This window comes from Mauremys reevesii, linkage group 4, assembly GCF_016161935.1.
Source record: "Mauremys reevesii isolate NIE-2019 linkage group 4, ASM1616193v1, whole genome shotgun sequence".
In the NCBI taxonomy this organism is placed as follows: domain Eukaryota; kingdom Metazoa; phylum Chordata; order Testudines; family Geoemydidae; genus Mauremys; species Mauremys reevesii.
The window spans coordinates 26513489-26585577 of record NC_052626.1 but is presented as its reverse complement, the minus strand read 5'-3'; the positions used below and the strand labels follow the sequence as shown (position 1 = coordinate 26585577).

Genomic DNA, 72089 nt, shown 5'->3' with positions numbered 1-72089 from the left:
TGCCCTATTTATTACTGCGAGGCACCCTCTTAACCTGCACTTAGCAGCTGTAGCAATTTAAAAATTATTTAAAAAAAACCCACACACAATGCAGTACAAGTGGCAGCCTCTGCTCAAGAGGAAGAATTGGGTTCTTCTGAGATTAATATCAAGCAGAAAACTTCACAGCTGAATAACAGGCTCTGGGTCAAATTCAGTACTTGGTTACACCATGGATGTTAATGGAGTTGCACTGGATTTATGCCTGTGCAATGGATAGCAAGATTTCACTCCCTAGGTAAGAAAGCTGTTAAAATGTTCAGCAGCTATAAGAAATGTAAATACCCATAATACAGTATTGACACTGATAAATCACATGAAAGACCACAAAGCTGATGTGCTGGGGGAGGTATTCACAGCAAAGACCGAACTGTGCACTACTCACCTGGATCTAAGTTTGTTACAAACCTCAAACTCAGGCCAGCTTCACTGAAAGGGTTTGCGACCCTTCTGTGTGAACCTGGGGCTGCTTGATGGGTTCTGGGAGGAAACTGTCCATTCAAAACTCAGTGTTATGTGGCTTAGACACAGGAACAGTAGGGATTCTGTGGCTGCAGCTGAGCTTTGTTCTGAGTTGTTAGCGACTGTGAAGGGCTGGAATGTAAAATACAAAGTAATGCCAGAAGATGCCGTTCCCCCGCAAAGTGCAAGAGGAGACAATGCACATAGGACCCCCTACACTCCCATATCGCCTAAGTTCACCCAACTGTAATGTTTACAGCCAACCAAGGCTTTCAAGTGACTGTAACGACCTGGGTACTTCTGCATGTGGGCTGTGCTTGTTTTAGGGGCTGGTTAAGTTGTTTATTATTTATACTGCAGTAGCACCTAAGACTGTACACAGCCTGTAAGGTGAGTAAATCTGATTAGCTTGAATGGAATTTATTTGTGTGTTTTTTGGAGTCACTGTGTTAAGTAGCATCACACCTTTGGAGCCCTCCAAACCAATCTTACTGCAGGTCACCCCAAATCCTAAAGGTGGCTCTGAATGTTATGGGCTATGATTGGTTGTCAATCTCCAGTCGACAGGAAGTGTTGGCTCCTGTTGTATTTCCTGCCAAGTCCCTTTATTTGGGAGAATCTGTATCAAAATGGACAGTGTGGCCTCAGTGATCAGGGGACTTGGGGGTTCAGATAATAAGGGGAGCTGGACAGCAGGCTTTGGACTTGGTGCTTGAAAATGAAGAACGGTTCCCTTGATTGAACGATTCCCTTACTGCTCCTATGGAGCTCCTGTGTATCCTAGGATATGTCTGCACTGCAAGAAAAGGTGTGGGCGTAAATTAACTGTTACCACTCAAGGAAGAGATCTTGGAGTCATTGTGGATAGTTCTCTGAAAAGATCCACTCAATGTGCAGCGGCAGTCAAAAAAGCGAACAGAATGCTGGGAATAATTAAGAAAGGGATAGATTGTTGGACAGAAAATATCCTGTTGCCTCTATATAAATCCATGGTACGCCCACATCTTGAATACTGCGTGCAGATGTGGTCGCCTCATCTCAAAAAAGATATATTGGAATTGGAAAAAGTTCAGAAAAGGGCAACAAAAATGATTAGGGGTATGGAACAGCTTCCGTATGAGGAGAGATTAATAAGACTGGGACTTTTCAGCTTGGAAATGAGACAGCTAAGGGGAGATATGATTGAGGTCTATAAAATCATGATTGGTGTGGAGAAAGTAGATAAGGAAATGTTTATTACTTCTCATAACACAAGAACTAGGGGCCACCAAATGAAATTAATAGGCATCAGGTTTAAAATAAATAAAAGGAAGTATTTCTTCACACAACGCACAGTCAACCTGTGGAACTCCTTGCCAGAGGATATTGTTGTCATAGGTCTCACCCCCACTTGGAGCTGTTGGGTTCACAAGATGGAGACCTGCATGGATCCTTCTAAACTTAAATCCTAGTTTAGATCTGGTAAAAGCTGCCACCACCCAATAATGTACGTGTATTGGGACACAGTCCTTCCCCAAAATCCTTGGGGATCCCAAGAGCCCCAAATCCATGGAGTTCTTACACCTAGGAGAAATAAACCATTCCCCCCTGCTTCCTCCTCCCTCCCTTTTTCTTGGAGAGATACCGGGATCCAACTACAGAGGGATGCCTTCCTTTTCCCTCCTCCCCTTTCCCTGAGAATTCCCCCAAGGAAAGATCAACCAAGTCCTTAACAGGAAAGATTTATTAAAGAATAAAAAGAAAGTAACTGTCTCTGTAGTACCAAGATAGAACAATACCCAGGGTCTAAACTTATCAATCTCTGGTGCGAATCCCCCCTCCCTTCTTTCTCAGTAAAAGCAATAACAGTACAGAATTAAAGAAATTCTATAGCAAACACACAATTGCAAATGTAGAAATCAAATAATAAGACTAATCCGCCTTTCTAATTAATACTCACTATTGGATAGTAGGAACTACTCCAGGAGAACTTGGAGACATGTCTGGCCTCTCTTAGATCCAAAAAGAGAACTCAGAGCCAACAAGGAACACAGACAAAGGCTTCCCTCCACAGAGATTTGAAATTATCCTGTCCCTTGATTGGTCCTCTGGTCAGGTGTTTCTCAGGTTACTGAGCTTGTTAACCCTTTCCAGGTAAAAGAGACCTTAACCCTGATCTGTTTATTTATGACAATTGTGAAGGCCAAGACTGTAACAGGGTTCCCAAAAGAATTAGATAAGTTCATGGAGGATAGGTCCATCAATGGCTATTAGCCAGGATAGGTGTCCCTAGCCTCTGTTTTCCAGAAGCTGGGAATGGGTGACAGGAGATGGATCATTTGATGATTACCTGTTCTGTTCATTCCCTCTGGGGGACCTGATACTGGCCACTGTCAGAAGACAGGATACTGGGCTAGATGGACCTTTGGTCTGACCCAGTAGGGCCATTCTTATGTTATGTTATGATCTTAACTCAGGGTTAGCTAACTCAGGTTAAAATAGCAGTGAAGACATGTAAAAGCAACAAAGAATCCTGTGGCACCTTATAGACTAAAACACGTTTTTTTGCATGAGCTTTTTGGTGGTGAATACCCACTTCTCGGATGCAATTCTTCACTTGCATCGTTGCTTTTACAGATCCAGACTAACACGGCTACCCCTCTGATAAGTGAAGACATGGCAACTTGACTTGTAACTTGGGATAGCAGGTTATGTTCAAGCCCAGGCTACCCTATAGTCTTCTCAGTTATTTTAACCCAAGTAAATAGAGCCTCTCTTGCAAAGATTTGGGGGAGAAGAAGTATAAGCTTCTGCTCAGATTTCCTCCTTCTCCCCAGCCAAAGAGGTCTGCTTGGAGCTGAAGCTTTGCTGCTGTAGCATTCCTAAGAAGGGGAAGTAGGACCACACCTCTGCTAAGTCCACCAATTTTGGGGAAGCTGGCCAGCTGCATAGCTGAGCCTCGCTTACCTGAAGCCCCTGAGTGATGCCTCTGGGATGGGTGAAGGTCAAATAATGAAGGCTTTGTTGTAATTACAAAGCTGCTAATCAGAGCAGTATGTTTGGCAGAGCATTCCACACTCTAAATTCTGAAGAGAGGGTGTCTCTCAGCTCCAGCATCATGCAAGCAGCTCTTACCTCACAGTCGTCACCACAAGTAAGGGGCAAGACCTTTGGTTACACCCATGGAAGAGTGGGGAGAACTTAGTTCGAATGACATGGATTTTGTTGACTTCTGGTTCAATTTCATTGTTAATGTTTCATGCTTCATGTGAAGTTTATAAGCGCCTCCCAAGGTGTGTGTCTGCTGGAATTGGAGGGTGCCTCATTCTGACATCAGGTGAGCACCACCCTGCTCTGACGTCCTGGTGAATCATTTCAGCTCTTTAACTCCAATAGAGGGTAGCTCAGCCGTGTTCATAAACTTACAGGCTCTCAGGCTGCCTTGCAGCTTTGGCTGCTGGGAGCTTTGTGATCTAGGTAACAAAATGGAGCATCTGAATCAAATTGGACAAACACAGTGTCAGAGAGGGAGGTAAATAGCTCAGAAAGATGGTGTCAAAGCCAAGGCAACTTCCCCCTTGGTTTTTGGCCAAACCCTCTAGTGCTTACAACATAACAGCCATATGGCTCTTTCCTCTGTGGTATTACAATCCTCCTCCTCCCCCCACCCCCAATCCCTCCCAGGTATTGAGGCCCCTCCAGGCTGGTGAAACATAACTCCATCAAAATCAGTAACTTGAACAGCAGTGCGTTCTGCTCAGGACTGCGTTTTCATGAAGTCTGTATTTCTCCTCTTCCCTTCCACCCAGTCTTGCTTTCTTCTATACATGCCTTGTGTACTCATCACCATCCTCTGGCTTGGACCAATGTTCATTCCCCTTGGCCAGCCAGCAGATGTCTACGTAGAGTGTTGGTGCAGTAACCCTCCTCCTCCTCAGTCCTATCCAACAGTTTCATGCCTAGACAAGGCCCCGCCTTGAAAGCTGTCATCCTGGCTGGGAGTGGAGGTGGTGGTAGTCAGGCCAGAGCCACGTTGGTGTAGTGGCTTTCACCCCCCAGCTAGTGTGAGGATAATTGGTGCTTTAAAGAGACAGACTGCTATGCTGATAACAGTCCTGGCAGATAGGGTGCGGATGGGGGAAGACCTAAAAATTCAAAGCTGAGCTGGTCACCTATGCAGCCTACTTGTAATGCTGGCCCTGGAACCCATTGGCTTCAGCCATCTAAATCCTGTGTTGCAACTGTTTTATTCATAGATTTGAAGGCCAAAAGAGATCAAGAGATTAACCAGTCTGATTGCCTGTATATCACAGGACATTAAATTTCACCCAGCTATCCCATATGGAGTCCTATAACTTATGTTTGACTAAAGCACATCTTTTGGAAAGGCAGTCAGTCTTGAGGTGCATGTACTGAGATATGGAGAATCCACCAATTCCCTGGATCGTTTGTTCCAATGGTTAATTGCCCTTACTGTTAAAATCTGATTTGAATTTGTCAGGCTTCAGCTTCCAGCCACTGGGTTCTTACTATGCCTTTCTTCACTAGAATGAAGAGCCCTTTAGTACCTGGGATTTCTCCCCAAGATTGTACTTATACACCACAATCAAGTCACCTCTCAATCTTCTTTTTGATAAGCTAAACTGATTGAGCTCTTTAAATCTGTCCCTGTGAGGTATTTTCTCCAGCCATTGGATCAGTTTGTGGCCCTTTTCTGCAGCCTCTCCAATTTTTCTACATCCGCTATAAATGTAGACACCACAACTGTCAGCAGTATCCCAGTATTGGTCTTACCAAGGCTGTCTGCAGACTTTTTAAAAAAGCATGGTGTAGAGTGGACCCCCCAGTACATCCCAGAGATCCCCAGCCGTAGTTTGTTATAAATCTGGGACCTGATTATGCAGTCTCTGCAGATGAGGAACTATCACTGAAGTCAGTGGGCGCTATTAATAATACTTAGCTCCCCCATGAAGAGCTACTCATTCATAGATCCCAAAACTCTACAAAGGAGGTGTGATGGGGTGTCCACCCCACGCAAGGGCTGAAGGGGTTAAGGTGATGAGGTGGGCCAATTAGGCTGTACGTGGAGGAGAAGCCAGGGAGCAAGGGCTAGTTAGAGATGAACCTCAACTGGACAGGAGCGAGGCTGGGTGGGGGGCCCTATACAAAGCTCAGTAGCTAAGAGCAGACGGGGGCAGCAGAGAGAGAGGCTGCAGTCACTCTCCGTGTGAGGGAAGACAAGGTAGGAACCAGTCCAGGGATACAGCAGTAAGGTTTAGGACTGTGCAGACTTTGACTGCTTGTGCCAGGGTCCCTGGGCTGGAACCCAGTGTAGAGGGTGGGCCTCGGTTCCCCTACCAGCCACTGGGGAAGTGCCACTTTTAAGAGGCAGTGTAAGAGAAGGCTGCCTGGGACCCTGAGTCCCAAGAGACTTTGATATACCCATACCCACACAACTGTTTGGAAGGGGAAAACTATAGTGACCTGGCTGGAGGACCAAGCCACGAAGCAGGATCAGTTGAATCCTGAAAGAGTGATGGAGTGAGCAAACTCAGGAAGGGACGTCACCCTGTCAGAGCTAATCCCCAGATGTGGCCAGAAGGAGGTGCTCCAGTGGTGAGTAGAGCACCCCATTAACAGGTGGGCAAGTATCAATAATCCCATATTACAGAAGGGGAAAAATGAGGCACAGAGTGGTGGCATCACTGGAAGAGGAGCAAGAATGGCCTTGTGGCTATGGATCTAACTTGAGTTGTGGGAGACCTGAGTTCAGAGGTGAAAATAAGCTGGTCTGGTCCGGTCTGGCATACCAGCAGAGCCAGTACGCCATGCTGGACCGGACTGGCTTCCCCAGGCTGGTGGCCGGAGCCCTTGGCCCTTTAAATCACCTCTCAAGCCCCGCTGCCGGAGTCCTGGGGTAGCGGCGGCAGGACTCCGGCTGCTGTGGGGAGCCCCAGGCCCTTTAAATCGCCACTCGAGTCCCGCTGCTGAAGCCCTGGGGTAGCGGCGGCAGGGCTCCGGCAGTGATTTAAAGGGCCAGGGGCTCCACTGCAGTAGCAGTGGCCAGAGCCTGGGGCCCTTTAAATCACCCCTGATCCCCGGGGCTCCCAGCTGCCTCTGCAGCTGGAATCTCCGGGGGTGATTTAAAGGCTCCGGAGCTACCAGACGCAGCTGGAGCCCCTGGGCCTTTATATCTTGATTTAAAGGGCCTAGGTATTTAGAGGCCCTGCCTCTTCTGGTTGAGGCCACGGCCCCACTCAAGACTCTGGCGTACTGGTAAGTCCTTGAATTTACTTTCACCCCTGCCTGGGTTCAATTCCTGCTCTGCTAGTGAATCCTTTTGTGACCCTGCACGAGTCATGTAGTCTCTTTGTGCCTCAGTTCCCCATCTCTAAGGTGGGAATTGCAGAAGTTCTGCATCTCCTAAGGGAGCTGAGGGGATAAATACATTAGTAACTGTGAGATGCTCAGATACTGTGGTAATGAGGGCCATACACATCATCATAGGCAGCAGTGATGTGCCCAGGTTTACACAGTAAGTGAATGGCGGAGTTGGGATTAGAATCCCAGTTTCAGTCTGCTACCCTTACCCACTGGATTATGCCTGATGCTACACACTGGCTGCATAATAAGGCACTGATTTGTTTTTAATCTGTTTAAGATATGGGCCCTTCTGGATCTGTACACTCTGGAACTTGGCTGGGGTTCAAAATTACATCTGGAACCAGAGTTTGGGGTTTGAGCACTTTTTTGGTTTTAACACGGTTCTCCGATGCCTAGGTAGGCATCCTAGGAGCTAAGTGCAGAACTCTATGTTCCCCCACTGGATTCAGAGCTCCAGCCAGATAGGGGAATGAACAATCAGGATTCAAACTGGTTATCTCCCTTACCTAGTGTTGCCTCCAGGCCAATGAGCCAATTTGAATCAGAGCCAGCATTACAGTTTTGTAGATGACTTTTAAACATGCAAAGAAAATTAAACTATTCCTTCAAATATCCTTAGCCGGAAGAATAACTCAAAGGACGTACTGGATTGGTTTTTTTTTCTTTTTTTCAAGTAGAGTTCTTATTTATTTGAATGCTGCATCAAAGCTAGGAGAAAAGACCATTGTGCCTTTGATTGGATTGGAATTTTCAGCGTTTGCATTGGCCAAAGGCTGTCCATCCCTTTCTCTGTCTCTGACACGTGATTCGGTGGGGAAAGGCAGGGACCGGGGGAAGATAAATTGACAGACAGGCAGACAGATCAAACACGACACTTCAAAGAGACGAAAAAAGACAAGAATGAAGCAATCCGGCATTACAGTCCCTCAATGCTGTGAAACAAAGCAGACAAGCCTTTACACATGGCCATTACTGCCATCCAGAGACTGAGGCTGTATACACGAGATCTTACCAAAAGCACTAGGGAGTGGTCTCCAGTGACTACATGACCAGTTATTGCACTATCCGTGCTCAGACACTCTGAGGGGCTAATTAGTGCTTTTAATATGTAAATCAGAGCCTGAGTAGATTAAATCTAGGGGAAAAAACCAGCTGGTGAATATGTTATTTTAATTATTGCTCCAAAGAAAATATGGACATGGCTTAAGATGATGACAGAGCAGACCTTTAATATCAGCACTGAAAGAAATTGTCTCAGTCAACTGAAAACCAGTACCGGAAACTTGGCACTGATCTTGAGTGGACTGTGATTGGTGTCATGCAATCAGTACCCTGTTAGCAAAGCCTGAGATTCCTAATGCTGGTGCTCCAGTCCTACCAACTGAATTCCTAAAAGTGCTTTATAATTATTTGTAGGACAGCGCCTAGAGGCCTCAAATAGGATCCCATTAACGCCGGGCATTGTACAAACACATAAGAAAAAAAGCTCTCTGTCCTGATGAGCTTTTTACATTTCTGAATACGCTTCCATGGCTCAGCTGTCGAGATCAAAGTGTATCATATCTCTGCTCACATACAGATGAGCGTGAACCTTCTTGGGCACAAGGGCACAACATTGGGAAGAGAAGGAATTTTTCAGTCTTCTTGACCAGCTTTGCCTGAAGGCAGAGAATATCTGCAGGGAATCAGAAGAGGGAAGGGAGAGATTGTGGGAAGACAGAGATCGAAGAGAAGTTGGTGGGAGAAAGAGATTAAAAGAGTGTTGTGGGCAGAGTGAGAGGGAAGTCATGGGAATGTAGGGTGGATGATTAGCAGAGTTTGATGGTAAAGGCTCCAAGGAGGAAAGGGGCTATTAACTTCTTTGGGGCTACATCCACTAATGCTAGAATGCATGGTAAGCCTGGATTCCTGTCCTCTCTGCCAAACACAAGTTGAGAAGATGAAGTTTGCTTTCTAAGGAAAACGTTTTCAGCAAAGAGGGCATCTGCAAGCCCCCCAGGCCTCTTGTTACTCAAGTCAGCTCTGCCTTCCAACTCGCCTGAAGGAATTCAGAACAACTTTCCTCTGTGTCAGATGCTGAGGCTGTGGTGCAGCCTCCAGTGAAGTGAACACTTTTCCGTGGATCACTAGTTTCTATTGGTACGAAAACTCTGAACTGTCCATAGAGCCAGGGAATTGTGTTCCCTTTGAAAGCACATACGCCTTTTTATATCTGTCTTTCTGTTGTCTGTCTATCTGTGTGTCATAATTCATGATGGGGAGTTATAAGAAAGGCCATTTGCTTTCAGCTCCCCTCACTTTACCGGCCTCTGGTATAGCTGCACTTCTTGGGGTCTGCTCTGCAAGTCCTCAAAGCGTGCTGTTCAATGCCATATCCTCTATCAGACCTCACGCTCACATGTCTTCAGGTATGTCTATGCTTAAAATGCTACTGCAGCACAGGTGCAGTGCTGCAGCTGTGCCACTGTAGTGCTTCAATGTAGACACTACTTACACCAGCAGGGGTGGTTCTCCCATCAGCATGGTGGTAGCTAGGTCGACAGAAGAATTCTGCCATCAACCTAGCGCTGTCTGGACCTGGGGTTGGGAAGGCGTAGCTACGACTCTGAAGGGTGTGGCTTTTTCACCTCCCTGAGAGATGTAGCTTGTCAATGTAAATTCCCAGTATAGACTGTCACCAGCTCTCCCTTTGACATCTCACCATTGCTTCTTGGGTCAGCCGCGCTATCTTTTTCCTTCAGTCTTGATCTGTGGGACTCTTATCTACATAGTTGTCAGGACCGCACTTCACATGACCAAACCATCTAAGCCTGGACTCCCTCAGTTTTTCATTTATGGGTGTTACTTTGAGCATGTCTTTAACATACACATTCCTCATATTGTCTTTCTTGCTTACACCACTCATCCATCTCAACATTAGCATTTCTGCAGAACAGATCATTTACTGATTTTTCTTCTTTGTTGCCCAACGCTCAGCGCTAACGTTAAAACTGGATGGCCCTCCATTTTACAGACTTTTCCTTTCATTTTACCGGTATCATCTTGTTGCTTATGATAGCACTTATTTCTCTCCATTTGAGCTGGGCATTTAATATCCTAGTTCTAATTTTGTTCTCCATTTCCCACTTTTTACCAGATTTTGGAATGCAGATATTTGAAACTGCACTTCTTGAAATGTCTTTTGGTGGTGGTGGTTTTTTTGCAATAAGCATATATAGGTTGTGTATAACTGGGGCTGCTAAGTTACACAAGAGACTCCTTTTAAGAAAGGAAATATATCAAAGGGTTCTTATGACGGATCAGCCAAAAGACTTGCATTTGAGTTAGCTGGGTCATCATCGGGTCTGAGCCATAAACTTTCTTCCATCACAGTTTTCTAATGTTTAGCTTTAATAGTGCGTAGTTTGCCCTGTTCCCCCACCTCTCCCCTCCATGCTGTGTTCTTCTTTGCTGCTTTCTCTTCCCTATTGTGGTGCCTTTGACACTCCTAGGGGTGGATATACCTGTTCAGAAGCCGCCTCCTTTCTCCTTGCGACTGTCTTTGTGGCCACTGTCTTGTTAGCTTCCTTTTTTATTCATAATGAAAACTCACAGTATAGTTTTAGGGCCAGATCCTCAGCTGTTGTAAACCAAGGATGACTTCAGTGAGGCAAAGCCAATGGGCCTACAACCAAAGCTAAGATGACAGGTTGAGTTCTCTTTGCTACATCCTTCTGCAATATGCAATGCGCGGGGGGGGGGGGGAGGGAGTGGGGAGAGTTTCTCTTGTGGTTATGGCACTGAACTAGGGCCACAAGATTTGCATTCAATTCCTGGCTTTGCCACTGATCCCCGGTATGATGAGGGGCAAGGCTCCTAATCTGGGTTTCTTACTTCGTAAATTGGTAAAATGGAGGTGATAATACTTCCTTCCTCCCGCCTGTCTTGTCTATTTAGATTGCAACTCTTTGGGGATGGGTCTATCTCTGGGTGCAGTGCTTAGCAAATTGGATGCCCAAACTCAGTTGTGGCAAACAGGGGATCTAGTAATAATCTACTATTATTACCAGTTATACAGTGGCCAAGCAGCAAAATAATACTAAAGGCAAAAGGACCCTTTTCTCTAAGCTCGCCCCTTCCCCAGTCCACTAATGTCTTTCTCAAAATCCTTTAGCAAATAGGGAGTCAAGGGTTACTTTGTATCTATGGGAAAAATTCCTGAGAGAGCAGGGCCCTTAGAAATTAACACCATTTATGCTGTAGAGACTGAAGTACAACAGACACTTCTGCAGGGAGCATTTCCCTTTTGCTGTTGGAATCATCAGCTTGCACCAAATGGCAGTCATGCTGGAAATAAGTTTCCAGGACAAGATTCCTTAGACCCTCCACAAGGGCTTTATCTACCCACCTCCTACACACTTTTCACTCAGCAGGTAACTCAAGGCGAAACCCGCTTTGCCTGCACAAAGACCAAGTCATAGTAATTAATGCTTAGCATTTTCTTAGCACTTGACGGGCTCGATTCTCCACCCTGTCTGAGCTCTGCTCAGAGTGGAGGGGGTGGGGCCTGCAGGGAGATGGTTGTCACACTTTAGAGCTGCTGAGGAGCAGCACTATCATACTGGTGCAACAGCCAGCAGTGATCTTACACCAGTGGAGGACTGGGCGTAGCTCTGCTCTACTCTGCCACGGCTCTCCCCACCCCCAGCCTTCTCCCACTCCACCCTGGGCATGCCCCGACACCTCCCCTCTTTCCCTTTACAGTGGAGAGTCAGCACCAGCTTCACCACCTCAGCCTGCTTTCTGCCAGCAGAGCGTTCCCCTAGGCAGGGGTTACTCTTCGCTGGCTATTTAAGGGCAGTTTAATCCACGTTACACCTCTCAAACAGTGCAAAATGTATTTAGTAGACTAGAGAGTCTAACTCTATATGTTCAAAGCACTGTATGGGCATGGACTAATAATTCCCATGAGAACAGTGGTTAAGTATTATTTTCCCCTATTTTACCATCTCATGTGCAAACTGAGCCAGAAGAGGGATTAGTTGTGCCCAAGGCCCCGCAGTGATTTAGTGGTGGAGGCAGGATTAGAACACAGGACAGCCTGATGTCCAACCCTATGCACTTTCTTTTGGACTCTCTGAGGGAAATGAGCTTTCTGGAGGCTCTTATGTAAGAGTTCAGGGAGAAGGAATCCTTCCCCCTACAATCTGTGGCAGTAATGACTGTGGCCCACTCCACTCCGCATACATGGTGTGTTTGAGCAGTGAACCTATGTAGTTTACAGACTCCCTCTGTTTTTTTCCTGGCCTGGACACAACCTCTTGCTGTGCTTCCATGTACAGAGCTACCACAAAGTACTGCTCTAAGGCAGGACTCGCTGTAAGAACTGAGGCGTGGGCAGTCATCCCTAATAGTTGGAGTTGGGAGCTAGGAACTGGAGTCAGGGATCAGAGCTGGAGATAGTCAAGAGTGAAGCTAAGGGATGAAGTCAGAGTCGGGGGACGAGCAAGGGGTCAAGCTAGAATCAGTCAGGTTAGGGTATACAAGCACGGACCTAGAATGAGGGAGGAAAGCAGGAACTGGGGACAGATGGGGATCTGGGATAAGGACAGAAACAGATTGGGAGGCAGGGCTCAGGAATGAGGCAAGTAAGCAGGCTCCACAGTGGCAGCCAGCCAGGGATGCACCTAATTGCTCAGACAACTTCCTATGCCTCCTTCTGACTTAAGTAGTGTCTCTGGGCCAATCAGTGGGGCCGGACATCTCCCCCAATCACGATCTTTGTAGACAGAGACCTTGGTGAGAGAGAACTCTGCTAGCCCCCTTCTCCACTAGTTCCAGTGCGCTGCTGGATCATGATGGCCAGGCTGACCACTGCCTGGGTACCTATCGGTCTGGGTTTGAGACCAGTGATCCCTCACATCACTGCCTCCTGGGTAGTAGTAGGCTGGGTTTTCCAGGGTGGTTTTTGTGGAAGATATTTATCAGGCCAGGAGTGTGGCTCTTCTCCGCCAGTTCCCAGGAGCGCTATTTAGGACCCTAACCTTCCTAATCCATAATATACCAAAGTCTATCCTGTCTTACTCTGGTGTCAAGGATCTCATGAACAATATAACCATCATGGTCTTGAAAGTGCACCAGTGGTGGATGGGAGCAATATGGGAATTAGGTCCTGAACGTGTGGGGTGATATATGGAAAACTGGGTGTAATCAGAGGGAACAGAGTAAGTCAAGTTCAAAGGTGACTGGGTTAATTTGCTAGCTAGGACCAAGAAACTGGTAGTCTATGTGTAAATGTTTTATCAAGAGCCATAGCCTCTTGCCTACTGAAAGGGTGGGCCCCTCCTGTTGACCTACTGAAAGGGTGGGCCCCTCCTGTAGTCAATGATCCCCATATTGTTTGTAGCATTTCTTGGTGTCTTCTAGGTAAGCCTTTAGTTCCTCTTGGGTTTGACATATTTATTGTATGCAGTCAAGGGCTGCTGGGTTGTGGGAAGTTGCAGGTAGAACTGAGGGTGGAACCTACAGTTTGTTTTTTTTAAAAAAAGGGATTTCCCCATACAGGTGTGTTCTGGGTTATTGTATGTGAACTCTGCCTGGTGTTTCTGCAAGGATCTGTCGTTGTGATGGAAGTTTATGTAACATCAAAGATACTACTCAAGATCTGGTCAGTTCTCTCTTCTTGACCTTTTGCCTGGATGGAGGAGGATGGGTGGAGGAAAGACAGGAGCAAATGCGCAAATTCTGGAGAGCTTCTTCCTAGAAGTGGGAGATAAGTTGCAGACTGAGGTCAGAGATGATGTTCTCCTGGAGGCAGATGGCTTGATCCATCTAGACCCAGGCAGTTTCCTGGGAGGGAAGGTAAGCCAGTGCAAAGGATGAAGTATGCCAACCTTGTGAAGTGGTCTCTGACTGTCAGAATGGTCATGAACCCATTGGATTTGTGTAGTTCTACTACAAAATCTAGTGCAATCACTGTCCAGGGGCTGGGTGGAGTCTTGAGAGGTTCCAAGAGTTGAAGAGGTTTATTGTGTGGTACCTTGGATCAGGCGCATACGTTGCAAGAGACCACAAAGGCCCGCACTGTGGCCCACATACAAGGCCACCAGAAGAGATGAGAGACTAAGTGTTGAGTGTTAATACAGCAAAAATGTCTTGCGAGGGAGGATTTGTGGCATACTTGTAGGGTTATAGCCCTCAGAGGCACAGGGGGAATGTACACAAGCCCTTGTAGGTTACCTTGTCTCAGTCATTGTGGGGTTCTCTACTTATGGCTTCCTGCTTGTCAGGAGGGATCCCACATACCAAGGTTGATCGTATGAGGGTGAGCAGGTCTTGTTGGGGGGCTGTGCCAGAAATTTAAGAGGCTTGAGGATTCAGGAGGGTTGGGGTTCAAGTCCTTTAGATTAGAGTAGTATTCTTCCTTCTGGGACAGAGCATCAGCCTTGCTATTTTTGGTTCCTGGACAATAGGCGATTACAAAATCAAAGTGTAAAAAGAATAAGGTCCATTGAAGTTGTCACTGGTTGAGGGCCTTGACCCTATGCAAATATTCCAGGTTCTTATGATCAGTGTACTCCTGGAAGGGGTACCAGACTCCTTCCGGATAGTGCTGCCAAACCTCAAAAATGGTCTTAATTTCCAGGAGTACTTTGTCCAAAATTTTGTTCCATGGGTCTGAGTTTCCTGGAGTATAAGGTGCATGAAAGTACAAATTGTTGTGGACTGTGCATTTGGGATAGCATTGCTCCAATCGGCAAGTTGGAAGCATCTACTTTGATGGAAGCTTGTGTGGTGCCTGGGTGGAGCAATATGGGAGTAGAAGTAAATATGAGTTTTAATTACTTAAAGGCCTGCTGGGCCTTGGAGACCAGAGGAAACTGGTGTTTTTTCAGAGCAGGGCAGTAAGAGGAGCGATCCACTCTGAGAACCTTGGGATGAACTGCTGATAGAAGTTTGTGAACCCCAGGAAACATAGTTCATGAATGTTCCATGGTGCTGCCTACTTGAGGATTGCCTTTACCTTGCATGTGTCAATTTCAATACCAGCGTGGGACAGGATGAACCCTGGGAATTCTATGGAAGACTGATCAAAGGTGTGTTTTTCTAAGGTAGTGCAGAGGCCTTTCATGATGGAATGGATATGCTTGATGTGTTGTTTGGCATTGTCTAAAAAAATAAGTATGTCATCCAGGAAAGCTACCACATACTGCTCCAGAATGTCCTAGTGTATGTCATTAATAAATGGTTGGGAAGTTGTGGGTGCATTAGTCAGGCTAATGGACATTGTGAGATACTCAGAATGACTGTTATGAGTCCTGAAGGCAGTCTTCTGTTTGTTCCCAGCTCTAATGTGTACTAGGATGTACGCCCCCAGAGGTCTAGCTTTGTATATATCTGAGCAGTGCCCACAGTCCATTAGCTTGGGGATTAGTGGCCATGGGTACCAGTATCTAATAGTGACCTGATTCAATGCCCAATAGATGGTAGTCTCCAACTATGTGTGGACTGTTTGTTTAAAAAAAAAAGGGGGGGGCGAGGTGGACTTACAAATAACACCCTTGGCTAAGTTCTGCTGAAAGTAGGTACATAGAGTGGCTAGTTTGGATTCAGACATGACATACACAGGCTCCAAGAAGAGCCTGTTTGGCTTGTTGACAACAAGGCTTGTTCTCAAAGCAAGAGAAAAAACCTTGCCAAGAGCCTGGTGGCTAGGGTGCACAGTTAGGACATAGGAGATCCAGATTCAAATCCTGCTCAAATGAGGCCAGTAGAAACATAGGACTGGAAGAGGGACCTCCTGGGCCATCAAGTCTAGACCCCTAATATTGTAAGCAACCCTGTAGGATTGTAAGTAAACCCTTAGGATTGTAAGTAATCCTATTCAGAAATGTATCAACCTTCATCTTAAAACTAGTTAGGTTGTCTGTCCCCCCTACTCTTATTTGGAGGCTGTTCAAGAACCTTACTCCTCTAGTGGTTAAAAACCCTCTTCTAATTTCCAGCCTGAATTTGTTCATGACCAGTTTATACCCATTTGTTCTTGTGCCAACCTTCCCTTTAACTCAAAGAGCTTTTCTCTTTCCTTGGTGTTTATCCTACCCTGCCACTGTGTATTGATAGAGAGCAGCCATATTCCCTCTTAGCCTTTATTTTGTTAGGCTAAACAAGCCGAGTTCTTTTAGTCTCCTCTTGTAAGATCAACTCCACATGTCCCTGACTATCCTAGTAGCCTTTCTCTGCACCTGTTCCGGTTTGAATTCATCTTTCTTGAACATAAGGGACCAGAATTCTACACAGTATTCTAAATGAGCTCATACCAGTGCCTTGTGCAATGGCATTAATATCTCCTTATTTCTATGGGTAATACTTCACCTGATACATCCTGGATTGCATTTGCCTTTTTCACGGCTGCATCACATTGGTGGCTCATAGTCTCCCACATCTCAGGCCAGTGCCCTAACCAACATGTTCTTGACTATCCTTAGGCCTCTCAGTCTCATGGGGCTTTTTTGGGGGGGGAAAAAAATCCAAAAGGTGTCAAGTTTCATACCAATGCAGCACAAAACCACATTTCAAACCTGGACATTTTTTTGTGAAATGGAATTCTTGTTTTCTGGCCAGCATGAGGGTCCCCAGCCAGTGCTCAGACTGTGGCTATGACACAGCAGCTCAGTGGAACCCGTGGAGAAGGGGGCTAGCAGCTCTCTAGCTCAACAAGGGCTCTGCCTACAAAGCTCCTGACTGGGGGAGATGTCTGGTCCCACTGATTCACTTGGTCACACTACTGCAGCTCGAGGCAGGCACAGGAAGTTCTCCAAGCAACTAGGTGTATCCCAGGCTGGCTGCCGTTGCCGATCCTGCCTACTTGTTTAACTCCTGAGTCTTCTCTTGGTTCCTGCCTCCCAGACTGTTCCTGTCTTCCCTATCCCAGATCCCCATCTGCCCTGGTTCCTGCTTTCCTGCCTCACCCCAGGTCTCTGCTTTTGCACCCCATCCCTAACTCTGACTCCCTGATTTGTCCTGACTCTGGCTCCAACCCTTGGCTTGACTCCTGACTGTTTCCATCTCTGACTCCCAGCTCCAGTTCCGAACTCTAACCACTAGGCATGACCACTCATGCCCCAGTCCTTACAGCTTGCCCGGATCCTAACTACTTCTCCAAGGGAGCCCAAATGAAGATAGACCCCAGTGGAATTCCCTGTCCTACAAGGGGCATTCGCACTGCACGAGCAGGCGATCCAACTCCAGGCAGGCATTGCAGGCTCAGAACACACAGCTGGCTGCTGAGAATCAGGCATTGCAGCAGTAAGCCTATCAACTCCAAGCGCTGAACGCTGTGCTCAGGGCCCCTCTAGCCATGCTGTCATCTGAGCTGGGACTCACTATTCCTCTGCTTAACTGCTTTGATGGAAGTTGCTCCAAATTCTGAGGCTTCAGGAGACTTGTTCTTGCTTTGACATCGGATATACTCTTCTGACCAGGCCAAGATAGGCCGGGTAGTCAGCACGCTGACTGGGAAGGTATTGAACTGGGCCTCCCCACAGTTGGAAGCTATCATCCAGTGCTGTCAAGCCGGGATGCCTTTCAGCAGGGCATATCAACCATCTTTGATGATCCCAGCCGCACCATCTCCACTGAGGCTGCCCAGAGGAAACTCCAACAGGATTGGGCACTGCCACTTCCTATGCAGCTCACTTCTTCTGTCTCGTATCAGCCACCGAATGGAATGAGGTGGTCCAGTTATTTCAGTTCCTATCGGGCTTGCAGGATGAGGTAGGTCCAGGATGAACTGGCTCTAGTTGAGACACCAGCAGATCTGGATGCTTTTGTAGATCATGTTATCCAGATCAACAATTATCCAAGTGAGCAGAGGGAAGAAAGAAAAGGGGCGTCACAACCGTTCCCCTGCTTTCTGATTCCACTCCATTCGCTGAGCCCATGAAGGTAGACATGGCCCACCGGAAACTTGTCCCTGAAGGGAGAGGGGGCCCATGGTGCGCTGGACTATGCTATCTCCAGTTGCCCCATGAGGAGCCCAGCCCCAGGCTAGGAGAATGGGGCTAGGCTGGGCATCATGACAGAGCAACCCCCTAAACCCCAAACTGAGGTTCTGACTGGAATGTGCACCAGTTCCTATTGACTGGCACTGCACCTACAAGCACCAGTTGAGTTATGAATCCCGGGACATCCCCAACCACTCCCTCCACAGCAGGCCCGCACTGACTTGGGTGCCGCAGACAACTTTTTCAGTGCAGAAGCAGCCCAGGCACTATAGATGCCCCTGCAGCCCTAGCCTGTTCCAGACCTAGCAGAAACGATCGTTGAGTCCCTCTTATCTCCCCATGGAAATGGCTCTTCTTGAGGTAACTTTCCAAGGACAGCAAGAGGCACTACCTTTTAGTGCCATCCATTCCCTGTACTTCCCTCTGATCCTGTGTATCTTGTGACTGGCCCTCTACAACCGCCTTATCTGTTGATGCAAACTAAAACTTGACTTTTTCTCAGAATTCTGCCAGCAGCACAGCTTGACTCCAGGAAACAGGTAGCGGGCAGTAGTTCCCCAGCGGTCAGAAGCAGGGATAAGTGGCCCAGCAGAGCTTCTTGCTGATTCCAGTACTTGGCTTCCATCCAAATACAGTGACTAAAATGATGTCTTTAAAAAAATGCAGATGCCTTGCTCCCACACAGGGATTAAGGTTTCCCACCCAAGCTACAAGAATTCTATCCTGGACCTAAGAAATCGTCCTGAGGAAAGGTTCTTCTGAACCAATGCACCCCCACAAACACTTCCGTGTTTGATAAATCAGGATTTTCTGACGGAAAAATGTTTCATAAAAAAAGTTACTGCTCAGCTCTAGTGCAGATTCTTTCTGAGTTGTCTTTCTATGGCTTGTGTCTCCATGGGTGCCAGGGCTGCTGCCACTGGGCTTCGAGCCTTGTGCAGCCTCGTAAGAGGGGCAGGATTTTCCCTTAAATTTGGACATCAGACTTTTGGAATGTTCTTTATTTCCCTAGGGGGGAAAATATGGCAGAACGTGGGTGTAATATCACAATTCTGAATCCCAGGCATGTACACGCAGCGGTATGATTGTCATTTAGCATTGATATAGAACTCCCTTGGTGTACATGGCACTCTGCAGAGAGAACAAACATGACTGCCCTGAGGAGATTTCAGTCGAGATGAGATACGTCTGACCTGACTCATAAGGCAAGACACCAGACAGGCAGGGGTTTTATACAAAATAGGGTTGTGAGGCAGCTCAGCTTCTCAAGGTGCACGTCATGTTAGTTCCTTTACTGTTGCTTTATTGTTATTGATGATTAATAATGTAGATGGTGTTTGGCAGAGGCGGGTGGGTCATTGCTGGAGAGAATATAAGAAGGTTTTGTGGAGGGCTTGGAAGGAGGAATGGCAGGTTGGGTGGTGTAACAGGATGGGGAAGGATGCTTCAGGGGTAAGGGCAGCATGGTACGTGCTTGAGGGAAAAGTGGACAAGGGAGGCAAGAGGGAAAGCAAGATTAGTGAAGTGTGGGCCCCCAAACAGCAGGAGACAAAAGGTAGGCAGGGGCAGGGCTGTGTAAAACCCTGAAGGTGTGGATGAGGCGTTTCATTCTGATGCTGAAGATGTGAAGGCCATGAAGGGACCTGGGGGAGGGGTGAGATGGTCAAGGCAGAGGGAGAAAGCACTCAGGGCTTGGCTACACTTGCAAGTTGCAGCGCTGGTAGAGGCTTTCCAGCGCTGCAATTAGTAACCGTCCACACCTGCAAGGCACATCCAGCGCTGCAACTCCCTGGCTGCAGCGCTGGCTGTACACCTGGCCAGGTTGGGGTGTAGCGATTGCAGCGCTGGTGATCCAGCGCTGCTCATCAAGTGTGGACACACACCAGCGCTTTTATTGGCCTCCAGGGAATAAGGAGATATCCCAGAAAGCTTTTAACTAAATTACTCTCTTTGTTTTGTTATGCAGCCTCTCTTTGTTTTGTTGTGAACTCTGATTGGAGCTCCGTTGAACTGCTTATTTAAAAAACAAACACTGATCACAGCAAACAGGAGCTATCTGTACCTGGCTGTGAATGATCAAATGAGAGGCAGGGAGAGAATGTTTGCTTGACAGAGAAACAGCGTTGGAGGCAGGCTGTTTGCAATTAAGACCAAGGGTTCCCGAACATTTTGTGATTTTTCAATCCAGGAAGCTAAAGTGTTGGCTCCAAAAATCCACTCTCTCTCTCTTCCCCGCTCCCTGTCACAGTACACCACATGGAGTGGGAGTCCGTGTTGGAGGCAGGCTGTTTGCAATTAAGAGTTAAGACTAAGGGCTCGTGAACATTTTGTGATTTTTCAATCCAGGAAACTTAACACACAGTGTTGGCTCCAAAAATCCACTCTCTCTCTCTTCCCCGCTCCCTGTCACAGTACACCACCCACCACCCCCCTCTTTTGAAAAGCACGTTGTTGCCAGTTGAACGCTGGGATAGCTGCCCATAATGCAGCACTCCCAACAGCGCTGCAAATGTTGCAAATGTGGCCACACACCAGCGCTGGTGGCTGTGAGTGTGGCCACACACCAGCGCTGCTCCTACACAGCTGGATGACCAGCGCTGCAAACTACCAGCGCTGCAAACCGTAAGTGTAGCCAAGCCCTGAGTTTGGAAGAGGCAGGTAGAGTTGATTTTTATGGAGCTGCGTATGCTCCATTGTCACTACTGTCCTTGGTGTGCGTGAGAGGGGCAATTGCCTTCATGACTCTTTGAGAAGTTTCATGGAGGAAGAATGTCCCAGGGATTTTAGGGACATTACAGCAGCAGTGCCCCAAGGGCACTGTGATTGCAGGAGAAGCGGGGTCACTGTTGTTACTTCTAAATAAGTATTAACTAAATCAGCTGATGGGCTTGATTCTGCAGGCAGAAGGTCTGCCCAGGGAAAAGAGGGAGAGCCCGCCACCCCCATTCCCAAGCTAGATGGGGCCATAGGGTGACCAGATGTCCCAATTGTATAGGGACAGTCCCAATATTCCGGGCTTTGTCTTATATAGGCACCTATAGCCCCTCACCACAGTCCTGATTTTTCACACTTGCTATCTGGTCACCCTAGGTGGCAAACCAATGCAGTGAAACTGTTATGGTGAAACAGTTACGGTGCTGGCTGCGTCTGTGTGCGTGGCACAGACAGCCCCTAAAGGGTGCACCTCCTTCCAGAGGGAAAGGCTCCTTGACCCAAGACATACCCCTGCAAGATGGCGCCTGGGAATGGAACCTGCCCAGGGAAAGTGAAAGTGTCTTGCAATCTGCAGCATCAGCAGCAAGAGGGCAGCTGTCTCTGCCTCCTCTTCCAGTAATAAATCCATATCCCTTTGTGTCTGAGTTTGTGCCTGCGTCACCATTCCTGGGACTCTTCCTGCTAGTGCTCACCCATCAACAAAGCCATGAGGTCATGCAACTTTCACAAGCAGAAGAACCATGAGTCTGCGCTGGAGGCCATAGATACCTATGAATGTCAATATCAGAACATTACAGACAATGAATGTACAGTTTTACTTAAAGGTGTCCTAAACTTTGCAACATCCCAAAACCGCTTTCCCTTGTTTTTTTGCATGTGTACAACCAACAAATGGATACAAGTTTTGCAAACCAATATTCTTATGCCTGTTGCTAAAAATGATTGCTGGAAATTAATTTTTGCTGGGTTTTCAAATTGATGAACACAGCAAAATTAATTCAGAGTAGATGGTTTCAGTTATATAGCATCCGCATACATATATAAAATACAATCATATTGTTATAAGTATTAAAGTGAATACATCTAGCACCTAGAAATATTCCCAGGCATCTCTTGACTTGTCAGTGAGAAATATGCAGTGGACGCAACAATAAGTGATAAAAGGAATATTAAGATTGTGCCCTAAGCCAGGCTGACTCCATGTGTGATTTCACTACTAGATGGTGGTGAGCCCCACATGGCTACAACTCATTCCTGCCTGATGGCAAAATGACTCTCACCAGCCTAGCTGAGCTGTGCTGGTCATGCTAAACATATAGTTGATTCCAGCTCACAGGTGGAACGCTTGCTTGGGTGGATGAGCCACACATTAGGGAAGAGTGTCTATGGGCGAGCCACACCCACTTCCCCGCATTCCTTTTTTCCTTCTTTCTTAGGTGCCCTTTTAAGTGCAATATTCATTGAATTATTTTTTGCAATATTTATAAGATTTCTTTTTCCTCTCCGATTTCTAGGGGTATCCTTGTAAACAGATTTTTGTGAATAGTTTTAGGGCTTAGTTGTGCAAGGTGATGATCTCTCGGGCTCTGATCCAGTGACTGCTCTTAAGCACATGCTTAGGTTCAAGTACATGATTGGCTTTATTAAATTGGGGCTAGGTTATTGAGCAGGATCAAACCGCTAATGAGCATAGTCAATGGTATCACCTGTTGAATTACTTGTGACCCCCAAAATAAATTAGAAGCATCACATCTATTCTGATCTCCTGCTCAAATTCTGCCCCAAATGCTTAAAAACATCAACAATAAAACATTTGCAAAATTTTGGGGCATCCTTGCAAATAATATTGTCAGTAAAATCATTTTTGTGCATTTGCCTTTTCTGCCAAATATTTTCACTACAAAACTAACCAAGCATGCAATATCTAAACATAATTTAATGAATGAGTGCACGCGTGCGCACACACACACACATCTAACTGTCTAGGGCAACATGATGTATATCGATATGTGCTTGGTTAAATTTACATGCACATACTCTCTTTTCTCTTACACTAAGGGATGTATGATACTTCCTGGGAATTGTACTTTTTGCCTTGTATTACAAAACTCTAGAAAGCCTTGCTGTATCTCCAGCTGAGAACTATTTCATGCTCTAGCATAGCAAAGTGTCTGCAGACGGAGATAAGCTATGATTTCCCATTTTCCTCTACAAAATTAATGATCTAAAAGTACAATAAAACCATCATTTTGTGTCACAAGTGGGGATACTGAAACATATTTAGCTTAAAAAAATAACAAATATTAATGGGAAAATATTGAAATGAGTGAGGGTTTTTTTTCTATGGATTTTTTTCACTTGAAAATAGTTTTGAGAGAAAAGAGAATTGTCTGAAATTAAGTAGGAGGATTTGCAAAAATTAATTCTGTGAAGAAAGAGATGGCTAGTAGCCAGCTGCAATTTGAAGTTCATATTTGCAACAAAACTGTAAGAGCTGGTTAAGGAAATCACTCTGACCCCATTTGTTCTATGTTTCAGGATTACAGGATTACTGTCCAGTGAGATCCATTCGATAGCTACTTATGGCACCGTTGCAAGCAATAATTTTCAGAGGTTTGTTCTGCTCTGTCTTTCTGTTGAGGACACTTTTGTCTCTGCCCCTGTTTATCTCCAGTTGAGAAGTGTAACCTCGTCACAAATTTTAACAATTCTTTCTGATTTTTTGTAAAGCCAAGAACAAAACTGTATTTTCTTCCTGTTAATGAGTCTTGTTGAATAATTAGGGGTAGAATTTTATGTCAACATGAGAGCAGGCAGCTCTTGGGAGGTAAACCAGTGACTTCCTCTCTGTTTTTGAAGCCTTTCTCAGACTCAGCATGCTCATAACTTTGCAATCAAAGATTAGTCTGAAGGACAAATGCATTAAACCTGCTGCCGTGTAAAGTGGTGTTAACTCATTCCACAGCCTTTGCATTTTTGCCTATGTGAAATTCCTGACAAGAAGCACCTTTTATACTGTATTAATGTAAAAGTTTCATTTGAAAGATGCCAGCTGTGGTCCTACCCCAGGTTTATTCATGTGGGACCTTTACTGGGTCAACTTAATACTTGACTACTGCTTATTATCCCATCAGTCTTCAGGGACAACCCATGATCTAATTGCCCAGCATTTATGTTGCTTGGCAACTATAAATACAGAGTAATAATCCTTAAAGGGACAGTGTAGAATTTCATGCCCCTGCAGTGAAGTACACTTCATTTCCCAGAGCACCCTGTGTTTTTTAATTCAGTGAATAAAAATGTGTAATGAATAATTAATTATGTGCTTGGAGGCACAATAGCTGCCTACTTTTGAATATTCATCAGTGACATTATTAATTCACTAGAAATCCCATGGAGCAGTGGGAGAGGCTTTTAGACTAGCTGGAGGACTTACAGATAATACTCTGCAACAGGAACAAACTTTTTTTAAGCAGACTTTTCTTTTAGAGAGTTTTTGAAGTTTAATTTGTCTTTTGAAAAATTGTTCAGAACTGGATATAATAGAGCACCACTGAAGCACAGTTGACCATGATGGTAAATGCCTGTTACTGTATGCTGCTACTATATGAATCTTAGCAAAGCTGTCCTTCACCTCAGAATCTGGTGTGTATGTATGAATAGAAGATACGCTTCAGGGAGGCTGATACTGCAGGGCTGCCTCTGTAAAACTGAAAATTTAACAACCCAGGCACAAAATCCGTTCATCTGCCCTTTAATCTGATGACCAGTGATTATGAAAAAAAAAATGGTATTTCACTTGCTTGTTTAAAAAAAAAATACTTGCCCTGGATGAGTGAGCAAATAGAATTTTGCTAGACTGCATAGGGGATTTCTTTACTAGTGGATCTAGGTGGGAGTCTCTTTCAGAGATACCTAGCTTGGTTCTCTTTGATGGCTGCTTTCAACTACCTAAAAGGGGGTTCCAAAGAGGATGATCTAGACTGTTCTCAGTGGTACCTGATGACAAAATGAGAAGTAATGGTCTCAAGTTGACATGGGGGAGGTTTAAGTTGGATATTAGGAAAAACTTTTCACTAGGAGGGTGGTAAAGCACTGGAATGGGTTACTAGGGAGGTGGTGGAATCTCCTTCTTTAGAGGTTTTTAAGGTCAGGCTTGATAAAGCCCTGGCTGGGATGATTTAGTTGGGAATTGGTCCTGCTTTGAGCAGGGGGTTGGACTAGATGACCTCCTGAGGTCCCTTCCAACCCTGAGATTCTATGATTCTATGCTGTTACACCAGCTTTATTTTGTTGTTAGTCCTTTTAAGCCAGTGGACTTTCACCAGTGTAAACCGAGTGATGGAGTGGAGAATCAGGCCAATAAACTCCCTCCCAGAAAAAAATATATCTGAAATTGGTGATTTTTTAAAAGTATTTTCTTCCCTGTATTTGATTTTATCATAAGAGACTTTAACTGGAGAGATCTGATGCAATGCACTCACTTTTCAGGCCTAACGCATAGGGCCAAATCCATTTACTTCAATGGAGTTGTGCCAGCAGAAAACTTGATCTCTAATTTTAATGCTGTGGATCTGATCATGAACTACCTTCCCTCACACAAATACTCTATAGTAGAACTGATATGGAATTTTCTACTGGAATTATTTTTTTCAATGGAAAATGCAGTTTCTGGAAAATCTAAGTTTTCCGCGAATACATGTACCCAGACTCCAACGCCCATGAGGCAACATGCCATCATGGCCAACACAGTTTAATCTTGAACTGATACGAAACAAAATGTTTCGAGTCAGTTCAACAAACCAAAATATTTCTATTTAGGTCAAACCCATCCAAAATGAAAACAAAATATTTTGTTTAATTTTTCCCAGTGGAAAATCTAAAATTTCCTGCAGATTTTTGCTCAGCTCTAGTCCTTCATCACATATATGCAGAATCCCGCTCTTTGTATAGGGTAACATTTTCAAAAGCACCTACATCACTTAGGAGCCCAGGTCCCTTTGAAAGTCAATTGGACTCAGGCCCCCAGGTTGCTTAGGTGGTTTTGAAAGTGCTACCCATAACTGTGGGATTCTTAATGGGGAGAAGTCATTGGGCTTGATTCTAAAGTCCTTTCAAATAGTGGTAGCAGTGCAAACATGCCTTACAGCAGGTGGCAATGTAACTTACACCTATAATTTACACTCACTTTAAGATCCCTTTATGCTGCCAGAGTGGTGTATCGGGGCATGCTTGTAAATAAGAGAGAGACCCATCACTTTTATATCTTCCAAATCTTTCTCGCTTTTTCCTTTTCCTTCCCCTCTTCCTATGGCATGTGCCTGGCTGAGCATGCTCTGTCATGTGATTCAACAGCTTCCCCCCCCTTTTATTTCATCAGAGACCTTCAACAACAAAGGTTGCTGCTCCCCAGTCTAATCAAACTTGGTGCCTTCTCCACAGAGCACATTAGCCTCCTAAGTAATGTGAAATGATAGTGTTTACATTAACTACTGTTATGTAAAAGTCACAGGCAGATTTCAGCCGCTCATTTGCTTGAAAATAAATCTATTTTTTTTTCTTTTCAAAGCACTAAGATTTTACAGTAACAATTCTAGGTTAATGGAATGTTTCTCCGTAAAGTCATGATGTATACACGTTTAACAACAGTCGTAATACCATCCAGCTTGGGCGCAGGTTAAACAATAGTCATTTTGCTCCGGCAATTCAAACTTTCATTACAATTTGCCATGCAGTAGAGTTCTTGGGCAATGTAGTCATTTATTGCAATGATTTGCATTAAAGAGGGTGTCATTATATTACCTCTTAGCTTTGGCTGAGATTAGAAGTAATATCTACATTTATCTTTCACTCCTAGGAGTATAAAATTGTGCTAATAATAACAATAATAAAGCTAGTTCCTAAAAGCAAGTGAACTCTACACAGCTTTTTTCCCCTCTTTTTTTTTTTCCTCTGCTCAAGTGGGGGAGTAGAAGGATCATGAATAATAAATATGGAGATAAGAGAACTGAAACTGGGAAATCAATTTACTGCAAAATATTTGCATATTTTATTAAAAGAAACTGTGCATAAACCCCACAACAGGGTGGAATGATTTATATTTTGATTTGATTTGTATACATTTTACCTCTGGGAGAACTGATGCAACTTAGTCATCCCTGCAGGGCTTTCTCTAGTAGGTTTTGTTGTTGTTTTGTTTTGTTTTGTTACCAATATCTTAGAGAAGGGAGTAGTCAGTCCCTGATGGAAATTATGGAGACAGTTCCATGATGTATGACATTTCTGGATTCTCACATGTTGGATGATCCAGGAGTATTCTTAGAGATTATCAGTTCCTTCTTGGGTTTGTCATATACATAACCCAGACTCATCCATGAATGGGTTTCCCTCAAAACTATAGCTGTAGTTGTAAGGCCTCCAATTCTCACTTCAGAACAAAGCTGCCTGAGCTCATTTGTGCAGCATTTATAAAGTCGGCGTTTATAAATGGAAATAGTTACTGCATGATGCAATTGTTACATTACAGTGAGAAAAATCAGCTTGCTCGATCTACTGATTTATCTATTGCTACTGTACCCGTCACCATAGTGTCTAGGTGCTAAATAAGAGAGAGACAGTAGAACCTCATTTATCCAAGACTCCATTATCCGGCTGTCTGTATTAACCGAACAACCAGTGCAACATAAAATGATAGTTTCTATGTTTTAAAAAACTGGTACTCTTTACTAGGAGTAACAGTTCGTGTATTCTGTAAATAAAAAAAGAGGGGGGGGGTATGTTTTAATGCTTTATAATGACTATCATTTTTGGATTTTTTAAAAATTGTACTGTTTGTGATGTTAGAGATGGTGCCTTGTGTAACATTAAACAGACTTTGTAGATAGTCCCTATAATGTTCAGAGGTAAAGTGTAAACATGATTAATACAACTTGTTAAAAACTCATGTCAGTTTTCCTGTTAATGAATGAACAAAAATTGTTTGCAAGAACTAATGTTTTGTATATTCTGTTAAGTAGATCAGAAGGGAGGCATGTTTTAATGCTTTTCTGGCAGGGGTCAGCTAGTTTAAAGGAAACTCTGCATCTTAAAATAATGGATGGAAAGCTCTTTGCCCATTCTCCTGTTTTATCTGAATTTTTTATTATTTTATCTGGCCCTGGTCCCGATTAGATCAGCTAAACAGGGTTCTACGGTACTTTAAATAAAATATACCGATACAATCAATGTTTTAAATCAAGACTGGATGTCCTGCTAAAAGATATGCTACATCAGAAGTTACGGGCTTGATGCAGAAATTAATGGTTGAGGTTCTATGGCCAGTGTCATGCAGGAGGTCAGGTGAGATGATCATAATGGTCCCTTCTGGACTTAACATCTATAAAGCGATGAATGATGAAGAATTTATATGACTTTTATATATTAACCAAATGTTACAGTTCAAATAACGACGCTGCCAGAACGAATCCCACTTTTCTAATGAGAGAGAATTGTCTGAATTGCTTTTTTTGTATAGTATACACCTCTGACTGAATAGCTAAAGATCTGGTTGGTTGGATGGATGGCTACTTAGCCACCATGTTCTTGATAGTCTCTAACAATCTAAATATCAGCACTTTAGCCGTCTTCCCAACAATAAAACTGGTGGTCTGAGATGTAGCAGATATATAAATATATCTATAATCATATAAATTCATCATCATTTATCGCTTTATAGATGTGAAGGCCAGAAGAGACCATTATGATCATTTCAGCTGACCTCCTGCATGACACAGGCCACAGAACCTCAACTACTAATTACTGCATCAAGCTCCTATGCCGTGTTTAGTGAAGCTGTGGAATTTTTTCAATATTTCAAGCTTTTGACAAGATACAGATTTTCCCATAAAGCTTTGTGTGATGTTTGTTTGTTTATTGCCATTTTCCAGCCCCTTCAATTCACGTTGGCCCACGTCCTCAAATGTATTTAGGCTCCTAACTTCCCTGAAATCACAATACTGCATACTGAAATCCATGGAAATTAGGAGCCCAAATACCTTGATGACCTGGGCCAGAGCCAAATTCAATCCTGCTGTAACTCCACTGAGGTGTATGGAGTCAGTGAGGTTACCTCACAAAATGAATAATCCTATGCAGCAACATAAAGCGGTAAGAGACCCATGAAGGACACTGATGAAAGTTTCTCATTGCCTGCAGATGCCTGATTAGTCGCAGTTACAAATTAGTTTCTGTTTTGTTTGCTGCACTCTTGAGAAGTGATGTGCTCATTATCAAAGACAAAAATTTGCCATGTCATGCACCTCTAGTCATGGGATGCACCAGGAGAGAAAATTACAAATAGCTCAGTAATTAATCCTGGCTATATATTTGCTTATAACAGCTCAATTCAAATGGCTCTTGAAAATAATTTGTGCTGAGGTAGGTTTTGTCCGTGAAAATATTTTTGCAAGCAGGCCCAGACTGAGTGGAGAAAGATGGGTACTTTAGAAATACATGCTACAACCACCATCATCGTTGTATATTTAGAGAGCACATTTTAAATTTATTTACTTAATCATTTTCCTTGATCCCTTCACACTTTATAAAATCATCATGTTTTGAAAGGACCGCTTACGGGTCATCTAATACATCCTCCTGCCTTGTGGCTGAACTGATTTCATTATTTCTCAGTTGTCACTGATCTAGCCATCCACAACCTAAACGGCAAATTGTTACATTGCCTAAATGTCTTTATAGTCTGCAGATCTTTCTATCTTCTTAACCTCACTTTTCCCTGCTGCATCTTAAGCCCTGTATTGATGGTAACAGAGTGACAGTTTCTAAGATCCTGGGAAGGAGAGGAGAACTCCTTTGGTGAGTCACTCAAACCTAAGGATCTAGAATCCGGCAATAAACGTATAGTAATTACTGCAGACTCATAGTGGAAGGGGGATCCTGTTATCCTCAATCACAACATACAGGGGGTTGGACTGTCTGTATGGGAAAGAGGGAGCTAGGTTCTGGGATAGAGAAATTCCTAGGAACAGCCAAGCTTGGGAAGACAGCTTGATCTTGAGCAAGACTTTTGTTTAGTTTTTTGAGTTACTAGTGTAATCCTTGTGGCCTAAAGCCTGAGGGCATGTCTATACTACAGCTGACCCATGCCAGCTGTCTCAGGCTCGTGGGGCTCAGGCTAAGGGGCTGTTTAATTGTGGTGTAGACCAGTGGTTCTCAAAGTCGGTCCACCGCTTGTTCAGGGAAAGCCCCTGGCGGGCCAGGTCGGTTTGTTTACTAGCCGCGTCTGCAGGTTCAGCCGATCATGGCTCCCACTGGCCGTGGTTTGCCGCTCAAGGCCAAGGGGGGCTGAGAGAAGCGGTGCGGGCCGAGGGATGTGTTGGCCGCTGTTCCCGCAGCCCCCATTGGCCTGGAGCGGCGAACCGTGGAAAGTGGGAGTCACGATCGGCCGAACCTGCGAACACAGCAGGTAAACAAATCGGCCTGGCCCGCCGGGGCTTTCCCTGAACAAGTGGTGGACTGACTTTGAGAACCACTGGTGTAGACATTCGGACTTGGGTTGCAGCCTGAGCTCTTGGACCCTCCCAGCTCGCTGGATCCTAGATCTCAGGCACCTGGCAGAAGGGTTATAGACACTAGGAGAAGAATGAGTTTGGATTATATGTGGGGGTGTGTGTGTACATCTGTTCAAACAAGGTTCTGTCTGTTTATACCCCATCTTCTTCTTCTTGTATCTTCATCAATTAATGAAAATAAGGGTCTTTTTAATATCCCTTTATGTAGCCATAGACTGTAACCATGTCCTCTTTCCATTCTTTTTTCCATAGGGTGAACAATGCCCATTTCCCGAAATGTCCATCACAGACCCTACTTTTCAAATCTTGAACCACTTTTGGTTTTTTTCTGTGCTTTCTTCAGTTTCTGTCTTTTATAAAGTACAGGGGCCAAGTCTGAAAGCAGCCCTGGTACTCCTATTGAAGCCTGAAACTGCATCCCACTTGGGCCCAACTGTTGCCAAGTAAGGTGTATAAATACCCTTGATTTACACATAGTAATTCTTGTTCTTGCACTGGTTAAAATGAGTAAAGCTTCTCATGATAATAACTCCTCCTTGGTCTTCCAGGCATTATAACTCCTAGTTCTCTTTCGAGTGACTGTGCACAGATACCTTCAACTGTAGGTATATATGCACAGAGTGTGCTGGAGTGAGAAACTTTTACCAGCAGGGCAGCACCACTGGGTGCTGCACATTCCCTGCTCTCCTTGTATGCTGAACTGAGGGCATAAAAGAGGAGTGGCTCCCACCTCTCTCTCAGTTCCGTCTCATCACTTGCGATGAGAGTTGGACTGCCCCATAGTTGTTTAGCTTCAGTACACCAGCCTTCATAAAGAGTTCTTCTTACTGTAAGAACAGCCATACTGGGTCAGACCAAAGGTCCATTTAGCCCAGCATCCTGTCTTCTGACAGTGGACAATGCCAGGTGCCCCAGAGGGAATGAATAGAACGGGTAATCATCAAGTGATCCATGCCCTGTCACCCATTCCCAGCTTCTGGCAAACAAAGGCTAGGGACACCATCCCTGTCCATCCTGGCTAATAGCCATTGATGGACCTATCCTCAATGAATTTATCTAGTTCTTTTTTGAACCCTGTTCTAGTCTTGGCCTTCACAACATCCTCTGTCAAAAAAAATTCCACAGTTTGACTGTGCATTGTGTGAAGAAATACTTCCTTTTGTTTGTTTTAAACCTGCTGTCGATTAATTTCATTTGGTGACCCCTAGTTCTTCTAGTTCTAGTATATAGTTCTTAGTTCTAGTTTAATTTTAATATAGTTAGTCCAAGAACTTGTGGATTTAACCTGAAAACCCCACAGGGTCCAGGCAGTGTGCAATGCGTAGGGAGGTGATCCCTTTCATGGATAGGCACAAAAGCTGCTTCATTTGTCTTGATGAGGGACAAATATTTGATTTTGTACTTCCTTCCTTACTGGAACAAACAAGAAATAGAGGGATTTCCACCTCAAAAGGCCACCTTATGGAGGAGGTGATGCATCCTTCTTCAGAACCAGACCCTGACCATAAGAGAACAGACACTTCATTCACAAGAAGTGCCCCCTTGGAACTCCTGGCTTTCGATCCTAAATCTGAAGAGAGAAACCATTCCTCCTCTTCCCCAACAACCTCCTCAAAGTGCTCTAAACTAGCCTTGTCTGCGCCTCACAAATGGTCAAGTCCCACCCTTCATCACACAGGCTTCGAGTGAGTCCTCCAGTGCCGAGGACTGCTTGCAGGCACTGTAGACTCCAGTTCCTCTGGACCATTAAGGACCAGTGTCTTCACCATTACTGGGTCCTTTCTCTGCAGCACCATCAATGCTAGCATCATTGGCACAGTACTGTTGGCTCAGCTAGATGAAAACTTAACTTTTTAGGTACCTTCTACTCCATGGGCCTTCTTTGCATGGAAGGACTTCTTGCATTTGCCAGTATCAGACTTTCCTTTGTTGCACCATCCAGCACCGATGGTCTCGGTCTCAACACCGCTGGTGCCATCAATGATATTGATCATTATGATGGCTCCATCAGCAGCAACTTAGCTATTGGTGTTTTGGCTGCCTGAACCTCTGCTGCTGACTCCCTTGGACACTTCCTCTATGTCCGTGCCAATAGGGAAGCACTGGGTTTCTCCAACATTGAAACCTCCACAAATGCCAGTTGGGACTGTTTTCAATTTACCAAGGAGAGTTGCAACTCCTTTTTCGACTTCAACTATGAGTGACTAATATCCCTTCTGAGGTCTTTTAGATCACTGTATAGACCTTGTTCTGGAGATACTAAATCTAAAATCCCTGACTGGCACTCTTACAAGGATGCCCCATATGGTCCCTATCACCATGGGCAGTTAAGAGTGGAATATCCCCTCTGGCCTTACTATGCACTTTGGACTACTCTAGGAGGTCTAGTCCTCCACTGGAGTCCCAGTCTAGAAGGAGATTGCCTTCACCCATACTAGAGAATCCCCTTCTACCATCCATCAGCTTCCTCCTTTGCTGGAACCTATGCAAGAAGGGGAGATAACAGAGGAACCACTTGATATTCTCTCCCTCCTCCCATCATCATCTTCCCTGGACAAGGCTGTCAATCTCCAGAGGAGGAAGATTTTAAAGTGTTCCAGGACCCTTATGAGAAGGGTGGCCACATCTCTGGGAGTGCAGGCAGAGCTTGTACAGGATACCCACACAAGCTCCTAGATATCTTACAGGCCCTTGCTCGAGGGAGGGTCGCCCTTCCCATTAATGAAGCCTTGCTGCAACCAGTCAAAACCTTCTGGCAAACACCCGGTTTGTGTCACCCACTGCCAAACAGGTAGACAGACACTATCAGGTTCATCAGCAAGACTTTGATGATTTGTTTACCCACCCGACTCTAGACTCTCTTGTGGCTATGGCCTCTCCTAAACACAAGGAGTTTAAAAGTCTGGACCTATGTAGCATGAAGGCCTAGACTGCTGCCAGCCTTCAGATTGGAATGTCAAATTGCCAGACACTGTTGTCTGAACACACCTTTATTTATTGGTCAGCGCAATCTCCAAATTTACGGACAAATTGCCTGAGGAATACAGAGAACAGTACTTGGCCATAGTTTCTGAAGGACACCTCACTGCCCAAACCTTGCTTCAAGTGGCCATTGACGCTGCTGACATGGCTTGATGCTCCATGGCTACAGCCATCTCGATGAGGCACTCCTCTTTGCTGCAAGCCTTTGCATCCCAAGGGAGCTGCAAAATTCCATTGAAGAGTTACCCTCCAAAGGGTCCAAACTGTTTCCCCAGAAAATGGATGACGTCATGCATACCTTAAAAGATTTCTGAGCAACCCTCCATTCACTCTAGGTTTACACCCCAGTAACAAAGAGGAAACAGTTTAAAGCTTAGCTGTACTAAAGACCCTCTTGTCAACAGAGGTCTCAGGACACCTTCAAAAGAAATACTAAGTCTCCTTGACATCGCCTATTGGCATCATCCACAACAGGCCCTTCTCGTCAGATCACGGCAGCTTTGAATCAATTTTGATTGCTCCATCAAGGACAGAACACCAACCATATCTCATCTCCCTTTAGACAATGCCTATCTGTCTTTTACAGTGCTTGGAAACTGATCATATAGGACAATTGGGTGCTCAACACCATAAAGGAGGGATACATCATCCAGTTCAAGTCCCTCCCCTTCCCCAACCCACTTCCCCTGTCCTTTTCATGGACTCATCTCTTGTGACTGTACTGGTTCAGGAAATGCAGTTTCTTGTGGAGTTGGGAGCGAACATCTGCAAGGGGTTCCATTTTTGGCTACTAGTACCATGACTCTGGTAACAGAGACATCCATCAAAGTCTGGGTGGCCCATCTCAGTCAACTCCAGGTGCAATCTCTTGGGTCACCCCAGGTGGTGTTGCTCCACATAAATCTGTTGGAGCTCCGAGCTATTCACTGATCCTACAAGACATTTATGTCCACTGTTGGGAGCCAACTGGTTCAAGTTCCCACTGCCATGTTTTAACTGAACAAGCAGGGAGGTGCAAGATTGTCTCAGCTGTACCAAGAAGTGATCCACCTGAGGAATCTCTGAATAAGAAACAAGGTCTCACTGAAAGCCTTTCACCCTCCAGGGGTGAGGAACACTATTTCAGATCCCCTCAGCAGAGACTTAATAGACAAGCATGAGTGATTAAACAGAAAGGACAGTCTTCTTCAGATCTTCCAACAGTAGGGGTATTTGCAACCAACTTCAACAAATGCAGAAGATTTTGCTCCATAGTGGGCTACAGCCCAGGTTCCATTGCAGATACCTTTCATCCTCCCTGGTCCTATCATCTGCTCTGCGCTTTCCCTCCAGTTCCTCTCATTCTGAGGGTATTCAGGAAACTGAAAAGAGACAAGGCAACATTAAGCCTCAGAGCACCAGCTTGTTGAAGAAAGTATTGGTTCATGGACTTACCTCAGTTCTCCATCCAGCCCCTGATAAGTTACATCCACTCAAGGATCTCCTGGCTCAAAACCCGGGCAAGTCTCTATAGCCCTACTTCTAGTCTCTCCAACTCACTGCATGGATGATTTCTGGTTGAATACTCCCAAGAGATTATGCTCCAGAGAGGTCTCGGCCATTTTAGTGAGCAGCAGAAAGGACTCCACTAGGGCCACATACATCATACAGTGGATGAGGTTTTCGACCTGGGTGCAGTCTCACCAGTTACTGCCTAATCACACAGAGATTACACATATACTGAATAAAAACTAAGAGTCCACTTGGCTTCTATCTCTGCATGGCTTTTCTATCTTTTCTCACCCTTTTGGTTTCTAGATTTCTAAAGGGTCTAGTCAACATCTTCTCTCCTAGTCCACTACCTTCATGGGATCTCAATCTAGTCCTATCTAGGTTAATGGGTTTCCCTTTTGAACCTCTGTCAACAACTTCACTACCACTACTGCCTATCAAGACAGCATTTTTGGTTGCAATCATCTCTTCAAGGAGATTTTCAGAACTTCAGGCTGTCCTAGCTGACACTCCTTTCATGGTCTTCCATTGAGACAAAGTTTCTCTTAGGCCACTCTCTAAATTTATTCCCATGGTAGTATCAGTTTTCCATCTCAATCAAGCCATCCACCTTCCAGTATTATTCCCCATACCCCACACTTCCAAAGCTGAACAAAGACTCCACAGTCTTCTACCTGGCTGTGACGTTATTGATATAAATGGGGACCATATAGAACATGGGTTGCAACCAAGGTCCTGTAGTGGCACCAAATCCTAAGTAAAGGGGGTCATATAAGGTGTCTAAGACCAGGTTCCGGGTTGCTGGTTATAATTATGCTGTCTGTATGTCTGTATCATTTTTAGTTGAAGTTATGAATGTTGGCTCTATGCTGTCAGTATTTCAAGTTTGTGCTGTGCTTCTGGGGGAAGCCTCCCAGACAAGCTGGTGTTAGCTCTGCCTAGCCTGTTTGATGGCCCATTAAGGACCATTAAGGACACAATGGACCCATGGAGAGAAGGCAGACACGCCTTGTGACTCAGCAAAGTATGCAGGGACTGGCCCATGTGACTCCAGGCTCCATGTTGCTGTGATTTTCCACAGTGAAAACAAAGAGATTCTTACACCTGGAAAAGCCTATATAAGGTTGATGCTTCATCTCCATCTTGTCTTCAATCCTGCTTCTGACCTCTGGAGGGACTTTGCCACAAACTGAAGCTCTACACCAGGGACTGAGGACCCATCCCAGCGGGGGATGTTCCAGAGACTTAAATTGAACCTGCAGTTTATTCCATCACTGCTGCAAGCCTGAACTAAGAACTTTGCCATCACTGTATGTAATTGATTCCATTTAACCAATTCTACCTCTCTTCTCTACCTTTTTCCCTTTGTAAATAAACCTTTAGATTTTAGATTCTAAAGGATTGGCAACAGCGTGATTTGTGGGTAAGATCTGATGTGTATATTGACCTGGGTCTGGGGCTTGGTCCTTTGGGATCGAGGGAACCTTTTTCTTTTTTGGGGTGTTGGTTTTCATAACCATTTATCCCCAGGACGAGTGCACTGGTGGTGATACTGGGAGACTGGAGTGTCTAAGGAAATTGCTTGTGTGACTTGTGGTAAGCCAGTGGGGTGAGACCAAAGTCCTTTTTGTCTGGCTGGTTTGGTTTGCCTTAGAGGTGGAAAAACCCCAGCCTAGGGCTGTAACTGCCCTGTTTGAGCAATTGGTCCTGATTTGGCACTCTCAGTTGGGTCCCGCCAGAATCGCTCCGTCACACTGGCATTCTACTTGGACCACACAAAATCATTCAGATCCTCCCCCAGGCTCTTTGTGGCCTATGCCAAGAAAGTTAAAGGCCAAACAGTTACTGCTCAATGCAACTCGAATTGGATTTCAGACTGCCTTAAACTTTGCTATGATCTTGCTAAAGTCTCTCCTTCACCAAGGATAACTGCCCACTTTATTAGGACTCAGTCCACTTCATCAGCCTTACTGAGCAACAGTCCTGTACTAGATAGCTGCAAGGCAGCAACATGGTCATCTATTCATACCTTCTCCAGGCACTATTACTAAGCTTTATGAGACAACACCAACTTCGGCAAGTCAGAGTTGCAATCTCGTTTCAAATAATCTGGAGTCCCATTACTTGTAAGGGAACTGCCAGTGAGTCACCTATAGTGGAAAGTATAAGTGAGCAATCACTCAAAGGAGAAAAGATGGTTACTTACCTGTACAGTAATTGTAGTTCTTCAAGATGCGTCGTGCACATATACATTCCACAAACATCCCACTTTCCCAGTTACTTTAGACATTAGATAGACTGTGGTGCAAAGGAATGGAGAAGGAGACAGCAACTATGCCCATATCATGCCCTTGATTTGGTGCACAAGGAGAGCAGGGGCGAGTGTGTGGCCTAGTGGTACTGCTGTCAAAAGTCTTTTGACTCGAATGCATTGGACATATATACACCTAGAGTGGAATGTGTATGTGCGCAACACATTTTGAAGAACCACAGTTATTGTGCAGGTAAGTAACCATTTTATTCTCCTCTGTGGAACTACTGCATAGACAGTCTGTAACGGTGCATTAGGTAAGTCCTTTCCTAAGTGAACCACTTCATATTGTCTTTATTGACTCTAATTTTATTGATTTAAGCTTCTTTATCCAATTTATGAAGATCATACATTTGCCATTAGTACCTTATTTTTGTGGCAATACAAAGAATAAGCAGGGACTAGAGCCTCTCTAAATACTTCTGGCTAAATCCTGAGAGCCGCTGAGCATCATAACTTTCACTGATATCAAGCAATTATTCAGCACCACTCAGGATTTGCCCCTCAGTATTCTTGGCCTTACTAGATCTTTTGCCTGAATTTTATGGGTTGAATTCTCTTCTCATATACCCTGGTGCAACTCCATTGACTCCATATGATTGCATTGTACATACATGGTAATCCATTACTTCTTACATACATAGGCGCCGACTTATATGGGGCTCTGGGGCTTTAGCCCCATGAATAAATCCCAAGCAGGGGCTCTGCCCCACCAATGTTTTTTCTCCCCTGCTTGGAGCGCCCCCCCGCCGCTGCCGCCGCCGCCGCCGCCGCCAGGGCTGCCCAGAGCCCTTTAAATCCCAGCCGCGGCCGGGAATCAGAGGGCTCTGGGCTGTCTGCTGCAGCGGGAAGCCCAGAGCCCTCTGATTCCTGGCTGCGGCTGGGATTTAAAAGGCTCTGGGCTCCCCGCGGTTGCAGGCAGCCCAGAGCCCTTTAAATCCCAGCAGCGGCTGAGATTTAAAAGGCTCTGGGCTCCCCGCGGTTGCAGGCAGCCCAGAGCCCTCTGATTCCCGGCCGCGGCTGGGATTTAAAAGGCTCTGGGCTGCCCGCCGCAGCAGGCAGCCCAGAGCCCTCTGATTCCCGGCGGCGGCTGGGATTTAAAAGGCTCTGGGCTCCCCGCCGCAGCGGGAAGCCCAGAGCCCTCTGATTCCCGGCTGCGGCTGGGATTTAAAAGGCTCTGGGCTCCCCGCGTTTGCAGGCAGCCCAGAGCCCTTTAAATCCCAGCCGCGGCTGGGATTTAAAAGGCTCTGCGCTCCCCGCGGTTGCAGGCAGCCCAGAGCCCTTTAAATCCCAGCCGCGGCTGAGATTTAAAGGGCTCTGGGCTCCCCGCCGCAGTGGGCAGCGCAGAGCCCTCTGATTCCCGGCCGCGGCTCGGATTTAAAAGGCTCTGGGCTCCCCGCGGTTGCAGGCAGCCCAGAGCCCTTTAAATCCCAGCCGCGGCTGAGATTTAAAGGGTTCTGGGCTCCCCGCCGCAGCGGGCAGCCCAGAGCCCTCTGATTCCCGGCCCCGGCTGGGATTTAAAAGGCTCTGGGCTCCCCGCGGTTGCAGGCAGCCCAGAGTCCTCTGACTCCCAGCCGGGGCTGGGATTTAAAGGGCTCTGGGATCCCCGCGGCTGCCAGCAGCCCAGAGCCCTTTGAATCCCAGCCTCTGTCCGCTGATTGCCCCCTCCCCAGACCCCTGCCCCAACTGCCCCCCAGAACCTCCACCCCCTATCTAAGCCCCACTGGTCCTTGTTCCCCAATTACCCTCCCGAGACCCTGCCCCTAACTGCCCCTTGGGACCTCAGCCCCTATCTAAGGCTCCCTTCTCCTTGTCCCCAACTGCCCCTCCTGAGACCCCACCCAACTTCCCCAGGACCGCACCCCCTACCTGTCCCCTGATAAACCTCTTAGACTCCCATGCCTATCCAATTGCTGCCTGTCCCCTGACTGCCCCTTCGAACCTCTGCCCCATCCAACTCCCCCTGCTCCTTGTCCCTTGACTGCCCCCCGGAACTCCCTACCTCTTCTCCAACCCCCAAACCGCTTACTGTGCCACTCAGACCAGCGTATCTGGCTCCATGCAGCTCCAGACAGTTGCTGCCATGCTCCCCCATGGAGCCCACAGCCCTCTCCCACCCCCACCACCTGCCTTCCAGATTTGAATACCTCAAAATTCAGGAGTGCTCAAGCTCGGTTTGGGCAGCTTTTACTTCATTTCTCCCAAATCAGTTTCCCCTGCAAGGTGCCAACTGAAGGTGTTGGAGAACAGAGAGATCAGGTGGCCTCCTAATGCCTGGAAAAGAGACAAAGGCCGGAGGAGGGAGTGTCAGTGCCTGTGCGGACTTCTGGGAAGTGCATGGTGTGGAAGGGGATGCTGTGATGCTTTGGAACATCTCCATACAAAGCCAGTCAGGACTCTGGGGGAGCCTCCTCTCTCGGAGCATACTGTCTCCAGGGCAAGAAGCTTACACCTTCCTGGGTCTGACCTCGGAGCATTCAGCATGCCCTTCCACGTCATGCACTTTCCAAAGTGAGTCTGCCCAGGCTGGTCCTGGGGCAACCAGAGGTCGCTGCACCCCAACTCTGCAGTCAGATGTGACTCTCAGCCAGACAGTAAAACAGAAGGTTTATTAGATGACGGGAACACAGTTTAAACAGAGCTTGTTGGTACAGAAAACAGAACCCCTCTGTCAGGTCCATCTTGGGGGGTGGGGAGCCCAGAACCAAGTTCTGGGTCTCTCCCAATTTCCCCAGCCAGCTCCAAACTGACACTCCCTCCTCTGGCCTCTGTGTCTCTTCTGGACAAGGAGGCCACCTGATCTCTTTGTCCCCAACACCTTCAGTTGGCATCTTGCAGGGGAAACTGAGGCACCCACACAGTATTCAGAGAAAATATTAAGAACATTCCCACTTCATCACAACAGATGCAACAAAATATAATACTGTATATTGAAGTAGGCAAGTGCTGCTTCTGACTTTCCACTTTTAATTGACCCTTGTAATCTTGTGGCACTGACGCGTTGTAGCTTCATTTTATATCGGCTTACAGGGCGGGAGCGGGGGGGCACCACCATTTTGGGCCCCACCAAAAATTATACAAACCTGCCGCCTATGCTTACATATAGAGACACCATATATATATATTATACTGATACTATTTCACAGGAATGAAATCAGTGTGGTTCCACTTGTGTGACTAAGAGTAGAATTTGGCCTGATGTTTCAGATCATTAGCTCAAACCTGGGGTAAATCATCAACAGGCAAATTTTCAAAGGAAACTCAATCAGATCTCCATATTGGCACCTGTAATTTTACAGGTAAAGTAGTGCCAACCCCAAGCATTGATAAACCATGAGCCAAGCCCCCAGAATTGATTAGATTGATTTAAAAATAATGAGGCATGCATCTGATGAAGTGAGTATTCACCCACAAAAGCTTATGCTCCAATATGTCTGTTAATCTATAAGGTGCCACAGGACTCTTTATCGCTTTTTACAGATCCAGACTAACACGACTACTCCTATGATAAAAAAAAAGATGTATTTTGGATTCTTTTCATTTGTCTTCTGATTTTGAGTCTTTAGCAATTTAACAGTTTCAACTTTTTCTCCACAACCTAGAAACTTCCTTTAAATTTTTTTTTTTAAATCTCAGATTTTCTTGTCACATGACTTCAGGAACTGGGGCTTTGATAAAAACAACAAATATCATGAGACTCATGATAAAATGGGTGATGGAACACTGCAGGTGCAAAGTATTTGCATGGAAATATGCAAATTTGTACCCACAATTTCATTATTATTAGCCGCTAGTTATAGCTTGGGAAAATAAAAATTCAGATTGATTTGAGTAAATGACCTATGGTGGGGCTTAACCCCCATCACCTACAAGGTAAGGGATAAAACCCCAATTAGTCATGTGCTGCAGCTGGTGCATGGCTGATTAACTAATTGCATCCAGGCCAGAAGCGGCAGGGTTAGGTGTTATATGTAGACTGAGGGAGCTCAATTGGGGAGGGAAGACACAGGAGAGAGGACGTAATGAGTTCCCTTCCGTCCCCTCTCTCTGATAGAGGACTAGGGTAGGCAGACTAAGGAAGGCCATAAGGACAGGACTGGTCTCTGTGGTGGAACCTGGAAAAAAGGGGACAATGTACAAAGGAGAGACTGCAGAGGAGGCAGGACTCTCCTATGGAAGGAAACTCACAGAGGGCAGAGTAGATCCTGTGGGAGAGAGCCCTGAGATAGTTTGTAAGTAGAGAAGGAAAGACTTCAGTAGCCCAAGAGGGGAAAAGAATTATTCAGATTCATCTGGACTTTTGTTTGGACTTGTTTATGATATCCTGGAAGGGGACTTAGGTGACTTGGCCGGAGGGCTGATTCACAGAAGACTTGGGGCCACAGGCAGGCGGTCGTCAGGAGGTGCTGGAGCCAAAGTTAGCAGCAACATGCCCCCGAAATGCAAGGTTAATAGAACCTCTTGGATCTAGAAAATTATGAAACTAGAATAGGATTTCTTGTGAGATTTCTAGTAGTACTTGCTTCGTGCTATGCTGAAAGTTATATGACAAGACCATCTTTACTTGTGGTATGTCAACTGTTTCTGCTCCTGGCTCAATCCTGCAAGTAAAGGGGAGACACAAAAAATAGTTCTTGTTTGGGTTTGGTTCATTTGAGTGTACTTGGGGTTGGGAAGAAGCTCCTTAAATCCTATTCCCTCTGTCTTCAGCACAACATAGGATGGGGAGGGTTACATTTTAAAAAGTGCCTAGTCCTCAGTGACTTAGGGTCCCAAGTCCCAATTTCAAAAGTGACTTAGGCACCCAGGAACAGAGCTAGTCAAAACTCAGAATTTCTGTTTTGTGGGAAATTTCAACATTCCAAACTTGGTTTTCATTTCAAATTGGGATTATGCACTATTGCACTACTAGTGTTGTTATAAAATAATGTAAAAATAATAAAAACAATATGAAAAGGAAAACCAATGCATAAAAGAAAACTTGAAAAGAAAATTCAGTGTTTCCTGAGATGAAAATTTTCCTAAATGGAAAAAAAAATCATTTAAAAATATTTTTCCATGGGACTTGTCATCAAAATAGACATTCTGTGAACTGTTTCAATTTCAACAAAAATGGCATTTTTCATTTAGGAAAAGAAAAGTTTGACAAAGCATTTCCAAACAGCACTACTCAGGAGCCCAAGTCTCATTGAAAGTCAATCTTTTCTGACAATGGCAGATGATGCATAATTTTTTTACCTTTCATATATGATTGTGTGGGATCCCACCAAGGACAGTGTGGATGTTCTAAAGAATGCAAGAATAAGGAAGAATCCTTCTTAGTTAAGCAAGTAGCTGTACCTCCACTTCAAACTAGTAGTGGAATAATTTTAAATGGATTTTAACAGCAGGTTGGTGAAGTTCATACCACATATACCTATATAACTGGGGATCGAACAGAACTCCTAATGCAAGCGCTGAAACAGACACATCCCTTTATCCAGGGAAGAGATGTACATAAGTTCTAAGTTTCAGCATTGAAGGCAAGCTAAGAATAGGGGGAAAAGGCAGTGTACAGACACTCAAGGTCCCTTCCAGTCCTATGGTTCTATTATTATTATTATTATTATTTTATTTTATTATTTGTATTTTGATCCAAAAATGACACCCATGGTTCCATATTTTTAAATCTGACTCAGTGCCTTTCAGCCATGCAACCCTTCTCTGCTATTAATGAGTTGGTGACTTAGAAACTTACTTTACGTTACAGTGCAGCCTTTGATTTCACAAAGCTCCTCTGAATGCCACCAGCTAATTGTATTTTCAATAATAAATTGTTGAAGAAACCTTGGCTTAGTTGGGTTTGGTTCGATCTGACTTAATTAGAGCCGTTTCAAAGTACTATCCTGTGCCACTCGGATTATTGGTTCTCTGATGTTATTTACAGGACACTACAGAACAGACTGACTCAGGATTTATGGTTTTCCCACACTCTATCTATCACACACCAATGCCATAATTTAAAGTAATGGCATCTTCTTGCCTTCATGCAAAATGATTTTTGCAGATGCGAAGACTCTGACTAATAGGGCCTTTTTTTATCATATGAAAAGTGGAGCTGAACACATGGAAGGCTGTTTAATCATTTGTGGTGAGCTCCCAAACCTCGATTGATTTACAGAGGCTAGCTTTTTCCTACAGGTGGATTACAAAAGCTCTGTAAATGGCTCTCACTTTTTCAACCTTGGAAATTTTGGAGCAATTCATACCAGTGTCAGGTCAGCCTATTCATTTTATGGCCATGTGTTCTTTTTTGCTTTCGGGTCTCAGTTAGACTCTCAGAATGTCTTGCAGATCCTTGTTTCTGATGCTAAAAAACCTGATGGTATAAGATGCCATTAAATCCAACCTTTCTCCAGGGCCCAACCATATATAGCAATACCGGTAAGAACCAAAGTAGAACTTTAATCAATAGCTCATGATTTGATCACCACTGGAGCTGCAAAAGTGAATTGGTGTCATAATGTGAAATTTGCAGATTAGCATTACCTGATAATGTATGTGATATGCTGAACAATGCGGTATGGTGCTTTACCGACATAAAACTTGTTTGCTAGGAATAAAAGGGCCCTGGGTCTGAGGCACAGCGCTATTATTTATAGCTAAAATGTAAACAGGGAAGCCTTTTGTCAGTTTTTTGAATTACCAATAGTTGCAGAAATCTTAACACAATAATTTTTGTAAAACTGCCCAGATGTTTGATATTAAACAAACATCTGTTTTGAATAAAAGATATTTCACTCTTCCCTCCCTCCTCTTTAACATATTAGAGAGGCGGCTGGAAAGAATTGCCATGGCTAGAGTTTTATTTAGTTCTCTGAACACTGCTGTCCATAGTGTCAAAAACACACCAAAAAATAACCCTGGGAAAGGTTAATAATGGCCTTTCCAGTGTCATATTCTACACTTTATGTGTTGTGGTAATTATTATCATTATAGCTGTAAGGATGTCTAGTTATCTTTCTTAATCACATACTATAAAGAAGTGCTTCTGAACACATATCTATTATTTAATCAAAATTTCACAGTTATTGGCATTTATGCTCTGGAAGGGCTATGTTTATTTTCTGTTTGCATGGGGGAACAGTGCGTCCTAGAAGAAAGGGAGACCTCCATCCATGCCCACTTTAATCACTGTCATATCATGTGACAATCTGTGCTATTAATATCAGAGACTGCTAATACATGTTATTATGTCCTGTTGCCTTGTACTTTTTGCACTCTAGGAAAGCACTTTTATTAACAGATTTAAAAAAAAAAGCGCCGAACAGTCTCCATGAGGTAGAGCTGGGTTCAAGTGTCCTGGCTGGGGTAGGATAAGATGGTCCAGGAGATGCAAGGTCTAGCCTAGTCTTTAGCAGAATCATTCAAATCATTCAAGGAGCATCTAGTCTCCATTCACGACACTCTTCTGCTGGTCCTTGGGCAGAGTGCTAAACCATTGCCCTCAGGCAATGGCAAGCTGCAGATTGAGGACTGACTATATATGTTGTATCTGGTAACTGGGCCATGAGCCAGGAGAGCACTTCAAGAATGTGCTTAACTTTAAGCATGTGAGTAGACCAACTGATTTAAATGGGTCTAGACTTGTAAGTAGACTTCATTGAGCATGCTTAAGATTAAGCACATGCTTAGGTGCTTTGCTGTATTGGGACTTTGGTGTCCTGACACAAAGCAATTAACAGAGCCACCCACCTGGTGTCTGGAATTGCTGTGTAAATGTCCTTCAAAATATCACAGCTGAGACTTCAACCAGAAGCTTTATGGTCCATAAGCAGCAGGAACTGTGCTAAGAGCTAGGCCTGGTCTACACTACAGAGTTAGGTCGACATAAGGTAGCTAACGTCGACCTAACTCCGTAAGCGTCTATGCTACAATGTTGCTCCCACTGATCTAGTCACCCACTACATCAACCTAATAACTCCACCTCCGCGAGAGGCAGAACACTAGTTATACCTGTCATCCCTGCATGGGGCTTACAGCTGGAGTCCCCCCCACTGCCCCTAGCAGAGTGGGGTCCAGCTGTCAGCCTCAGGGTGGCGGGCTTCCACCTGTCAGCCCCAGCTGACAGCTCGGACTGTCAGCCCCCCACACTGCCCCACTTAAGTTGGTGCAAGCGCTCCTGGTGAGGAGGAGGCATTCCACTAGCAGAAGGAGGGTAGTGTGGACATGAAAAACGGTGATAATTACTGTGGTGGCTGTACATTGACCTAACTGACATCGACTTAATTTTGTAGTGTAGACAAGGCCTTAGATGCAAGCCACTCTTTAAACTCGCCTCCCCTTCTGGGAGCTGTATTGCCATCCTTATCAACAGCTGTCGTGTTTGACAATTGGTGGACAGCTCCAGAGGGGACTTAACCAATTAAGAGTGATGAGAGGACAGGCTCTGATAAAAAGTTAGGCCAAGTATGGCAGCCAGAATAGAAGAGATCATAGAGCTTCAGATACTGCTTGTCCCAAGAGGCAAGACACAGGGAGGAAAATTTTATTTGGTAAAGTCAAATTTAAAAAGAAGCCAAATCAATTTGTTTCAATATTTTGGAATATTCATGGACATTATGATGTCCCAACCCTATAGAAATATCCATTTCTCCACCAATTGTGATGTAAGTGGTGTCATTCAGATGTGGGTAGATGTGTAATATGATCTTGGTCTGTGGATCAAGTTGGCCAGCAATCTCAAAATAAGAGAAAAATGTGGTGAATTGAGGATTCTGCTGGAACTGCAAGTTGTTACTTTAAGAGGGTGGGGTGTGTGTGTGTGGTGCAGGGGAAGGGCCGGGGGTGGGGGGGGGGGAGTTCCGTGGTCCTCCTTGCAGGCTAGGGGGCTCTGAAGCAAACCATGTGAACAATCCATCAGCCTGGAAAGAGCCAGTTTAAAACAAGGTGAGGTGAGTTGTGCCTTGCTGCCTTATGGAGCAGCCTGTTCTTTTCTCTGTGTGTTTCTGGGTTCTTATGTTTACTGATCTGAATTGTAAGATACAGAGAAGTATTATATTGCAACCTTCCAGAAACAGTATTTATGTTTTTCTTTAATTTCTCTGTGTTTTTTATGTAACAAAGAAGAAAATGTTTAGAGTGAAATCAACAAAATTCCAGTTGGTTGTCCCTTTAGATACTACAGTGCTTCCTGAAAAAGGGCTGGCCCCTGCAAGATGCTGAGCACCTCCTGGGAGGTGTTGAGCCCTTTTAACTCAAAGTGAAGTCATCATGGACCCCTCGGTATCTTGCAGGACAGGGCCCAAAATTAAGCTCTAACCTCTAATGCTGCAAAGTGCTTCAATTTCTGCTGAGATGAGTCAGGGCATCTTGCAGGATTGGCTCCTCAGAAGGGTCAAACAGGCATCAGCTGAGTAGTTGAATCTGATCATTGCTCATCATCACTGAAATCTGAGATCAGCTGTTGAAAGGAACTTGGGAAATATTAGAAAAGAGCAAAAATGGGGAAATGATTTTGGAAGAAGCTCTTATTCCCATGGAATCTTTCCTATGGCAAAAAAAGTTTGAACGTCCTAGTAGATTTGTGAGGCAGCTTTTGATGGGAAATACATCTACCTGACTCTGTAAATTACACATCCATTGTAAACTAAAATGCCTCTAACAGCATTAAGAGGAAAGTAGTTTGTTTAAGGACTAGATTGATTTATTCATTAGTTTTTAATCTGAACAATTTCATGTAAATCTTCAAACATTAGAGTGAGTTCACATACTTGTGCCAATGAAGTAGTATTTCGTTATTATCACAACGGTAATGCACATTTATTTGGTACAGCTAGCATGAAATTCCTAATTTTTGTGTGTGTTATTTACAATTGATTTACAACCACACCCACTTCAGGCATTAACCCTGGTCAGGAAAGATCTCTTCTTGTATTATTTAGGAGGCATGTTAATACATATATCTGTGAGACAAATTAATGTATTAAAAAACAAACTAGCCACCCTTGCACAGAAATAGATAATGTTTCAGTTTAATATATTCCTGACATATTGCTTATTCTTAATTTGAAAATATGCATCCAGTACTTATTCTTGTCCTAATGGCACAGTTGCATTTCATAGGTATGCTAATTAATTTAACATATAGGTGCAACTATTGATTATTCCATAGCAAAATGAGCATACCTACTCATAACATATTTTTTAAAGTTCATCTCCATTAATAGTTTCACGGCAGCCAGGCTTTTTGCTAATATGATTGTTTAAGTCCTGTATCCTAAATTAGTGATAGATGCTGGATGGAAATTCATATTTTATATTCCTAAAGTTTTAGAGTGATACTTATGAACCTGCAGGGCCAGGCGTAGTGGGCTACTTGATACCAAGATAACGGATTGGCCAGACAAACTCATAGGAAGGTAAAATTTGCACCTTAAACGCTTGGAATATGAACGTATTAACTTGGTTTACGCTAGGGAAAATATTCATTTCTAACAACAGGTGTCAGCAATGGTTGCTGAACATGGTTAGACTGCAAGCACAACCAAGACCAAAGCATGTTCAGCACTGTTTCAAAATTCTTGCAAGAACTTGCTCTCAGCTGGCCCAGAGAAATGAAGAGGCTTTCCCAAGCACACAGCCAGTGAATTGTGGCTCTGGGAATAGAACCCAGGAGTCCTGACTGTAACTACTGGATGGTGTTTCCTCACAGAGTTGAGAACAGAGAAGTCCTGTGTCCCAGTCACCTGTTCTAACCACTAGACACATTACATTCTCTAATTAAAAGATGTCACTGAGTGTCTGAGGAGGCTCTGGAAATGAGACTTTATCAATGCACATTGACTGCTAGAATTTTTTTCAGAGTCCTGCTAGTTGTGGATTCCAAGATTTTCAAATTGTGAGTGTTGTTTTAAAAATATCCCTTACATATGTCAAATAGAGATTTCTGCAAGGAGGTGGGTGAGTGGATGTGATTCACTGAAACACTGTAAAGCTGGCTGCTTTGGAAGTCAGTCGATAGGAAGAAACTTAGTGACAATGCAGGACTGGCATAAAGGACAGGGCAGTGACTCTCAGTGAGAGATTCTGTTCCCCAAAGGGTCATGGGACACACTCACTTCTGTTCGGATCTGAATGTTACTTCATGTCTGTTTACAGCATTCAAATGTAAATGTATTTGTTGCCTGTAAAAACCAGGGAACTAATAACACAAAACCTTCCTGCAGTGTTTGGCTTCCTTTTGGACGTTTCCTGAGATGTTGCTATTAAATTGCCTAGATAAACACTCCAACTTCCAACTTTCACTTCCAAAGCCAATCTGTTAGAAACAACTTCAAGGTTGTGTGAGGCAAAAGCCAGAAGGGACTGAATGGTGTGTGGGACTGAAAACTGCAACACAAGCCTGTCTTCCAACTCTCACTGGCTGTCTTCATTCAGCTGCTGCCAGCATGAGTCCACCAGGGAAGGTAGGAGGAAGAAGTAGGGAAATGAAAGAAAAATGTCTTTGTGGCTAGAGGAAATCCACTCATTTCTGGGCTAAAAAGCCAGCTCGCCCCTTCTTAAGTCAGATAGAAACCAGACCCAAGGCTGTGTCACTATCCCGATTATTTGTTCAGTTTAGTTGCTAAATGGGGAAACAGAAGAGAGAGAAAGTATAAGGATGCAATAAACAATAGTCATGGGATCATCGCCTTAGCACTCACAGTCATCGTTTCCCACCAAGGCAACCCATATGTGCTGTGGAAGTTATAACAACTCAGTACTTGACAGGGACCTGCAAACACATGAAAGGATCCTGACCTTTCCTCAGAGCAATTTAGAGCATTGAAAAGCTCCCAGAACCAAGGAAGAGCCTTTTGGATGTTAAAAATGTAGAGAGGTTTGCCAGAATTGTTTCCTCTGCTGACTATGGCAATGCCCCTAGAAATTCACTAAAGAAACTGTTTCAACATTGGAAAATTGGTTCTATAAAGATTCGAAGGAGATAATGGAGAAATAAGAGTTAGGAAAAGAAAATGAAGGCAAAGAAAGGTTTGATTGTCTGGAGGAATGTAATATTTCGATACAGATTTTGAAACTAAATTTCTTCAAATCAATAAAGAGTGAGACAGATTATCATATGGTGTAAACAGGTACAGTTCAATTAGCATCAGTGGAGCTATGCTAATTTACATCAGCTCAGGATCTGGCCATGTGCTTATAAATATACTTGTTGTATATCAATGTGTGGAACATCTGTCACTGAGTAAGGAAGTGGGGTATGGATTCAGAGACCAAAGATCATGCGGCATCTAGGATGGTGTAGGGACAGATCAGTGAACAACTGCAGACTGCCACTAAGAGATCAGCTGCTCAGCTTACTGTGTTCTATGCTGCAAAATAATTGATTAAATACAAGCTCTCCATGTCTTACTGAGAACAACAACACACTCAAATCTAATGTTTTCTACAAACCAAACTTTTGTATCTGTTTTCATATATAACAAAGAAAAAATTAAAAGAAAAATCAGGTGTGGGAGGAGGGAGTGTGTGCAAGTCCTGGCCCTAAAGTTTTCATTTTACATTTCTAGAGCAGCTTGGGAATTTTCCATCAGAGGAATCTTCTAATGGAAAAATCACTTTGCACAAAATTGAAATTGTCCATGGAAAATATTTCCCATCAGAAAATTGTTCCTGGCTCTGGCTCCCCCACTCCTTGGCAGCCTGTTGGGTGGATTGTGGTAGATCCCCACTTTCCAGACTCCTTGGCTCTGGGACAGGAGAACTGCTGATCCCAGAAAACATTTTATTTTAGAAATGCTAAACAGTTCCAGCAATGGGAATGTTTTAGTGTTTCCAAATTAAAATATTGCAGGATTTCAGTTCTGTGTAAAATTTAAAGTCTCCGACTTTTCATCCTGATTTGGGATGAACATTTTTCCAAAGATTCAAAAATTTTCATGGAGGTGAAATTTGTTTTTTGGCTAGCTGTGTACATTTCTCACTAGGCTCATGAGCACAATGCAGAATGAGATTATTAGCAATCAACCTTGGCAGTTAACTGGTTTCTTTCTTTCTTTCTTTCTTTCTTTCTTTCTTTCTTTCTTTCTTTCTTTCTTTCTTTCCCTTCTGTCCGTCTCTCTGTCAAATTGGGAAGAGATTCAAAGGAGAAATATGGAGGGAAATAGGTTCCCCTCCCTCTCCCCTCTGCTTCGATGATTCTAGGAGAGAAAACAGAAAAGGCACTTAATATATCTATGCCTCCCATTCCCCACATTGTTTCCTTATCCAATCTCTTGCATTACAGAAAGCACTCAACCCTTTGATTCCTTCCGATACCTCTCTCAAGCCTTCCTCTCTCCTGCTCTTCTCCTAGTGTTTCAAGCTCTGCCTCCCAACTGTCAACATTTTAAAAATTCTTAATGATGCAACCTGTGGTTACCACGGTAACTAATTTAATTGCTTAGGTGGCAGTGATCATATGATGAGTAGTGCCATTGAATTTTGAATAATTTTCTTTTTCTTTTAGACTGAACTAGGCCTTCCACTGTGTCTTATTCTACCCAATGAGGAAACCTACCAGGCATTACATTAGGACATTATTACAATCTACTGGTATGTTGGGGGCTTTTTCTTCAGCAGGGTAGAGAATAACACGTCTCTTCCCTGAAAAATAAAACAACTAAAACAAGAAGTCATTGATTTATCATTGACCAATGTGAAGCTTTCTACATAGTCTGATAACAACAAGGAGTCCAGTGGCACCTTAAAGACTAACAGATTTATTTGGGCATAAGCTTTTTACCCATGAAAGCTTAGACCCAAATAAATCTATTAGTCTTTAAGGTGCCACCGGACTCCTTGTTGTTTTTGTGGATACAGACTAACATGGCTACCCCTCTGATACATAATCTGATGTAGCCAGAGCTGCCAATTGTGTGTAATGCAGCTAAATTTCATTTACTGTTTAAAAATGTCCATTTCTAATCAGTTCTTAGGGATTGACATTAGTGGTTAGAAGTGCTGCCAGATTCTGATATCCTTACTCAGATTTTACCCAGGCAAAATTTCCAGTAGACTCAGTTGTGCATTTTGCTGTGCTGGTTGTAAGTCAGTGCTTTTGGCTGGGCTCCGTAACTTGCCTTAGCTCAGTTAGCAGGGTGCTTAGAGACCACGGTCGTAGGCACAGTATTAAAATCTGACTAGATTTGGATAGAATTAGGTATCTTTTTACTTAAACCAGCAGCATTAGGGCACATCTGCACTTTCTATTTAAAGCGCAAAAAGTCCCTTTTTTGCACAAAAACCATGGGAACATCTACACTGCTCAATGACTTTTTGCAATGAAACTCGGAAGTTTCACCGCAAACAGAAAACCACCTCCAGGAGAGGCGTACAGCTCTTACCGCTGATCCTTTTGTGGTGCTGTGTAAGTGAAGACACGTTCTTCATGTGTAAACAGCTTTTAGCCTCTGGAGGTTAACCCACAGTTCCTAGGTGACCACTCTGGCCAGCCCCTCTGCTGCTCTGACGCCAGGTAAACGGATGTCCGCCCCTCACCCTCTAAAGCTCTGGGAAGTTTGAAATTCCCTTTCCTGTTGCAAGTGCTCATCTGGCTAGGTGGCCATGGCTGCTCCACAAGCAAACGATCCCCCGATTGGAGCAATGCCGAGCCACTGGACTAGATCAATGTTTGGGGAGAGGAGGCTGTGCAGCTCCAGCCGCGTTCCAGCCATAGGAATTTCAGTACCCATGAGCAGATTGCACACAGCTTGCAGGAGAAGGGGCATAACGGGGACACCCTGCAGTGCAGAGCGAAGGTGAAGGAGCTGAGGAACACATACCACAAGGTGAGGGAGGCAAACCCTCAGTCTGGTCCTGCGCCCCAAAGCTGCCGTTTTTACAGGGAGTTGGATGCAATCCTAAGTGTTTACCCCCCCTCCATTGCAAAGAGCCCAGTGGATACGTCTGCTTGTCCGGAGACAGTGGAAAGTGGCCTTAGCCAGGAGGAGGAGGAGGAGGAGGAGGTCATAGATGAAGAGAAGGAGGCTGAGGAAGCTGTGGAGCCGGTTGCTGTGTGCACTCAGGACCCCTTCTCCACTCTGGAGGTGTCTAGCCAGTGTGAGCGGCCACTGTCTGCTGAGGCAGAGGCAGGAGAGCAGAGCTCTGGTAAGTTGCTTTGCTTTGATAATGCATGTGGAGGGCACAGAAGAGTACTAAGGCGGCTGTGTTTGTGTGCTGGGTGTCCTCCCTTCAGGCTTGCCCTTTTCAGAATGGGTGTATGCAATAAACCCTAGAACTAGGCATTCCCTCACCATTGCTGGGTTCTTGTGCACCATGGGTGCTTGACTTTTGTCACTAAGACAGTGATTTCTTACCGGTGGTGTATTGCAACGTACACAGTGATTCCTGTATGTCTGTATCACAGTAATGTGCTGCTTTTGTCTCCCTAGAAATGACTCTGGAAGACCCACCCCCCCACTGTAGCAGAGCGTCTGCGACGCATTAGAAAGCAGCACTAAAGCAGACATGTTTCGTGATTCTGCACTCGCAAGCGGAGATACATGATAAAAATAAATGGAAAGAAACCATGTCAAAGTGGAAAAAGGGAGAGAACAGAGACCGAAAAGAGAATAATACGTTCCATAGCGAAGCCACGGAGAGGCTAATCAAGGTTTTGGAGGGTCAGACAGATCTGTTGCATTCTCTCATTACACTGCAGAGTGACCTGATTCCTGCCCGCCCCCCCATTGCAGCAAGTGCAGAATTATTTCCCATGCACTCCCCAAACTCCCACTGCACATTCTTATAGGCTCACTGCAAATTTTTTCCATTCCCCCACAATCCACAGACAGCTTGTCAAATGACAGCTGGAGTTCTACACAACTGTGAGGTGTACTGGTCCCCCACTCTGTTCACCACCATCATTGAGGATGTGAATGTGGTATTTTCTCTTTTTTTTAAATAAAAGCACAATTTTTTTCAAAAAGAAGCAAGCTTTATTTGTGTGTTCACATTTCTGTACACGTCATCACAGCTACAAGTCAACTAGCACTTCATCTTCACTGAAATTACATACAGAACTGCCCTGTAGCACAGCACATGCTGTTAACACTTCCTTTCCCAAGCACAGCAGCAAAGTTTAATGATTTTCATTTTCAAACTTTCCCCTCAAGGCATCCCAGAACCTAACTTCCCCATGTTGCGCCCCTCTTATAGCCTTGGTATCTGGCTGCAGAAACTCAGCAGCCAGGTGTTCGGCCTCCACGTTCCACATATGAGTAAACCATTCGCCCTTCCCCTCACAAATGTTATGTAACGAACAGCACACCGCAATAACCAGGGGAATATTTTCCTCACTCATTTCCAGTCTACTGTACAAACATCTCCAGCATGCTTTCAAATGGCCAAATGTACATTCGACAGCCATTCTGCACCTGCCCAGCCTGTTGTTGAAATGTTCCTTACTGACATCTAGGTTTCCAGTGTATGGCTTCATGAGCCATGGCATTAATGGCTAAGCTGGGTTTCCTAGGATCACAATGGACATTTCCACTTCCCCAACAGTGATCCGCTGGTCTGGAAAGAAAGTCCTCGCTTGCGGTTTTCTATACAGGCCAGTGTTTCTAAAGATACGTACATCATGCATCTTTCTGGACCATCCAGCATTGATATCAGTGAAATGCCCACGGTGATCCACTAGTGCCTGCAAAAGCATGGAGAAGTACTTCTTACAATTTATGTACTCGATGCCAAGGTAGGCTGGGGCAACATCTGCTGATGGATGTGCATTCCATCTATCGCCCCACCACAGTTAGGGAAGCCCATTTCCACAAAGCTATCCAAAATGTCATGCACATTACCAAGAGTCACGGTCTTGCACATTTGAGTTACCACGGCACCAACGGTCGATCTCCCCACTCCAAACTGGTTTGCAACCGACCGGTAGCTATCTGGAGTCGCCAGCTTCCACAACGTGATTGCCACACGCTTCTCTACAGTGAGTGCAGCTCTCAGTCTGGTGTTCTTGCAACGCAGGTCTGGGGAAAGCTCAGCACACAGTTCCATGAAGGTGGCTTTCTGTATCCGAAAGTCTTGAAGCCACTGGTCTTCATCCCAGACATGCATAATGATACGATCCCACCACTCTGAGCTAGTTTCCTTAGCCCCAAAATGCCGTTCCACAGTGCTCAGCTCCTCAGTTAATGCCAAAAGCAATCGAACGTTACTGCTTTCCATTTCAGGCAACTCATCAGGCTTCTCTGACTGCAGTTCTCTTTGCAAGTTAAAGAACAGCTGCACCGCCACGCGTGATATGCAAGTGACAGCTATCAGAGCAGTGGACAGCAGTGCAGGATCCATTCCTCCTTGTAGATGTGGCGGGGAAAGCAGCCAGATAGCAAGGGGTGTTTAAAAAATGCCACGAAAGAAACAAGGAAGTAATGGGGCTGCTGGGACATGAAGCAGTGAATCACAGGTCACTGAGCGGGGACCCAGAATGCCTTGCACTCCCCCCCTTTCCACAAGACCTATAATCAAAATGGAGAGAGCTGCACTGTGGGATAGCTGCCCTCGGTACGCTGCTCTCATCGGCGATGGAAGTGCTGCAAATGTAAACACTACCTGATGCCTGTGGAAGTAAGTACACAAACCAGCGCTTTTCTTTCACTGACAGCACAAAAACTCTGTAAGTGTAGACATACCATTAAAGTCAACGGGAGCTTTGCCATTGTCTTCACTTAGTGTAGGTTCAAGCCCCTGTTGGGCAGACTTGAGATGGAATCACTGAGAGACAATAAGTAAAAGAGTAATAAAAACAGGGTTTTTTCTAAGCTGAGTTCTTTCTGGCTTATATCTCACCAACAATAAAGGTTCTGCAATCAATATTTAGTAAATTAAAGCAGACTAGAATCCAGCTGACTCTTCCAAGGCTGTATTGGCCCTTCTGTCTTAACAGGAATGAAAAGGAGACAAAAACTTATTTTAGTCAGTAAAACTGTGCTTTTAAATGTACCTGTAGAACAGATCTATTGAGCAGAATGACATTCCTTAGTAACCTGAATAACAATTATTTAAATGTCCTATCTCTCCATCTTCACTGGCTATATAGCCACCAGGGTGCTTTGCTGTGGGAGTACTGGTGGCTTTATGACATTTCTCTGAACTCTAATGTCCTTGCTGCCTTCGATCCTTTGTCAACCATTGGTTTATATGATGATGCTATGAGATCTCAGGCTGGTATAGTCTGTTGGAGGCAATTAGCCTTTACTGGGAGCAAGATTTAGAACTGAATGAGAGAGTTTAGTGGAAAAAATAGGTGCGAGGACTTTGTCTGACATTCCACATACGAGTTGTTTCACTAGTAGTGCCGGAAAATATTTCTGCCATTTCTTATTTGTTGCCTATTCTGGAAAGTCTGGGTAAGGATTTACGGTTCACTGTACACTTGACCTCCCTATGTGTTTAGGATTTCTTTACTGCTCTAAAATGTTTGATCTATTTGTCTAATCTATGTCCTACCAGCTGTCATCTGAGCGCCTGCATATAAAATTGAGAGCAATAGCAAAGTCCCTAGTGGATTTCATGGAGTCTGGCCCGTCTCCCTTTTCAGGGTAAAAACTCTGCTTAGGGGAAGGTTTTTGTTTGTATTTAGATTTTATTAATTTACTTTTGTTTTGGGTTGGCTGGGTATAGATTAAGGTGCACAATCACCAAGAGTGATGCCTAATGGTTAGGCAGAGGTTTGGCAGGGCACCTCTCCATTGAAAAGCACAGTCTGGTCCTTCAGTGCCTCCGCCCCAAGGGTTTCTATTCCCCCCCTTTAGTGCAGAGGTTTTATTGGGGGCTGAGCCCTTGACCAGTCAAGGCCTTTTTCAGCCCATCTCTCACCTAGGTGAAGACTCCAGGTGTTGCAGTATCTTTTCAGAGTGGGTAGGGGAGCCCGGGACTGCCCTCTCCACCGGGCACTGGTCCAGGGCTCGATGGTGGACGGCTCCGCCTGATACCTTGGGGTGCTAAGCTGCTGCCTCCCCGAACACTTCCTATTCCAGTCCCCTTTAGCTTCCCAGAGTAAATTGCTCCAATCAAGTCTCTGACCTGCACACTCAGTCACTTGGTTTGCACAGGTCTGTGTGGTCAGTTCTTAGGCAATGAGTTCCTAGGCAGCACTTTCCACTCAGAGCAGCCCTCTGCTCCCTTCCACTGCCCATCTCTGAACTGCTCCGCTCCCCTTTTTTAAAGCCCTGCCTCCAGCTTGTGTGGACTTTTCAGAGGTGGCTGGGTCCAGAGCTATTCCTTAATCCCTTGCTCTCCAGTGTGGGGTTAGTAATAACTCATCACACTGGGGTTTTTTGAGAGGGTGTCAATGTTTGTGTCGTTCTTATGGTGAAAAGGCCTTTTCAATGTGGAAGGTTTTAGAGTGTTTCCAAAATATGGTCAGACTCTGGATTCTCCTGTGCTCCTCTGGAAGCTGGTTCCATAGCCAATCCCCTTGACTGAGACTGCTTTGTCCCCTGCTGCCACATGCTTCATCCTTGGCTTTGTGGTCGCAGAGGAGTCTAACTATTATAGTGGTTCATAGCTCAAAATTTTGTCTTCAGTGTATCTAGGGCTTGATCCATTAATTGGCTCTCATATATTTCCTTTCCAGACCTCTGAACGTCTTGGTTTTGTCTAGGACTGGACACTGAAGTACTAAACAACTGTGACTGTGTCTGGTAGGTCCAGGCCAACTTGGGGTAGCAAGTACTTGAAATCTCATGATAGAGGCTTTCACATAAGATTCACAAATCAAAGAGGGTCAGGGTAAGTTTATGAATAAACTTTCAGACTGAACCTCTGAAGCTTTTGAGGTTCAGCCATCACTATTCCCACAATCCTTTTCCTCCCCTCCATTTATTGAGGCGAGGTGGGGGAGGGGAGATAAACTTCTCAAAGAAATAATCAGTCTAGTTTATTTTCCCTTTTCAGCCTCAAAGCTCGAGAAGATATATCAAGCCCTATCTGAGGGAGAGAACGGTTATGAATAGAAATAGAATATATATCCATTCATTTTGAGTGTGTGCTCTCCAGCTCTTTCACATTAGGCATCCATAATGCCTGCAGACAATAAACACAATTTCAGGAGTCTGTGTAGTATCAAAGCAAGAGGCAAAGTTATTTACAGCATGTCAAGGTCTTTCTGTGATGGTGTAAGAACACTTTGATAATAATGATATAGCACTCAGAAGTAATGATGTACTTATAAGTATAGATGAAGTGCCTTTAATTTATTTGATAAAGAGAAAACTGAAGTGGGCAGCTTCAGAGAAACATACACCTCTGTACCTGACTTGCACTGAGTGTTTACTCTGAGAAAATGTGCACTACTGCAGAAGGCTTCAAAAGAACTGTATAATTACAGAAAATAGAGAAAGAGAGAGTTTTTCAGATGAGGGAAAAACATGGCCCTGGGCAAAACAGTGTACACGTTATCTGTGGGCGAACCGTCCAGCATTGAGAGGTCACGCCTCATCCTTCTGGCACAAAGGGTCAGACAGTGTTAGGTAAATTTCACACTTTGAGATTTAAAAAAAAAGACAAATAAGACATGGAGCTTTTCAAGTTGGTATGCCATAGATGTGGGCATGGATGGATATATAGGGTGAGATTCACCCCAGTGCAGAGGGCCAGCAGAAATCCTATGCAGCACTTATATCCCACTTAGACCCTATTTGGAAGAATTAAGTGTTCCTGTGCTAGTCCCCTGTACAGGGATGAGTTCCATCCCATATGAACGTCAAAGTTTTGGATTCTCCACAGTCACTCTACCATATCTCAGTCTCTTAAAGACCCTATTAAAAAATAGGCTAAGGCACAGCTTTCAGATTCTGGTCTTAACTTGACACGGTCGAGCATGTTTGGGCAGATCCCTTCTCTATTCTTCTCTTCCCTAGACACCTAGGCCCTGACTGTACATCAGTGATGCTTATGTGAGGTTTGCCATTATCCTTAATGGGAGTAGAATCCGGTTCCTAAGCAGCAGTGAAGGGGAAATATTTCACTTTTGTTGTGCCAGGTCCTGCTCAATTGAGACAAAAAATGTGGTTCTACAGTAAACTAAAGAGGTGTTTCACAGAACAAGTCTAGTCAGGACCACAGCTCAGACATGTTGTATACCTCTGTCCCCCTCTGCCTAGTGCCAGCACCGGATTGTCAGCTGACTTCAATAGATCTATACCAGGGGTTGGCAACCTTTCAGAAGTGGTGAGCTTGGGCAGAGGCTCACATTTGTGCAAATGTGCATCACATGTGTATACATGTGTTTTTCATGAGAATATATCACAAGTGCTTACACCAAAGCAAAGATCCTCTTTTTTTAGGAGTGAGGATGGTAGGAGACAGGGAGAGTATGAGAAGAGAAAACATAACCCATTGGTGAGGGTGGTGTTACAGATCTCCCCCCCGCCAGCTCTGTGCTGGATCCACAGAGGATGAGAGTGTGTTACTATTCCCGACAGAGAGCTGTAGTAGATCATGCTTTTATCTCTGTAGGCCCCTGGTTTGATTCCTGAGGTGTCTGCTAAGATGGCAGCTGTCTCGCAACCAACCAATTGTCATTAAAAAAAGAGTTGAGCAGTAGTGAGGAAGGGTGGGGGCTCCAGGCACTGTTAGAAGGATCCCAACTATTTTTAAATTTCCAGCTTATGTATGTAGTAAGAATATAAAGCACTTATGCGGAAGCAAAAAAGACATGATTATAAATGTTCTAAAATCCCCAGGGTCAGCCTAAGATTGACAATCATCCAATTTGGGGACAGAAACAATAGCTGAGATGGAGGTGCCCAAATTTAGAATTATGAATATTAAATGCTCGCACAGAGCAATGGTCTCCGTGAAGAAAACCGAAGCCTGAAATACATTTGAAGGAAATGCTATTTTAACAATAACTAGTATGTAGAAATAATGATCTGTTCCTGGATGGATTTGCCAAACAGAAAAAAAAGACTGTTTAATCAATAAGTTATTCGCTCAGAACGGTTAGCTCAGTTCTACTCAGTGTGTTACACAACATTGCTTCCAAATGATCTTTTTCAATAATTAAATGTTTTCTTTTCAAGGAGACTATTCCAAATCAGCCCATGCTACTGTATATGATGTAACCTTAGAAAACAGGTAATAGTGTGGAGAAATCTGCAAATCAGTGTTTCTAATTCAAGCAAATAGCTTACTTCAACCAAATCAACAGTGAGTCCAGTGGTAACAGATGGTGTTCTGGACTAGCTGTTATGAAAACCTTCCATATGTGAATGAATACAATTCTGCTTGTCCATGTTTTTGGACAGATGTCCAATAAGGCCACCTTCAGAGCTAAGTCCAAGGTCTTGTCTACACTTACAGTGCTGCAGCGGCACAACTGCACCACTGCAGAGCTGGTGCTTAATTTGTGCCAGGGCTGAGCCCCAGCACCTCTAGCCGTGGCAGTTCATAGCCCTGGCACCTCTGGGTTTGCTGCGTCAGTTAAGAATGTAAAAAAATTGCTTCAGGCCCCGGCATCTCTTTCATTACAAATTAAGCACCATGTAGCACTTAGTGAAGATGCTACCTATGCCTATGGGAGAGCTTATCCAGTCGGTGTAGGAACTCCATCTCCCCGAGAGGCGGTAGCTATGTCGATGGGAGAAGCCCTCATGCTGGCATAGTGCTGTCTACGCTGGGAGTGAGGTCCACATAACTACGTCGCTCAGGGGCATGGATTTTCCACACCCCGAGTGACGTAATTAAATCTGACATAAATTGGTTATGTAGACCAGGGCCAAGTGAATCTAGAAGGAGATTAAATTTAGTGAAATGTTCACATTATTCCCTCTAGACTCCCTCCAACATGTCCATGTTACCCATGTAAATTAGGGCTTGTCTGTATGAACATTCAGTTGGCAGAAAGCTGGGATGTGTCTCTACTCCCGGCCATGGATTAACTGTCTGTGCGGAGCCTGCAAACACTCATTAATGTTTTGTTAATGTGCTTTGATCTATTCCCATTTCAAAGGGGAGTAGCTCAAATCACACTAACAAACTGTTAATGCATGTCAGCAGGGTTCATGTGGACAGTTGGTCCCTGGCAGGCAAGGATGGGGTCGATTCACATCCCATCTTGCTATCAACTAAATGTTCATGTAGAAAAACCCTTCCACTCTCCTCTTACACAGCATCTCCAAATATGGCCAAATAGCTCTGGCAGTTGTGAACTGCTCCCATTCACCTCAACAGAATGTTAACTCACTCATTTTAGCTGACATATCCAGCAAGGCTGCCAACAAGTGTCATGTCAGGCAGCCCCCTCATACCTTCCAAATCCCAGCCGCAACAAAACAGATTACAGGAGTCAGCTGCAGTGGCTCCTTTAGGACTCTGGGGGCAGTAATGATGCCTGGGTTCAGGCAGTAAGATTGAGGAAAGGCAGAGTCATCTCTATTCCTCCTGCTGCCCACAGATCCATGTAGGGACCTGATGGAGGATGAAGGGAGGAAGTGGTAGACAGAATAGAGGGAAGGGAAATTAGGGGCCAGATGGAGGGGGCTGCCCCATGGGGCCTAAGTTTCACACTGCCCCCCAGGAACATCCTCCCAAGCTGCCCAGGGGTTGTGTCTCATACAGTGTCCTCTTTAGGTAGCCCCTGACTTTAATGTCTTTGTTCCTACTGGCTTCCCCAATGCCCCCATCTACTCCTGGCTCACCTCTGCAATCCCCCTTGTTGCTGAGGTATGTAAGGAATAGGTGTCTGCATCCTGCTGCCACTGCTTGGCGGGAATCCTAAGGGGGGAATCAAGGACTTTTCCTTATCGCTGGGAAATTTTACACATGGAGCTGTGCTAGAATTGGCGGCTCTGAGCCATCCTCTCTTGGATTGTGGGTATGGTTTAAGTGTGGTGCTTTCACTTTTTACTCCCCTGGTCTAACCTCTGAACATATTAAATTGTAAATGATTTGCAACATTACTGCCCATTCTATAGTTCTCCCTATATCCACCCACCCACTTTATGTATTTCTTGCTCTTCTCAAGTCCTTAGGAAGACACTGCATAGTTTAGGACCCACACAGGGCTTTAAGTCTGTAGCAACTTTTCATTTCAAATGCTTTAACAGCGTCAACCAGGTCTGCATGTGTCACTTGGACAATTGCCCCCATGACAAAAATACACAGGCCTGCTGAGTCAGTGTCAGAAGGTTGAACCTCACAACACGACTCAATTGTTATTTTAATTTTCTCCTTCTACACAGCTCTCCCACCCTCTCCCCTCCCACCAAAAGAAGCTTTGCTACAAAACGAGCATTACTAACAGCAGCAGCGGGGCTGCTATAGAAAAGAGATGAAAAGCTGGGGGAAAGCACTACAACCTCTCCTGTCTGCAGCAACTTTATTATGCCACTTGACACAGCTTGAGGGGAAAACCAGAAACTGCACAAAAGGCAACATTTAAAAATAACCGATTTCTTTTTTGTCCATTAAAGCTTTTTATTTTTTTTAAACAGCTCTGACAATTCCCCCTCCCCCGTTCAGTAGGAATTCTTGCGAACAATTCATTTTCTCTTAAGTCATTTCAGGCATTTTAGCTTGAAAAAAGCTTATCTATTTATTTTTATTTTATTTTATTTTTAAAGAATGCAGAAAAGAATTCAGGCCACCCATCAACATGCCCAAATTTTTCAGTTGGCTCTCAAATGTCACACAACTGCAGGGCTACAAAATAGCTGTGAGCGGGAGGCGAGTCAGTGTTATTGGGAGAAGGATTAGATGTGCCTCTAGACGTTGTTGCTCCCCAAGCAATTCTATCACATGTAAATGAGCACACCAAATATCCTATTTAGTCTGATAATGAAAAAAAATCCCTCTTTATTTCTGAGGCCACCTTGATACTTTCTATGAACTGTGGGAACTTTTCTAAGATATAATCACTTCTTATGACTCACCAGACCAAATGTCATTTACACCGGGATGCCCAAGCCCCACTGGCTAAACACCATGTTTGAAAACATACTTGAATGCTGTTAGGATGTAAAGAGCTAATTGTGCTCTTCAGAAGGGTGGTGGAAAACCAGTTGCACACCAAATCTAATGGCACTGCAGATATCCCTCCATGGAAATGAAAGTTTAGTAGACTTGGACAGATGCAGTTCAGCATCCCACCATCAGAGCCTCAACCATCCGGAGAACTCCACAGTGGGGTGTGGCCTTCAATGGATGTTATGGTTCCTTAAAACATGTCAGGACCAGGGCCAAGTAGTGTATTGATAGAATCGTAATTAAAGCACTGGAGTGGGAGCCAGGGCAGCATGGTTCTATTCCAAGCGCTGGCACTGACTTTTTACATGACCTTGGGCAGGTTACTTAGTACCTAATTTCTTCACCTATAAAATGAACAATAATAATACTGATCACACAGGGAAGTTGTGAGTCTTAATTTATTAATATTTCAAAGCACTTTGAGATCCTGTCAAAGTATCTGAGAATGCTTTAACGGAGTAAAACGTAACGTTTAACGTTAAAGTATCCTGTCAAAGTATCAAAGAATCTGAGCTACTGGGATTGCCCCAATAGTGGGGTTCTGAGATTTTGACTACAATGCCTACTGGAAATAACATCAGTCAGACTGCAGAAACAAAGGCCTGGTCTACACTGGGAGGGGATCGATCAAGTCTCCCTCTCCTCTCACATCACATCACATAAAGACTCTGGATCTGAACTCACACCCTTTTCCACTTCAACTACCCCACTGACTGATCAGTACCAACATCTCATCTCTATCCTTCCATATTCAGCTCTGATGGTTTGTAGAGGTCCTTTGGAACTCTAAAAAGGGCCCTCATAATCACAATCCATTCCTGCTCTGCGTTCCCTAATAAAAGGAAGTAGTAGTAAATAGTGGGATGGTAAAGCTTCAGGGTAAGCTAGGATGCTGGGGAATTTCTCTTTCTGGGAGTAAACATAGGACTGTTGGGTCCCGCTGGAGCTTGATCCACAAATGACAGCTGCACTTCATTGCTAATGACAGTGCTCATAAAGACAGGGCAGCCATTATGAGGAAGGAAATGCCAGGGGAATGGCTCTGTATTTCCCTCAGGAGCTCAGGAAGTCTACTAGTTTGGATTCCATGGTGATGTACATGATATATGTGCCTAGAGAGAGATGGGGGCAGTCCCTGGAAATCAAGTCTATGCACAGTGTAGGTTATTTTTGTTTACTCTTTGAATTATTTGAGTAGCCGGCACTGAAATGCAGGGTGGCTTCTGAGACAGAATTCTGATCACTCAGAATTGGACTGTGTGTGTGTATTTTGTTAATATTTAACACCAATATCAAGGCCTCGATCAAGAAGGTTTTATTTTGTTTTGTTTTGCATAAGAGGAGTCTTTGATGATTTCTCAGACTTGAGGTTAAAGCTGATCCACACCACTATTCTGCTGTGAGTCAAAGAACCCAGTCAACCTCATCCACTCACTAAAAGCTATATTGATTGGAATACACCACAGACTTGCAAAGTCCAGCTCTGACCTCAGTACGCTATAAGCTAAGTAGCTGGTGTATAGGGATGCAGGGTAAGGATTATGGATGCTTGTGAAACCTTAAGGATGAACTTTTTGACCTTCCTTTGTTTATTCTAATTCGATACTAAATAAATGTATTTTATAACCATGTTATTTTAGTTTAATTGCTATATATGTACAACGTTAAGTCTACCTCACAAAGCTTTTTGTCTCAGAGGGTAAAATCATTATCATCACCATTTTAGACAATGAACATTCTCTGGTGTTATTCTTTACATATGTCATTCAGAATAGTCAGAAAAGTAAACTTTATTTAATATAGTTGAGGCTTAAATAGAAATAGATTTATCTGTTTTCTTTCAGAATTATTTTTTCATTAGATGTATTTTTTTCTTTTAAATACGAGATCATGGCAGAGTTGTTAATGTATATGGAGTTTCTTTAGTGAAGGACTTTTCTGATCCTCAGTGAAAGTTAGGCATTCAATAACAAACAGTATAGACAATCTCTAAAAATAAACATCTATGTACAAAGAATTTAACACTAGGTACACAACCTGTCAGAGGAAAGGACACTTTTAATGGACAGCTCCTGATAGCCTAAAATAGATCCACCATAGATGGAAAGTGACAGATTTTCATTATCATGACTCTTAAAAGTATTGCTATAATACAATGAGGTCATCAGGTTTATTTTAGCAAATGCAGGGAAATTTAAGGGTTGTAGTTTTTAAATGGCACAAAACATACGCATGCAAATGTGTACCTGTTTTAGTGTGTATGATTGCTATTCTGTGTGCTAACTTGGTTGATGTGCAGATGCCTAGCTCCTCATTTCCTTATGGAAATACTTGATTAGTTGTTGAAATTGTGGTACTTGCCTACACAAATGTGGATAGATAAGTGCACGTGCATCTTTAGCATACAGGCCTGCACCTTAAAAATTTACTTCTTTTTTGATTCATTATTCACCTGCCGTGGTATCTTCTTAGAGGGTGCTACTGCTCATCCTCAGGTAAAGCCTCTTGGTCCAAGTCAATATACCTAGCTTATGTTTTATTTGTTTTTCCTCAAGTCAAAGTGACGTCTCGCTCCCCTCTTTGATACAAATGTTTTTGATCCAGCTCTGCAGCTACAGAGCTTCCTGGGATGGTGCAACTTGCGCACACCATTGGCTGAAGGACGTCCTGGAAAGTACAATCTAGCTCATCAATGAGACCGAGAAAGATTTTAGAATTTAGCTCTTGCCTGGCACTTGCGGTATCAGGATTTATGCTTTATCGGAAGGTGTTTCAGGTAACTGATTTAATCGAATGATAGCAAGTGGTAGTGACCGCTGCTCATTAGCATAAATTTTGCTTAATGGGGAAGCATTCAGCAGGTGCCAAGTAGTTGCATGGTCAGTTGACTCTGTCAGGGCAAATTAGACTCAAATTGTAAAAATAAGCTTTTACTGAGGCTAAGGCCAACATGAATGTGTTTGTGATTTTTTGTTTTCTAAATTCAAAGGGAAACAAATACAAAAATAAACAGCCTTAAGCAGAATTTGCAACCAACATGTTGGCTTTGGTCAGATGTCTGGAAGCATTTAGTTAGTGGTCTACTGGCATAGTCATTCCCACAATATCATGGCGCAATCTTATTTGGGTAGTCACTCCCATACTGTTCACTTGTTACATCTCTTTCCATGCCCCTTTTTAGCTACTGAGGCTGGGGCATTGTGACATCTTCTCCCATATTCATGTGCAAATGACTTTCACATCTCTGGTTTGTAAACCCCAACATGTAAGTTGGTTGTGTTATCCATGCCGAACTCTATTTACAGTGACATACAAATATCATCCCCTTTCGCCAGAGAGCAGAGAGGGAAGAGCTCTCTCCATGCTGAGATCTCCCTTTACTCTGGGCCTGCTACCCTTTCTCTATCTCCCTTTCATCCCCCCCTTGCACTTTTTTCTGGTGGGCCTTTCTACTCTTCCAGTTAAAGAATTAATGAGCTCCTTAGCTCTGTCCAGTTCAGACTGATCTAGTAATTAGCCCCAGCATCCCTCAATCAGGCCTTTTGCCAGGAAAACTTAGCTGGTCTTACAGTGACCAGAGTGCTGGGTCAGTTTCTGGCTCTCAGCCCTCTGCCACAGGTGTCTGAGAAATTGTTACAGTTCCTTGACTCTTTGACTGTTTTATGCCAGTTACAGGTGCTGGTGGAGCTCTAAACTCTTCCAGCTGGTAATGGTCACCAGCTGGGGACACTCTGGGCACATCTGGGGGATTGCTCAGTGGTTTGAGCACTGGCCTGCTAAGCCCAGGGTTGTGAGTTCAATCCTTGAGGGGGCCACTTAGGGATCTGGGGCAAAAATCAGTACTTGGTCCTGCTAGTGAAGGCAGGGGGCTGGACTCAATGACCTTTCAAGGTCCCTTCCAGTTCTAGGAGATTGGCTATATCTCCAATTATAAATCTCATCCCAAGCCATTCATTCCCTCTCCAGATGCCTATGCTGTAGCTGCGTGCATAAGAATGGCATTGGAGTTGGCTAAGCTGGTTCTGTGCTCTCTGAAGTCTCCCTCATGTCAGGAGGAATCACCAGGTGGGAACATAAGACCAGATTCTGCTCCAGAGTGGTACAAAGAGAGCAGAAAGGCTCTGCCCATTTAATTCTTCTCTATGAGGAAGAGAACACTCTTAATTTTGAAATAACATAACTCACATCTGGTCAACAAATCCTGAAATGACTTTCCAAAGTCATCTGATTAGTCAATTGTTGCTTATTTCAGCCTGACTCACTCCAGGATGATGATGTTCTAGCTTCATCCAGGTGCTACTTGAATTTAGCAACTTTGGCAATGAATGTATCCATAATGATCATGCATGTGGTGACTTTTGTGGTGCTAACATGATACCTCTGATAATTCTGCAGGCATTGGTATAAATGACCTCATTCCATGATCGTTCTTTGAGGAATCAAGTTTCCACCTTTTAATCCTATGTCAACAGGTGTCTGGGACATCCCAGGCATTTCCAGTAAATCTCATTGATTTCTGTACTACCGCTGACTGCTTCCACAATATAGGAACACAACTGTGCTGTGGGAGTAACAACTTTTGTTAGCTTCCAGCTGTGAATGTCTGTTCTCAGATGGACTGGTTGCTTAACTGTCACTTTGACCAGTGGATTAGTATATCTGTCATATGGACCTGAAGAAGAGCTCTGTGTAAGCTGGAAAGCTTGCCTCTTTCACCAAGAGAAGTTGGTCCAATAAAAGATACCTCACCTGCTTTGTCTGTCTCTAATACGGACTGTGAACTCTCTGGCATAGGGACTTAATTTGTTATATATGTCTGTGTAATGGTGCCCTGATCCCTGATTAGTGCCTCTAGATGCTATCGCTAAACAAACAAACAATAATATTGTGCATTTCTTTGGCTTTTTCTCCAATAGCATCTGTAAGTCTAATATTTCCTTGGGTTTGTGTAAGTCAAGTCTTATTAGAAGTGAAGTCCCTGTTCATCTGCCTATTAGCATTTGTGCTGGAAAAGCTAATCCTTCTGTCACGTATTTCTAAGTTTCAGCAAAACTAGATAAAGATCTTTATTTTCAGGTGCTCTGATAATGTGGAGGCCACTTACAAATGTAGGCTGATAGGTATTTAAGCTTTCTTTAATAGATTTTTCTCTGTCTGAATAGTTCTCTTGGACATCTCATTATTCTGTGGGTGTTTTGCAAAGAGATGATGTGCTGAAATTGTGAACACGGTGCATGGCAGACAGTTACACTTGGGAAGTTTCCCAGGCCCACCCAAAAATGCTAATGCCAGCTTTGAGTGTTCTTCTTAAAACAGCTGATGTGTAGATTGCTTCCAGAATGAAACGAAAAGGCTATTACTTTAGAAAATTCTATTATAAGCCTAGGACAGTGCCAGTGTAGAACCCATAACAACCCCACTGACAATTTCGGTAATCCAACTGCTATGAAAGTATCGACTAAGCAAAATAAAGTCTCTCGTTGTAATGATTCAATAATTAGAACTGAATTAGAAGATTAAGAGCTGAGAGATTCTTTTGTCAAGAGGCTGGGTATTATTATCCTTGACCAGTTCTGCAAAGACTAAAACCATTTCCGCTCACTAACTGATAAATTCAAAAATTAGCAGCTAATATACAGATAGAGGATACAAAATCAGAAAGAGGATAACGTTTCTTAATGTGTAATATACATGTAGTTTTGTCTAAGGAAATAAACCTTCTTTTCAGTCACAAAATAGTTTTAACCCTCACTTATCCAAGTCTACTTCATCAAGAAGTAGAGGAACTTAAATTTAATCCCTTTCAATATAAATCCAATCACTTATTAGTAAAGGTACCAACATAAATGCCTATTTTAGAGTAGCTCAAAAATCTGTGGGTCAGATTTTACTCTTACCTACCCCACATAGACTAAGGTCTGGTCTACACTGGGGGGAGGGAGGAATCGATCTAAGTTACGCAACTTCAGCTATGTGAATAACATAGCTGAAGTTGACGTACTTAGATCAACTTACCGTTGTGTCTTTACGTCGGTGAGTCAACTGCTGCCACTCCCCCGTCGACTCCGCTTGTGCATCTTGCGGCGGTGGAGTACAGGAGTCGATGGGAGAGCACTCGGGGATCAATTTATCATGTCTAGACTAGACGTGATAAATCGACCCCCGCTGGATCGATCGCTGCCCGCTGATCGGGTGGGTAGTGTAGACATACCCTGAGTCCACCTGCTGGGATAATTCTTTGTGAAAAAATACTTAAGGGATAATAAATCCCCTTTCTTCTTCTGTGATGCATTAGGTGAGAGATGACTATAATTTCTGTTTTAAGGATTCTAGTTCAAAGAAGAATTCCTACTTCCAGAAAGCTATAAACAAAAGCGTAAGAAAAATTAGACCAATGGATAAACAGGATGTAGTCATAGCTACATTGTATATTTTCCATCATTCTGATTGTTCTTGAGAGAGAGAGAGAGAGAGAGAGAACACTGCTGAAACTTCCAGGAAACTAATAAAACCTCTATGTTGCTTTAGAATCACAAAACCTTCTCAGCTACTCTGAAAATATGAGAAGTCCGACATAATGGACCAGATCCTCAGCTGGTGTAAATCAGTGCATCTCTATTGAAGAAATCAAAATCCAGCCGAATATGTTTACTAGGAGAAATGTATGTTGAAACTGGGGAAAATGTGGATTGTTTAAAATAGATATTTCAAGAATTTTTATTTATAGGCTTTTCCATAGCATTCATCACCATGGTAAGAGGTGCTTGGAATATTTCCACTGAAATTTCTTTTCGGTGAAATATGCTGTTTTACTGAAGCTGAAATGTTTCACTGAGATGTATGGATTTCAACAAAGTTTTTGTATGCATACAAAAATGGCTCTCTACAGCTTGGTGGGTAGGGCATGGGTTGGGATGTAAAAGCTGCAGGTTCAAGTCCCTTTTTCACTCTGAATCAAGCTGAGCAGGGTCTTGAATCTGGGCTCCCACATTCCAGGCCAGAGTCCTACCCCCTTGGCTGGACACACGTGCACAACCTAACTCAATTTTTGTGAAAGGTTTTTGTCTTCATTGCAATGTGGAACAAAATCGAATTTTGAAACCCAGGAAGTTGCTGGTCAATGGAATGATCATCCTCCAGTCAGCGCTAGCCATGGTGGCCAAGCACCTCAAAAGCATCACACACACAACACCCTGCAAGGTAGGGAAGTATTTCTGTTTTACAGGTGGAGAGCTGAAACACGGAATGATTGGGGCCAACATTTGCAAATCTGAGTGGGCACAATAAGGTGTTTGGGCACCAGTTAGGGGCTCTAGTGGGAGCTGAGCACTTGTCATGTTCCCAGTGCATGTGTTTGATCACATCCAACCTGTCAAGTGCTCCAAGGGAGCATTACAGGGATATGATTTGGAAGCTAGATGCTGGAACGATATTTTCAGAGGCCCTGGCATGCTCAAGGACTTCTCTGAACTCTCAAAAGTTAGTTGTTGTGTTTTTATTATTAATTATTATTATTGTTTATTATTTATTATTTTATTATATTTTTTCTTATTTATAGATTATGAGCTCTTTGGGGCAGGGACTGTCTTTTTGCTCTGTGTTTGTACAACTCCTAGCAGGGTCCTGAGCCATGACTAGGGCTCTGAGGTGCTACAATAATAGAAATAAGTAATAATTAATATTATAGCACCTAGGAGCCCTAATCATGGACCAGGACCTCATCGTGCTAGGTGCTGTACAAACACAGGACAAAAAGACAGTCCCTGCCTCAGAGAGCTTACAGCTAACTATATGACAAGAGACAACAGGTGGATACAGATAGATGGGGGAGTACAAGAAAACTAGGAGACAATATCCGTCAGCACAATAGGCAGTGATCTCAGCACACCAGTGGCCTGGCCATTGTTAAGTTCTGTAGGCATCATGGCAGAGGAGAGTTTTAAAGAAGGATCTGAAGGAGGACAATGAGGCAGTTGTGTCAGAAGCTCTCCCCAACCAGGATGTGCTCAAGCATTAGCCCCAGTACACCCTCATACTGGGTCTTTTGCAGCCTGCGTAGTCTGAAAACAGACAGCGCATAGGGTAAGGACCCCCCCTGCACACCCACAAGACAGCGGGGGGGAGGGAGAGTCAGCCATGAAGAAAGAGAGATGGATTTACTGAGGTCTGACAGGACTGGTATAGGGAAGGTGGAGGAGAGTCAGTATTTAGGGAAGGGGCAAGGAGAAACAAGGAGAGAAAGAATTGGGGGACACATACCATAGTTTGGGGAAGAAGGCTACTGGGGATGTTGGGGGAGGGAAGAGGGTAACACTGAGGAAAGGGTGCAATGCAATGCCTGATCGTTGTTTGGCTGTATGTAATGAGACAACTGAGCAACTGAGCAAAAGAAAATGGCAGGCAAGGGAGTTAGAGGCTCAGAGGAGCAGGTGTCCTTATCCTCCTATGAACTCAGGAAGAATTCTTCAGCCCCACTGAGGCACAGGTCAGTAGTGATGCAGGCTCACATCTGAAGCCAACTAGCATCCCTATGCCCTTTCTACGCCAGTCAGGAGTCTGGACTGCACTTGCCATCTTTGCCAGTAGTTCATTTCAAAGGACCATTCCCTGACATCAGACAATATGCTGCCTCTTAGTACCTAGAGGGCTTCCTATTTGCTATGACCCTCAGGTTTACAGACCACATGAATGAGCAGACTCAACATCAAATTAATACACAAACATATTTCACTGTGTTCTAACAGTTAAGGCTGCCACACACCTGACACAAACCCACAAAAGCAAAGAAAGGAAAAGTTAAGCTGCGGAATACATGTCCTCTATTCTTCTACCCACAGGCACACCCCTTGCCACTACCAGACCTACTGTACACCACGGGGCCATGCACCACAACTTTAACTGTGTGCTCTAGTGATGCCAACCTTTCAAGACCCCCTTTTACCAAACTATCCTCTCCAAACACAACTGACTCTCCCTCACCCTTCCTTCTGCACTACCCCTTCACATTCCCCCGTCCCAGTCTGAGTAGATGTGGGCTTTTGGTGCAGTGGCTTAGTGTAATTTGGTAATTTGAGTGACCTGTTTTATAATTCCTCTCAATCTTTGGTTACTGAGGGGGTTCCAGAGTAAAACACATAACTAAAGATCAAGCGAACGTTGTTGACTATCCTAATGGAGGCTAGGAAGACAATAGCTCCTTTGGACAGAGTAATATTGCATCTCCTTCCGATGCATGCCATTCACAATACTCTCTTTAATCATTGCATGCGTGCTTTTGGAGCCCACTGACTTGCGGAAGGACATTATATGTATTATTCACCATTTTAATATGAGTTAGTTGATGCCTCTGGCTCATTTGCCTTTGCAGTTTCACGGCATAAAATGTGGGAAAATTCATCAGCAAATCTCCAAATGTCCACCTGACTTACAGAAAGAGATTTTCAAAGGTACCAAGCTGAGGGAGATTGTAGGTCAGTTACCCTGGCTGTGTGGGAATGTCCCGCTGAGGAAGAAGTCAGTACACTGCTGGAACTCACTGACTGTGGGGATGCTCATTTGCTGTGAACTGACACTGGGGGAAAAGACCTGTTGTGATTATCTGAAGGGACTAAAAGAAACTTCAGTGGGAGGCAAGTTCCAAAGGAGAATGCGCCTTCTTTTTAATTCTCTCTTTAAAACCATTGTACCTTTCAACTATTTGAGTTTGACTGGGTTATTTTCACAGACTGAAAAGGAGCTTTAAATGGTGTAGAAAACTGGGCTCCTGGTGTATAAAATTGAAAGTTCTCTTTAACAAAATGGTTAAAATATTCTGCTTTGCCAAAATATGTTGGGTTTTTGAGAAACCAGAGTCTGGATGTAAATGGGTGCTTTCATGGGGACCTCTGTGAACGACTGAATTTAACTGGATACAGATAGTGCTTCTTGAGTTGTTTCCTTTGCTCATTGCTTCTCTTAATGAGCTTTTTATTTAACTTATAGGGTTTCAAAATATTTTAGAGGGTTGTAAAGTGGATTTAATGTTAAAATAAGCATGGGCAACAAGACTTTTGTGAGCATGCTGTAGCCCATAGAGCTAGTGTTAGCATTTTATTTTTACTTAGCAGTAACTCAAGGAACCTACAGGCCTGTATTCTGTAAGACATTAGCTTAAGCAGTCAACATATGGCATAA

General features: G+C 44.2%; 1 long non-coding RNA gene across 2 annotated transcripts; it reads right to left on the bottom strand.

The window, feature by feature from the left end:
• Positions 1-33142: 33142 nt before the first annotated feature.
• LOC120403071 lies at positions 33143-49963 on the bottom strand. Of its 2 annotated transcripts, none has more exons than XR_005597459.1 (4): positions 49924-49963; positions 46216-46369; positions 34398-34473; positions 33143-33333 (listed from the first exon to the last, which is right to left on the bottom strand). It is a non-coding gene; the product is annotated as an uncharacterized LOC120403071 (long non-coding RNA). The 2 variants fall into 2 exon arrangements; XR_005597460.1 differs by having other exon boundaries at positions 46216-46356.
• Positions 49964-72089: the final 22126 nt, after the last annotated feature.